Raw genomic sequence first — 72,089 nt, forward strand, 5'->3', positions numbered from 1 at the left:
GGGGCTTCACACAATCTTATGCCTAAATCTGTTATGGAGAAGCTAAACTTGGATATCACCAGACCTTACAAGGACCTGTTTTCATATGATTCAAGCTAAGTTAAGTGCCTAGGACTTATAAAATACCAGTGTGTTTCCCTAGTGCAGTACCCTTCTAAGACCATTCTTATGGACATAGTTGTTGCTGATATACCACCTAAATATGGTATGTTGTTGTCTAGATTGTGGGGTGCCAAACTCCAGGGATCTCTACAACTTGATATGTCGTATGCTACCATATTAGTCTTTGGACATCTTAAAAACTGTATAGAGAGACTTTGATGAAGTATGTAGTGAGTACCCAGGAGAGACCTCAAAACTTTCCTATATATTCAATGCATTCTGATATTGATTCTTTCATTCTTTACAATGTTGAATCTAACCAAGAAAATACTTCAGATAGCATCATGGCAGAACCAAAATAAATTACAGTAGTAGAAGAAAATCAAAGTATCCAAATTCAAGAGATTTCAGATAATAAAGATGACCTAGATACCTTAGTCAAAGAAGATTTTGTACCCCCAGATAGTAAGAATTATGAACATGAAATTCTATGGCATCTTGAATTCGATGGGTCAGTAAACAAACTAGGTGCAGGAGCAGGAGTATGGATTTACAACTTAGAAAATGATTATTCAGAGGGTCATGCCTACAGATTGAACTTTAAATGTACAAACAACATGGACGAGTATGAAGCACTTTTGTTAGGTAAGAAATTGGTCAAAAGGTTAGGAGCCATAAGAGTCTCTATTATGGGAGATTCTGAGTTGGTAATAAAACAAGTTAACGCTATTTATATGACTAGGGATTCTAGGTTAGGATTTTATAGAGGAACAATTGTAGAAATACTAAATACTTTTTTAGGAACCAAGCTTGTCGTTATTCCAAGAAAACACAATATGCAAGCTCACAGTTAGGCATGTTTGTTAGTACTTGTAAGTTGCCATTTTAGCCCAACCATCAGTACACTGCTGAGGTTAGGCATAGACATGCTATTCCTGACAACTTAAAAAACTGGAAAGTGTTCAATAATGATCAACAAATTAACAATTTTCTAACTTTAGATGATGAATTTGTAACTAGCAACATAGACACAAACATAGCATTAGATTTTGATTACACTGATGAAGTAGAAATTAACAATGTAGAAGATGAAAGGATAGATAGATTCCATCCCACAAAGTTTACAAAATTAGATATTCGAAACCTAAAAGAAATTGAAATTGATGAAGCAATCGATGAAGAATCTGAAGTCATCAATCTTAAAGATATTTTTTTGCCCAAAGGATTAACTCCTTTGGAGGACTTGTTTGATTCAAACGATGTCCCTAAAAAGCCAAAAATGGAACCCTTAAAATTAGACATTGAGGAGTGTGACATAGGCTCTAAAGAAGATCTCAAAATGATAAAACTTTCAACATATTTACCTCCCATTGAAAAAGTGAAATACATAGAACTGTTAAAGGAATTCCAGGACATTTTTTCTTGGAATTATGAGGACCTTAAGTCCTATGATACCAGCATAATACAACACACCATTCTCTTAAAAGAAAACTAGAAGCCTTTTAGACAGAATCTTAGAAGGATTAACCCCATTCTATTGCCTTCTATTGAAAAAGAAATCAAAAGAATGTATGAAGCTAAGATCATTGCACCAATTAGATTCTCAGATTGGGTTTCTAATTTGGTACCTACAAGAAAGAAAACTGGTGAAATTAGATTGTTCGTTGACCTTAGGAATTTAAATAAAGTTCCACTCAAGAATAACTACCCTCTTCCTAAAATGGATCACATATTACAGATGGCAATAGGTTCAACCAGAATCTCACTGTTAGATGGGTTTTCTGGTTATAACCAGATTTTAGTCCACCTAGATGATCAAGCAAAAACTGCATTCACTACTCCATGGGGCACTTTCATGTATGTGAAAATGCCTTTTGGGTTAAAAAACGCAGGGGCCACCTTTCAAAGAGCAATGGACATAACCTTTGCTAAGGAAATCCATGACTTCTTGGTAATATACCTAGATGATATCACAGTATTCTCTAAATCATATCAACAACACCTAGATCATCTCAAGCGGGTCTTCACCAAGTGTGGGAAGTATGGAATTTCTCTAAAGCCTAACAAATATTTATTTGGGTTGGATGAGGGAAAATTACTAGGCCACATAATCTCCAAAGATGGTATCCGGATCAACCCAACAAGAATTGAAGCCATTTTACAGATACCACATCCTAGGAACATCAGAGAACTACAAGCATTTTTAGGTAAAATAAAATTTTTGAGAAGATTTATCTCTAACTTAGCTGAACTAATTAGATTACTAAACAGCAAGTTAAAGAAATATTTTACTATTAAATGGACTCTATAGGCTAAAAGGTCTTTTGAAGATATAAATCTAGCCTTAACACAAACACCAGTTCTCATCAGTTCAATGTTTGATAGCGATTTCATCATTTTTTCTTTCGTCTCAGAACATACAATTGGTGTAGTCCTACTGCAGAAAAGTGATCAGGGTTTTAAACAACCAATAGCCTTCTTTAGCAAAGCCCTGAGAGATGCACCTTTAAAGTATAATGTAATGGAAAAACAAGCTTTTGCTCTAGTTAAAGCTATTAAAGATTTCAGAGTTTATATCTTGTATTCTCATATAGTAGCTTATGTTCCCAATGTTGTAGTCAAAGACATTCTAACACAAGATGGACCAAATGGAAAGAGAGGGAAGTGGATAGCTACCATATTAGAATATCACTTAGAAATTAAACCTACAAAATTGAACAAAGGTCAAGGTTTAGCCAAGCTCATGGATGAATCGAACTGTCAGGCCCTAGACATAAATTTCATTGCAGAATTGGATAACGAAGAGGAGATGGCGACTCCACAGATCAATGAGGCCTTTACTAAATCACCATGGTATGCTAACATTATATACGTTCTACAAAATCTTCAAGCTCCTCTTGAGTTGTCCAAAACTAAAAGTAGGTTCTTAAAAATGAAATCTTTGAAGTTTTGCATAATTGATAATGCTTTGTTTTGGAAAAATCATGAAGACATCCTTCTTAATTGTTTGTTAAAGGAATAATCTGACAAAATATTATAGGAGTTTCATGTAGGTGACTGTGGGGGACATCTTTACTAGAAGACCATAACTGATAAAATCTTAAGAGCTGGTTTTTACTGGTCCACTCTATTTTCTAATGTAAAGAAATTTGTAACCTCATGCCACAAATGTCAGATTTTTTAAGGAAAAAGAAAACTATTACCATTACCTCTAAAACCAATATCTGCTGAAGCACCATTTCAACAATGGGGTCTTGACTTCATCGGTGGAATTCATCCCCCTTCCTCTACCCAACATAGATGGATCTTAACTGCCACAGATTATTTTACAAAATGGATAGAAGTCATACCCTCAAGACAAGCTACTGATATTGTCATAATAGGTTTCCTTGAGGCCAACATTCTGTCCAGATTCAGTTGCCCCACCAAAATCATCACAAACAATGCAACAGATTTTAAATCAAAGAGGATGATTGATTTCTGCAAAAAATATCATATAACCCTGGGTCCCTCCACAGCCTACTATCCCAAGGAAATGGACTACCAGAGTCTTCTAACAAAAGCTTAGTGAATATCATCAAAATTTTGTTGGAAGATAACAAGAAAGCCTGGAACAAGAAGCTAGTAAATACCTTGTGGGCAGATAGGCTGACCACAAAGAAATCCATTGGTACCAGTCCTTATCAGCTAGTCTGTGGAATAGAGGTTGTTTTCCCATCTTCCTTGGGAACACCAGTGATGAAATTGCTCCAAGAAGCACATATTGAGCGAAATTATATTCAAAGGAGGATCAACCAGAAAATTCACTTACAACAAACCAGGGAAGAAGTGTATATCAGATCCCAAGTTGTGCAGGAGAGAATCAAGAAAGCTTTTCAAAAAAGGACCAAGGCAAAAGATTTCTATCTAGGAGATAATGTTTTGAAATGCGACTCAAGAAGGAAGGATAAAGGTAAACATGGGAAGTTTGACATCCTATGGAAAGGCCCTTACATCATTTATGCTTTCAGAGGTAATAATGTTTTTTTCCTCAAAGAATTGGATGGTGTGGGAGTAGAAGGAGGACTAGTTAATCGTTGAATACTTAAGCACTATATAGATCCCAGTCACTGATTTCACTAATCACTTGTACTTTTTTTTTTCTTCACAAAATTTAGTGTTGATTGGATGGTAATTTTGGAGTTGAAGCCTGAAGAGAAGGCCCTAAGCTTCAAATTTTTCATTGTCATAAATATCAATAAAGCAGCAAAGTAAAAGGGAAAAGTTGCAGAGTAAAATCACAGTAATTCAGAAGGCCATTGATCTACCAATTCTTGACATTTCACCAGGAAATTCCATCCCCAAGTGGAGCCACTATTACGTTCCTATACCAATAGTAGTCATAATTTTTGAATAGTTAAGGTCAAATCTGTAATATGTACATACCTTTGCTTTCTGCAAATGTTTTCCATATTCAAAAATAAAAAAAAAATTAAAAAATGTATAGAGGGTATGTCCTAAAAGAGAAATCAAAGGACAAAAAGAATAAACAAGGTCAAAAAAGATGAAAAATGAACCCCAAAAAGGAAGAAAAGACCATGAAAGTGTGCAAGTCAAAATTCCACTACCATTTACTTTTCTGCATAATAATGATTGTGTGCAACTTGTTATTCATGCCACAATCCATGGTAATCAAATAGTTTAATATTGGTTATTCCATGTTTTGAATTTCATGTTTATAGATAGAGAATAAAATCTAACCAAACTGTTTAATCTTGGCCAATAAGTAGGTAGGTACAGTAAATAAAAGGAGCTCAACTGTTTAATCTAAGCCCTTGGATGTAATAAGGTTAGACTTAGATAGATTACTTTTGTAAAAGAAAATAAAATGTTTTGATAAGGGTTTTCCAGCTTAAGTGCACCCTAATAAAGAGAAGAAAAAATGGTAGGATGAGTAGATGGGTAAGTAGTTGAATGGTTGCAGAATTGTGATGATTGATTAGATAAGATCATATCATTTACCTTCATCATCAAATTTCTAAAGTATGGATGAAAATTGAGCATTTACCAAAGTACACAAAGTCAATTGATTAACCTCCCTCATTCATTACATTTTTCACTTAACTAATTTCCAAGGAAAGTCTTAAAGTACCTAAAATCTTAAGTTAAAGGGGCTCAAAGCATTTCTCTAACTTCTGGAGGGACCAGACCCTCGGCCCAATAACTTATAGGTCTTAAGTACTAAAATTCCCCTCATAAGCATTCACCACCTCCATAACTCACTCATTTTCCCTAGCAAACCCCTTTTCCGAAGAAACCCATAAAAATAACACTAACCCTAGGTTATAATGTGCTTATAAAAGCAAATAAATTATAAATACACATTTGACTTAGTGCTAAGTTATTTTCCACTTTCAATTCATACTAATTTTAACTTTATATATTAAAATCCTGAAAAAGAAATATAACCCTTCCGGTATATAATTATAAATAAAACCCCTATATTAATATCCCACCCAGAAGTTTGAAACATAAACTTTATTAGTATCATGAATGATTAAAAGGGTTAATTAGTCAATCAGTGGCTAATTAATAACCAAAACCCTCCATCTAATAAAAGAGATCAATTAATCAATTTGTGGTTAATTAATAATCTATCTCCACCAATGAAATCACCCCCGACACCCTTAATCTGCCTTATTCCATGATTAATTAATCCTGCCATGCTTAAACCTCCACGGGGCCCCTCCATTAAACTTCATGTCAAATCCCCACCCTGATCACCGTACGATTAGGTCCCATTTGATCTGATGGTTGACGATCATATCGAGCGACCTCCGAAGGTCGACCTTTACCCACCCGATATGGGTGGTTTCACTGTTCAACCCATTGCTACGTGGCGCCCAATGAGTGGCATCAGGTGGCCTCCCCTCGAAACCACTCCAACCCAAAAGTTGTGTGAAATAAACCCGCTTACTGCCTCCCGCTAGACGACAAAATGTCTCATCCCCCGCTTAATGCCAATTGTACCTTTCTCTGTGTACCCACCAAAATAGTTGACTTTGCAAATAAAACTAAAAAACTCATTGTTTTTAGTTTTATCGTGAAAAAGACCGCTCAGACCTCCATGCAAGCACCAGAGTACGTGCAACCGTCAACCCACGTCCAACTGCCAACCTGCTGAAGCTGCTAAACTTCTAGACCACCCTTCAATCATGTACGCTTCCTGCAAACCATGCACAGTCGCCCATCAATCCGTTCAGAGCCGAAACCAGGTATTTACCCAAAATCACTAAGAAACCCTGTTTGATTCCCAAACCTTTACTCAATTTCTTTAAGTTACTAAGTAATTCAGTAAAACAATTTCCCAACAACTCCAAAATACTCTGAATTGAACCAATTTTCCCCCAATTTTACTGAAAACCTTTCGCCCCCGTCCTTGAAACCACAAGAACCAAGGATGGTTGCTCCAGTTGCATTGAATGTCCTACCAATTTCTACTCCCCACAGGGACTTAGACCATATCCCTTTGGTAGATAAATACTTTCAAATTAAAGATACCTCTATCCAAGAATCCACACTGAAGTTATACTGTAGGTATAGAGACCGGTACTTAAACCACGCAGACAAAATAGGTCTTTGGGAATCAGGTTTACCCAAGTACCAATTCCCTAGAGTTCATATCTTCCCTAAGATTGTCCACTATTGCCATATGAACTATAGTCCTAGCCAAAGAGCAGTGATGACTCCTGACCATTTTGTATTATTTACCATCACTGCTGAATCCATAAATGAAATGTTGCAGTTGCAACCAGGCCAAAACCTGACCCCCCTTTCTATTGGAGACCTACTTAACAGATTCCCTACACTCACCTCCATCAAACTTGCTCAATTATTCCAGGCCTTCATTAGGGAAGAGCAATACATTCCAAAGGACCCTCCCCCATACATGTGGACCATATTCTCTGATCTTGGTCGAGACATCATAGAAATGATATCCAATGTGTTAGGCCAAACTACAAGTGAATTTGTTGATGAGATTATTGTAGCCTTCATGTCCATTTACACTCCTGGACAACCCCCTACCATCATGTTTGACTATGCTAAGTTCATTGCAGATAAGATGCATGATCAATTCATGAGGATGGATAATGAAAGAGTATTCAAATATTCATCAATTTTATATGATATTTTCCTATACTATCAGGATGATAAATTCCCATCCACACTCAAAAAGCTTGATACCAGAGGCAACCCTAGATCAGTAGTCTTCTGGACTTCATTAATCCACCAATATGACTCTCCATATACTTATACATATTTCATAGATCTCTTTGTGCACCCAGTGGCAACTATGTTGTTAGGAAGTCCTCCCCCTAGAACCAGTGCAGATATCAGGAGGGCCATATAGTTTTCCAAACAATATAGAGTGGGAGATTGGTACTTGTACCAAAATCACACTGAAATCAGAATATATGATTGTGAGTTAGCACCCTATAAACTGCCAAGATACCTCCCCATGAGATTGTTTTCTCTAGAGTACTATAGGCAAATAATTAATTCAGACGAGGTGCATTTTGTGAATGCCAAGAAGAGAGCTCAACTCAGAATAAAAGACTAGCTTGGCCCATTTATATGCAACAGTAGGGAAGCGGGAAAGGAAGCAGAAAAAATTCTTCAAATGCTGAAACTGAAACAAAGTTTTATATGGAGATATGACCCTTTAGATTTGATCTGCAATAGAAGACAAAAGAACAAATTATCTCCTTATGTCCACCACAAAATTCCTGAAATAGAACAGTATGCAAATAAACTAGAATGGGTGGAGAACACTTTAGTAGACCGAGATAGCACAGAAGTTGCTGTCAATAATGTGTTGATTGATTTAGAAAGAAGACTTTATGAGGATTCCTTTGTACAAGTGCTAGGAGAATCCCAATATCAAAGGGAAACACAGGAACACAGTGAGAAAACAATAGAAGAAGGACCTCAAGAGCAAGAAGATTCAGAGCAACTAGACATATCAGAGGAGCTGGCTCAGCCAGAACACATCATGATTAATCCTCCTATTGTACATACTCCTCTAAATGAGGAGAAAAATCCCAAAAGAGATAGAGAGGAGGCCACTCCTTCTAGCAGACCTATTGCACAGACTTATGTCAAGAGGCAAAGGTTAAATCCTTTTTCAGAACAAGAGTTCACAGAGGAAACAGCTGGAACTACAGGTACAAAAAGAGTAGAAAGCAGGCAGACCACTCCCTCTGGAGGTACAAAAGAACCTTCCACTTCATAAGTTCAAATGCTGGAGAGACAATAGAGCGTGGAAGTATCCTCATTCAGGGCCCCAACTGGCCAGAACTAAGACATTAGAGAGAAATATAAAGAAATAAAGGCCAGAAATGAAAGATTGAAGGCCCAAAGCTATGCACAATAACTTAAAATGGCTCCTACTAATCAAACAAGGCTAATGTCAGCCTTTGATGTAAAAGAAGGTAAGATGCAGATGACTTTCATGAAGCCTAGCACACAACAGCCCAGGTCTATAGCAGATTACTTGAAACTGACTTTGAAGTGTTGGTGAAGGATATACATCCTATTGACCAAATAGAGCTACACAAACAAACCAGGGAAATGGTCTATTCCACCTTGACCAACAATGCCATTGCAGCACATCAACTCCAAAATTCATTGTATAATATATCAGTGTAATTATAATTAGAGAAGGCCTCTTCACAGGCCAAGGATACCAGGATAAAGTCCTCAGAGGACTTAATAATAGAACTAGGGCATGATCCCAAGGATGTAAAGGCTGCAAAAAAGCTAATAAAAAAAGAAAAACGATGACATAGTTGCATTGAAAAAGCAGCCCAAAATTTCTCCTCTGCATCATCCACAAACAACTGAAGTATTGGAAACTCAGAAGGAGGAAGAGCTTATGGACTTAGTCCTTAAGTTGAATGATTAACTAAAAGAAACAGAGAAAGAGCTGGATAACTTGATACAATCTAGAAAGAGTGAGTTGGCCACCACTCCTCGGACTATAATTCCTACAGTCTCTACAATAGTGCCCTCCACATTGGTTGCATCCTTAGCACCAACAGTTCCACCAGCTTCAACGCTGCCAGTCACAAGTACATCTACAAGCATAGGTAAATCCATAGAAAAGATAGTTGAATTGGTAAAAGCCATGGATAAAATGACCATCCAGGCTTCTAAGCTCAAAAAGCTTAGAGAAAAAGTATCAAGTTTGGAAACTGATTGCAAACTTTCACAAATACAACAGAAGGAAGAAGCTCAGAAGAATCAAAGAATGGGAGAAAGGATAAAAGTCCTTGAAAAGGACTTGACATTGCAACAACCACTAGGAGATATAAAGGAAATGCTTTGGGCCAACATCATTGACTCTATCAATGATGTTTGGCCATCTATTCAAGTAATTTTTGAGCAAACTGAACTGGTAAAAGTGGCCACAGAAGCAATTCACAAGACAATGGAAGAGTTGGGAGACAAGCCTGAAGAGGCCAACCAATTGATAGCATTCTTGAACAATAAGAATAGGTATCAGCTGGATGAATTGGGCATAGAAGATAGAATAGGGACCATCATAGAAATAAAGAAGATTCTTACCAAAAGGAACCTTATGCTCAGTCTTGAGAAAAAATGCCAAAGCATCTAAGCTGATATTGATGGATTTATGACAAAGTTTGATCTTTTAAGGGAAAAAGGACTCCCCAGTCCTATGCTAATACATGACAAGCTTATGACCCAGGATGATTATGGTTAAATATTGAACAAGTTGGTCAGTAGCCAAGCTAGTACCTCAGGGGTAAAAGCTCTGCCTACGAAAAAGGTATTATATGATAATTTGGAAAATCTGTTTTTCCTAGAGCATGAGGTAAAGCACTTGTTCATCATAAAGTGATTAGTAGGTAAAGAGTATCAGTAGGTAGAAGACATAAAGTGATTCCAGAACATAAGTATCAAGCAACTGAAAGAACCAAATTCGAATTACAACAGCCAGCATAGTCACAATAAAAGGGACAACAAGAAGATAGTTCTCCATCTGTCTCTATCTTCATGGTTGAAAATATTTTTTGTTTCCTAGAATAATTCTCATATTGTTATGAGATATTTTGTAACTTTTTTTGTATAAATACTTCACAAATTGAAGTAATTAGGGTGGATTAAAATACATTTCTGTAGACATTTTATATCGAGCTAAGGAGCTATTGTATTCAAGACTGGACTGGTTTTGCTGGATCATGAAATAAAGCTAAAGACATTTCACTGGATTCTTGTGCACAGTTGGAACCAAATAAGTATTATCTCTTCATGTTTAATTATTGTTTTCTCATCATGTTATAAATATTCACATGTTATCTCTATGAAATCTGGCTAGTAAACAGGGAATGATATCTCATAATTAGCTTAAATTCTCTCTGTTTTTACTAATTACTTTCTCATTGTTTTCTGCTAAACTATCTTGTTCTGGGAATTCTTAATTGCTCCCTTACTTCTGTAGTTTCCCCCCTGAAGTCCATAGTAAAGGATTCTTAGTTACCCTTTGCTACTGATCTCCTTCTATTCTTCATCTTGATCCCAGTTTAAGGATTCTTCATTGCCCTTTTACCCTGGTTTGCACTACCTCATCCATTTGAACCTGCATATTTGCTTTTTTTTGTGCTAGCCTGCCCTGTGAATTCTTCCTTTAGTAATTGATCTGATCCAGTTAAGCTACTCTTTGATTGACTCCATAGCCCAATGGCCTGAGTGCTTGCTCTGCCCATCTGTTCCCTTAAATCCACCCAATCAAACCAAAACATCTTGAGCACTAAGAACTAGCCTAAAATCCTACCCAAAACAAAGTTAAATTATAAAGAGCGAGCCCTCTTTGGACTTAGGTTGGCTAAAGGCTGATTCTAAAATATTATGTTTGTGGTTACCTCAGATTATTCCTTCTTTTATAACTTCTAGGGAAGACTTCTGAGTGATAACATGGATGAAAGAGCAAATTTAGATGGATGAAAATACCAATATAGTAAGGCCATACAAAAATAAATATCAAATAAACACTAAAATATTACAAAATTTCAATTATTTGCAAAGAAAAGTAAAGAATGGATTAATTTTAATACATATGGATGTAGGTAGACCTCATACAAGGAGTGATAACTATAAAAGGTCTAGTAAATGAATAAGTTCTAGTAGAATACAAAGACATTATCGCTCACATACATATTCAACCAACAAGTTTTATACATTTTAAGTGTTAATGAGAAGCCCAAAAAATATCCCTTATTAGGCATCATAGAATAATAAATGAATCTGATATATTTCAGGATGAGCTTAGGAACTTTAAGCTACCAACTTCTGACTATGAAAAGAAAAAAGGCAAATTATGTTGAAACTTGTTTTCTTGGAATTAGAAGATATCTTAAATTATATAGTCACTCATCTAATCTATAAGCTATGAATTCCATATATCAATCACAATCAGGTCAAGTGTGTTGATGAGGGAACAATCTTTGTAAAGTAGTCAAGAAATTCTTCCAATAGTAATATCTTTCACAACACTATTATGACAAGAAGAAGAAAGAGTTCAATAAAATCATGTTTGGGAACATGAAATTGGAAGAATATGAAAATAAGTTCTTGGAGTTATTGAGGTATCTGGGATTTATCAATGACGTGAAGGTTAAAATTTAGAGGTTATTAAGTAAGATACCCTATCTTTTAGAGGAAAATATGCAATAGGATAAACCCAAGTGTGGAAGAGAAAAATAGAATATCCAAGTACCTATATGAAAAATCGAAAGGTAAATAAACTTTTCAAAAATATTTGAAAGATAGAAAAGAGAAATACGATTAGAGAAATAAGTGGTACAAACCTCATTTTAAGGCAAATAGTCCTAAAAGGCACTAGAAAAAATATGCAGCTAATGATGAATAAAAATGGTGGAATGATAAGGAAAAAGGGGAAATCCAATGATAAAATGTTAGGGATATAAAGGCGAGAAAAAAATATTGTTATACTCATAGAGAAGACAAAATGACGACTTTGTGTTTAGTATGTGTTATATTCTTTGTGCAACTATTGTCATGCATGATACATTATGTTTGGGGGGTGGAGGAGGCAGAGTGTGTGAACGGGATAAGAGGGAGGAAATATCCCTTATTTTTGTGGGGGGGTTTCATGGCGACACTATCCTCGGTGCACAATTTTCGGGGAAGCGTCGCGATTTTTTTCTTGGTGTTTTTCCACATGGTTTTTCGCATGGTTTTATGCACTGTGGATTTTCTGACAATTTTGTAGATCCTATTAAAGGAACTATGGCTATATTGTAATATCAGGTTAATGGATTCGGTGTTTGTAAATGATTTTGCATATATGTAATGTATTTTAATGGATGTATATAGTTTATTTTAACATTGAAAGGAATATAATGAAAAATCAATCTAATTCTCCTGATTTTGTGTTCCGAAAGAAAATTCTTATGTACATTTTTTGTGATTCACATTATATCTTTTCTATTTTTAAGAATTCATTTGCAGGTATTATCTATATAGGGTTAAAACCTACACTTTCCATAATATTAAATTAGATACCATAGTGAGACACATGGGAGGATGGATATATATATATATATATATATATATATATATATATATATATATATATATATATATATATGAACATTAATCCCACATGGTTGAGGTGGAAGGCAAGCTAAAAAAAATTAGTATGTTTCTATTTTATTTGATTGAATAGCAATCCATGGTTACATTGATCCTAAATTGGTGTATATATTTCATTTAAACAAAATTAATATTGAAATATCATGGTAATTTTAGTTAGCCACTAGAACCAACAAAATGATGAATGAGATTGTCAAAGGTTGTCTAATAGATTTGAATGGAGTAAATAGAAGTTCTAGTTTTAATATCAGACTATTGATATTGTGCAACTTCCCAACTAACATGCAATATTAGTACAATAATCATGATGTAGTAGATTTCCATAACAAGATATTGACATACCTTGATGAAAAAAGGAAGAAAATAACAATACAATGAATTGCAGGATCCCTTTCTAGAAGTGATATTTCAGGATTACAACTCAAATATGCTTTGGAAAAGCATGTTAATTATATGTTTCTCAAGTGAAATAACTAACTTATATTAAAGGGAAAAGTATTTATGATTTTCTAGTATTTTAAGAGTCATTTGAATATATACTATTCCTGCCACCAAAAAGGGCGATAAATTTATATATTGACTTAGTGCAAGAAATTTCCACAATATTAAACTCATAAAATTAGCACAATAAAATTAAAATAATTACAAATTTAATTATAATAATTACAAAACAAATTATGTATACTCCTATGTGCCTCATCTTGGGGGGAACTGATACTCTTTGTAAAACATAAGGATGGAGCATTGAGGCTATGTATTAAGTTTAGATAGTTGATTATAGACATTACAAAGAATAAATAACGTCTAGATAGAGTTGATGATCTCTTTCATAAACTAAGAGTAAAGGTAGTTTTCAAGATAGCTCAAAGATTAGAATATCACAAGGTGAGAATTGAGGAATACATTAGTAAAAAAATCCTTAAGATATATGTATGGGCATGTTGAATTTTTAGTGGTGCCAATTGGATTGATTGATGCACGAATTCCCTTCATCTTATTAATGAATTTCATATTTAGAACTTATTTGGATAATATTGCCATTTTTTTCTTGGATGACATACTTATATATTTTATGTTAAAGGAAGAACATGAGGAATAATTGAAATCGATACTACGAGTGTTGTTAGGGAATCAATTGTATGTCAAGCAGAGGAAGTGTTATTACTACCTAGGACAAATCCACTATTTGGTGCATAACATTTATGATGAAGGAATAGTAGTACATATATAGAATATTAATTCCATTAGAGGATGGCCAGCACCAAGGAATGTCTCAAAGGTTATATCCTTTATTAGGTTAGCAGGATATTATAAGATCTTTATAGAAAATATCTTTACAGTTTCTTTTACCATCACTTCTTTAGGGAACTAAATTTTGATGGATATACACATCTGAAAGATTTTATAGCTATTGAAGGAGCTACTACTAGTGCACCTATTTTGAAAATTCTATCAATGAAAACTTTACTGTGTGCATAAATGCAAGAAGAGAAGGAATTGGTGAAGCCCTAAAGGCTTAAATAACATGAGAGGAATTATCTCATTCATGACGATATTTATGCGATATTACACTCATTTAGAATGTGTAGGTATTACTTGATGGGGAAGAAAATGGAATTGATCATAGATCATAGTGATTTGAAATATTTGTTTGAACAACAAACATTAAGTGCTAGGAAGACAAGATGGGTAGAAGTTTTAAGTGAGCATGACTTTGATGTCAAACATATAAAGGAAAATAAAAAAAATATTCTAATGCATTCTATATAATGGTACATATCATGTATGGTACAACCATTATCATGCATAAATTACGTTTAAAGGATAGAATTTTAGATGCTACTACTATATACTCTAATTACCTATATGTAGAAGATAGAGTATAGAAGGGTGATGTACAACATAAATTTAAATATTATAATCCAAGAGAAGATGGAATACTTAAGAATTAATATACAATTTACGTTCCTAATCCTATAGAATTAAATAAATTAATGTTAAAAGAAACACATATCGCTCAATAATAGGTAGGATTAGCTGCATTTGGCTAAGTTTTCCTACAACAATGGGTATGAAGATTCACCAAAAATGATCATATTTGAAGCTTTTTATGACAAAGATTGCAATACTATTTCGATTTGGGACATTATAATAAACAAGTAGTACTTGGACCATGCCTGCTCAAGGAAATTGAAATAGCATTCGTTAAAATTATGTAGAATTTTAAAGTAGCCTGAGATAGAAAAAAGAGACATGTAGGTAAAATTAGGATAGCTAGATAATTTAAAGTGGTAAATCATATATATTTTGAAATTGAAACCCAAGAAATTTTCACTAAAGTTGGGAAGTCAGACCAAGCTAAAAAATATATTTTTTGGTCCATTTCAATTACTGGATAGAATATGAGTCATTGCATACATTCTTACATTCACTAGTTGCATGAATGTGTTCAATCTATTTTGGGTTTCTTTGATGAAAAAGTATGTCCATGATATGAACCATGTCAATTATTATACTTTGATTTAGGTCAATCTGGAAGGAGTTTTCTTGGTATAGCCAGTGCATATACCAAATAGGAAGTTCATGATGAGCTAGAACCCAACCATAGGGTAGGTGAAGGTCTAATGGACTTACCATATTCATAAAGAAGAATCATGGGAGTTGGAAGATCAATATAGGAAGTATGCACATAGTTATTTTTGAAGTGTTGAAAAAAATCTAAATATATGTATAATTCCATGGTGATCTGGACTAAGTAATGTGATAAAAAATAAGGGGAAAGGGAATATAATACCATATTTTTGTTTCCTTAGATTAATAATGTAATTTCTACACGATGAAAAGATGGAGAGTTTATAAATGTAAAAAAATTGCATATTAATAACAGTAATGCATCATCATCTATAGATATATAAGGATGGATTCATATGGGGGCGATGATTTCACAAGGGAGGGGGATAAAAGGGATGCATTATATTATAATTGTTTGTCAAGTCCATCATGGAATTAGTTGGGAAAATTGATTACATCATCATCTATAGATATATAAGGATGGATTCATATGGGGGCGATGATTTCACAAGGGAAATGCATCATCATCTATAGATATATAAGGATGGATTCATATGGGGGCGATGATTTCACAAGGGAGGGGGATAAAAGGGATGCATTATATTATAATTGTTTGTCAAGTCCATCATGGAATTAGTTGGGAAAATTGATTACACAAAATTCTAGAGGAAGTAATGCAAATTATTAAGTGAATGCATATTTTAAACACACTTTTTGCATGATGGGTCATTCTTTCTTAGTCTTCCTCATTCTTTCTTTGTTTTTATTGCATAGAACAAAGGTTTTCAATTGTACAAAGCAATTATAGCTTTTTGTATGATAATGATAGTTATTCTTAGCTATGAAACAATTTTTTTTGTGCATGATAACAATTAAAAATAAAGAGAACTATCTCAAACTATGACACCCTATAGATTTGAGCATTCATATTTCTTGGGTAGATGTAATGGATCCCTAGATAGAAGTGGAATAGGATAACGAAAAACATTGTAGAGAAGGGTATTTCATTATTTTGGTGGTGAAAGCAAAAGGGAAAAGTGAAATTGAATAATTAGGCTAGCTATGTGAGAAAGATAGAGAAAATTATGTAACAACTTGATAGAAATGCAGCAAGAAAGTCTCAAAAGTCTCAATTTTGTTTTTTTTTCCTTAATTAAAAGTAGGGGAATTAAAAATTCCACATCAACAGAGAACTTGGAGGAGTTAACTTAGGTGACATGGCTCTTATCACTTAGTTAAGAACACTCAATTCAAGTTAATGAGCTGAAGTTCAGTTTACTTCATATGATTCCTAAAAAATAGGAGTCTAGCTCAATTAATTCGAGTTAGGGACATGAAGTTTAGTTGTGTGTAGTAGGTTCCTAAATTTTAGGAGCCTAGGTTGAGTTAATTTTAGTTGTAACAATTTAATTCAGTTAAATTGAGTTATGGTCAGTTAAACTAGTTATAACTGTTGGAGGAACTAATGGAAGGTCAAGTTGTTGAAGTGGAACTTCAACCACACTTAGTGATCATCTAGATAACTAATCAATTGACCTAAATTAGCTCATGTATGCAGAGAATTCGAGCTACCCAATTGAAATGGAGATTTCAAGGCAGTGTACTATTAGTTGTACATATTGCAATTTGTAAAGGGGGTGCATGTAGTCAATGGAAGGAGCTAGAAGAATTGTGCAATCCAGATGAGGGAATCTCCTAATTAATAGGGGTCTAATTCCCAAAGGAACAACACAAAGAATTTGGAGCTTGGAGGGCTTGAAAATTGGCTAAGTGTTGGCCAGATTTGATTAGTCAGGCAAAGGGATAGACTATACACTTGCAAGGTGTGCTCAAGCTTGAGAAAGCATTGTATTTCTTCTTTATTCTTTCATTAATGCAATATATATAGTAAGGGGTTTTGAGGAGTTTCTTTCCCCTAGATAAATGTTTGTGCATGTGTGATGTTTCCTTTTGCATGTATAAGATTCTCGTTTTAGATGGTGAATTAACTTTTGTAGATCAGTATAGTAGCTTCAATTCTTGTGATTTAGCAAATTTAATGAGCAGTATTGAATCTACACATTAATGTCTACATGGTATCAGAGCTGTAATCACTGTAGAGTAGATATTTCGAATTTTTCATTGCAGGAGGCTTGGATTTACAAATCAATTTTGCAAGTTTTCAACAAGACCCAGAATATGGATTTCAATGGACTAAGGCTCAAGTTTTCCCTTGAGGGAATCTTGAACTATATTGCATGGAAGGACTGCATGGAGGCAATACTAGAGGATAATGGGCTGAAGCAATTAATTGATAATGATATTCTGAAACCAGCAACATCTGATCGTAAAGACCTGGCAGAATGGAAGAAGTGTGTACCTAGGGCATGGAGGATCATATTGGAGGGAGTAAGAGACCATATTGTCTCAAATATCCTTTGGAAAGAGACTTCATATGAAATTTTGCAAGAACTCACATATTTGTTCTAGAATAGTAGTGACCACAGGACGCTAGAACTCAAGGACAAGCTTCGAAATATCAAGATGAAGAAGAACGACACACTTTGGCTTCATAGTTCAAGATCTAATTCACTCTAATCACATGCATGGAAAGCATAGTGAAGGTGAGCATGTGGTACTTGGAAAATAGTGCCTTGTTCCACATGACGGCGAATAGAGTATTTTTTAGTGACCTGGAGGAGAAATATATCCAAATGAACATTGAGTTTGGAGACAACGAAAGGTATAGTGTGCCTGGGATTGGTACAATCACCTTTCAAAGGGAGTCAGGCTCCCTCTCAGGCTCAAGAATGTGATGTTTTCTCTGGGTCTAAGTAAGAATATTGTCTCTATTGCAATTTTGGAAGACCGTGGTTACAATGAAATCTTCAGTAACGAAAAGTAATTCCTGAGACACATAACCACGAGACAGGTGAAGCAGATTGGTGTTTGATTCAAGAACTTTCATGCACTTAATGTAGGGTGTGCATGAAAAGCATTAAGGAGCAAGGTAGAGACTAGATATGTTGTGGTTGAGATGGAACATGTTAGACCTCTCAACATGCAAACTCAGAGAAGCCTTAGAAATTTATGGAGAAACCACAAATGGAGAAGAAGACAGGAGGAAGAGTGGAGACATCCACTCAAGTATAGACCTCCAGCAGGGAGAGAGTTCAAGCCAAGTGGGAAGAGGGAGCACATGCAATTATACCTCTAGGTGTGAGATGGGGCAATGTGAAGCCCTAGTCCAAGAGTTGCAGGAATTTGGGTTGGGTCCATTGAGGCATTCTCTTCATGGATCATTACCTTGCTATAGGGGCCCACAGTATTTAGTAGTAGGAGGATCAGTGTTAGTTAGATATTGACGAGTGAAAAAGATTGTTGACACTAGAGCAAGAAGCTCAGTAGTAGAGTCAGAAACAACACAATTTTCCATACAGACAATTGTAGACAAAGATAATTCAGTTTTTTTTAGATGCTTCTCAGTTGCAAATGTTGCAGTAGCAGTAGAAATAGTGAGAGGTGTTGCATGTAGTACATTCCACAGGTGAAGGATAGGAGTGGTTGATAATCCTTTTCTTGTTGAGAGGTAGTGTTGAAAATGCAACAAGAAAGTCTCAATTTTCATTTTTTTCCTTAATTAGAATTGAGGAAATTTGAAATTCCACATCAGCAAACAACTTGGAGGAGTTAAATAACGTGACATGGCTCTTATCACTCAATTCAAGTTAATGAGTCGAATATCAGTTTACTTGAGTTGATTCCGAAAAAATAGGAGTCTAGCTTAGTTAATTCGAGTTAGGGACATGAAGCTTACTTGGTGCAGTGGATTACTAAATATTATGAGCCTAGGTTGATTTAATTTCAGTTGTAGCAATTTAATTAAGTTAAGTTGAGTTATGGTCAGTTAAAATAGTTCTAACTATTGAAGGAACTAGTGGGAGGTTAAGTTGTGGAAGCTAAACTTCAACCACACTCAGTGATAATCCAGATAACTAATAAATCAACCTAAATTATCTCATGCATGCAGAGAATTCGAGTTACCCAGTTGAGATGGACTTTTCAAGGTAGTGTACTACAACACCCTCCTCCCACATCTACCCAAGTAACTGGTTAACTAGGGTAAACATGCAACGAGAGGCTACTATGATGGGATTCAACCTCTTATATGAATTTAAGGAAGTGGAATCGACGGAAACTGATCAAGTGGTTAGAATCTTGATAAAATTAGCTTCAAATTGAAGAGCTCGTCATTCTGATTCCAATGGTATGAACGACACTCAAATCGGATCTCATATGTAGAAGTTACAACAAGTCAAAGTTCAGATTTGACTTTCTTATGTGGCGGGATTGGATGATGTGGCAAGGTTCATCAATGAATGGGGAAGCACCAAGTGGAAGGTGCCATTGGTCCCCACATTTTGCAAATTGCATATCGAAGGCGAGCCGATTTTACAAATCGGCCCTAGGGCAAGCGAGGGTGTGATACAAGAATCACAATCACACATTGGTGAAGGGGGGTGTTACAGAATCGACCGTGGTGGGATCAGGGTTTTGATGTGATCACACATCACATATTGCACGACAGTATAGAATCAACCTCGGTAGGTTTAGGTTGTGATGCAATATCGCAATTGCAAATCGCAACAAGGCAGGACCTACATTCCTAAGATCGCAGGTACTCTAAGATTGTGATTAGCAAAAGGATCTCAGACGTCATACGTTTATGACCTATAGTTTAATGTCCCATCAGGTCCGCCAATATCACAATCACAAAATTGCCCACCTTTTTCACAGACCATAAGCTCAAATAACTTCGTTGATTACATTTTGCAATAAGGTAGTTGGTTTCGAGAGATTAAGGCCCACTGTGCGGAAAAATTCTCGCTCGGTTAGTGGATTTTTGGACCGAAAATGTGGGTTCCTGTTGGATGTGGAGAAATTTGTGGAACGAATAGTGGGAAAACTAGGAGAAGTCATAACTTCTTCAGTTTTCCACCAAATTAGTTGCAAAAAGAGGCTAGATAGCCATTTTTTATTATTCTTTCTTGATGGGAGCAGGTTTCATAAGCATTTGAGCACTGTAAACACAAATTTGAGCACTTTTGGGCATAATAGAGAGGTTGAGGCCATTGGAAGCTGGACCAAGGAGACGTATCCCAAGAGGGGCGAACTCTTTTATTATGTGCTTGTTGTAATGTGTTTTTTATGATGTTGTGTATATGTTTATGTTGTTATTCATTTTCTAGTTTATGTTAAATTTCTCATAAAATTAACATAAAAACTCTCCATTTTCTTTGAAAAAATTGATGAATCCTTGAGCACAATGAAAGAATTTTGTTTATAATTTGAGGAAGATCTTAGCATTGCAAACTAATATTCTAAATCAGATCAATATGGTATTAGAGCACTAGGTTTTCTTTGTGAAAAAAGGTTTTAATTGTTTGCAACTTTATGTCATGCTTACAAGTTTAAAACTCAAAATAGGTGAAGGAAAACTGGTTGGAAGCCCTGAAGTTGGGACAAGGGGAAGAAGAGAAAGGTTGCCACAATATCCAACATCAGTTCAGCCTCAAGTTGCAGTTGAGACTCCAGAGATCATGTCTCATGAAGGAGAACCTACAAACATGACTAAAGATGAGAAGACCATTAGAAAGGATTTCTTTAATATGACAAAGATGGTGAAGGTCCTCTATGAAGAGAGGAATATCAGGTTGCAAGGAGAAAGTTCCAAACCTCCGAAAGGAGAAGGCTCTTCAGGAGGAGGTAATGGAAAATGAGGTAATTGGAATGGAGACAAACCTCCACCCTCTCCACCATATTCTTCATCTTATTCTTCACAATCATGTTCACACTCTTCCACTAATACAACCCTTACTCCTACTCATCATCATTCTTCAAAAGGAACTAGTAAATCACCTATTTTAAAACTTGATGGTAAATTCGAGTTGCCCATGTATAATGGTGAAATGAATGTAGAGAAGCTAGATAACTGGATTTGTCAATTGGAGGTCTATTGCAAGATTCAAAACCTTCAAGAGGATAACAGAAAGATTCAGTTAGCTTCCTTGAGAATGGAGGGTGAAACACTTGTATGGTGGGAATCAAATACCCAAGAGGAGATTAGAAAACACGGTAAGATATCTATTTCTTTGAATGATTTCATTGTTGCAATTAAAATACAATTCTACTCTTCAGCTTATATGTAGAATGCCATCATGAATTGGTAGAACTTTAAACAAATAAAAGGTAAAAGTGTGCAAGATTACACCCAAGAATTTAGAAAAAGGTCTCTGATGTTAGGTGTAGATTTACAATCACAGGACACTTTGCTGAAGTACATAAGGGGTTTACACAGTTACCTTAGGCATAATATCTTAATGTTTAATCCGAATAATCTAGATTATGTGTGTGTGCAAGTCACTCATCTTGAGGAAAGAGGGGAAAACACCCCAAAAGAAGGTAGTAAAAAGCCATTTAAGGGTAAAGAGAAGGAAAAGGGTTTCAAGGGCAAGAAAAATGAATGCATTAAAAAGGAAGGAGAGAAAACAATATGTAAACATTTTTCTAGAGAGGGTCACGATGAAGCTCATTATTGGAAGTTTCATCCTGCAATGAAACCAAAGAAATTCAACAACAAAGGAAAAGAAAAGATAGTTGTCATCACTCAAGTAGATTTGGGATCCGAATCAGGTGATGAAACAAAAATCACAGCCATGGGGTTTCAAGGAAAGGAATCCATTGCTAGCACTAGTTATTCAGGCTCGCAAAATGAAACTCCAAATGAAAAGAGGAGAATATAACTGTTTCACATCAACGTGATCTCAAAACATAACAAGATTGATACGTTGTTTGATAGTGGCTCTCAAGAAAGTCTTATCTCATAAAACATTGTCAAGAGTTTAAATCTAGAAACTATTCCACATCATAAACCGTATCCACTTGGATGGGTATGTGAAAATGCACAATTGTAGGCTATGAGAAAGTGTAAACTGAAATTCGTAATCACAACAAAATTCATAGATGAAGTGGATATTGACATTGTGCTATCAGATATGTGTGGCATCATTTTGGGCAGTGCATACCTTTATGACAAAAAAACTATCTTCCATTGACATGAAAACAAATATCATTTATTTAAAAGTGGAGTAGAATATATTGTGAGAGCTCACAACAAGAAAACAAATCTTTTGCTTGTTAATGTAGGGAAGATGAAAAGACTCGTGAATTTGAGCAAGAATTTTGTGCTTCTCATGATCAAACACAAAAATGATGTTGATAATGAATCCTTTAAAGGTTGTGATTCGAATTTGAAATATGAATTGGTTGACATAGTTAACCAATATGATGAAACTGTTCAGGAACCAAAGGGAAAGAGACGAATCCAACATGAGATATAGTTGCAACAAGAGTGTCTTCCTCCTAATATTGGCACGTACATGATGCCAGTGATGGAAAGCGCAAAAATTAAGATGCAAATCCATGGATTGTTGAATAAAAGGATCATTTGGCCTACTCTTTTACCATGTGGTGCACCTATTGTTTTGGCACCCGAGAAGAATGGTAAGCATTTCCTTGAATGGGAATCAAGAAGCGGTTTTCATAAAAGTAGAGTTGTTGAAGGAGATATAGGGAAGATAACATTCAAAATCAAACAAGGCTTATTTGAATGGTTTGTTATGATTTTCGGTCTTGGCCATGCTCCTACTACTTTTACACATATCAAGAAAGATGTGTTGAAGCCATTTCTAGACAAGATTGTCTATTTGGATGACATTTTCATTTTTCAGAAAAATTCATTATGAACATGTCATGTGTGAAAAAAATACTTGTTGTCGTATGTCAAGAACATTTGTTCTGAAGCTGTCAAAGTATATGTTGGATAAAACTTATTTGATGCACTTGAGCCGTGAAATTTGTTCTTCCAAGCGTGTTCAAGTTCCTAAGGGCTTTTTGGCAGTCTATGTGGGACGTGGAGAAGGTGAGCTAAAGTTAGACCTCTCCAAGATTGATGTCGTAACAGTCTGTGGTGATATTGACTCCATTCCTGCAGACACGGGTGAAATAATCATGCATCCGCATGAAGCCACAAATGCTTTTCTCTGCTTGCAATTTACACAGGAAGGCTCAAGATAGTCATTTGGATAAGAGGTTTTTTGGGAGCAGCCCAATGTTGGAGTAGAAATTTTGTTAATTTTTCTTTTATTGTAGTTCATTTGCATTCATTGGAATTTGTGAAAAATTCCTTCCAATGGGGAGGCAAACAACGAGAGGTATTTGATGCTTTAAAACAAAAGATCAGTACTGCTCTAGTACTGCTCTAGTACTTGTTTTTCCAGACGTGAGATAGTCATTTAAGTTTCAGGTTGTTGTATGTGAATATGCCATGGACGCAACCTTTTTGCAATGTGGTAAGAACATTTCTTTTCATTCAGAAAATTTTAATGATAAATTTTTTAAGTTGCAGCGACAAAGGCACTTCCATTGGATGGGTTTTCTTCTACTATTCCACTCGGTCAAAAGGTATAAGAAAGGTATAAGCAACAAGTTTTTTGACGTACTTTCTAGGACTATATTTTATATAACTAATTACCTCAAGCATCATTTTGTTTTACATGAAAGCTATGTGTAGAAAAATACATACTTTCAAGATCTATATTCAAGATTGAGTCAAGGGAATAAAGTGGAGGAATTTGTTTACCATTTGCATGATAATGTATTGTATGATCTTGCTAAGAAGGATGTTGCAACTGATAGTAACATGGACAAGGCCAAAGAGTTCATTGAACGACTCCAAATGGTACATCAAACAGTGCAAGGACAACTTGAAAGGGTTAAAGGCAAGTACACAGAAAGCCACGACAAGAATTGTGGAGATCATAAGTTCCAATTCAGTGATCAATTGATCGAGATTGGAAAGGTTAGGGAATTGTACCCTCACCTGCTAGTCAATTGAAAGTGATCTTTTGGGGTCCAAAAGACTTTCCATGGGGTGGAGTGATCAAGTGCTCAAAAGTAGGGTCAAACGTCAAAGTGTCAAAATCTTGATAAACTTATCTTCAATTCAAAGATCTTGTCATTTTGGTTCCAATGGTGCAAATGGAACTAAAATCTGAGCTCGTATGCAAAAGCTAGAGCAAGTCAAAGCTTAGATTTGACTTGCTTATGTGGCAGGATTAGATGATGTGGCAAGGTTCATCAGCGAATTGGGAAGTGCCAAGTGGCAAGTCACCATTGGTCCCCGCATTTCAAAAATCACATATCGGAGGCAAGTTGACATTACCAATCAGCCAGAGAGCAAGCCAGGGTACGATGCGAGAATTGCAATCGCACATTGGCGAAGGGGGGTGTTATAGAATCAGCCCCGATGGGATCACAATTGTGATGTGATCACACATCTCATATCACTTGGCACTATAGAATCCACCTCGATAGGTTTGGGTTGCGATGTGATGTCGCAATCACAAATCACAACAAGGTAGAATCAGCATTCATAAGGCCACTGGTACTCTGCGATTATGATTAGTGAAAGGATCCCGGACACGATACATTTATGGCTTGTAGTTTAATGTCCCATCGAGTCCACTGATAACACAATTGCACAATCACCCACTTTGTTGACAAACCATAAGCCCACATAACTCCTCTGACTGTGATTTGTGATAAGGCAGTCGGTGCCGACAGATTAAAGCCCATCGCGCGACAAAATTATCACTCAGTTAGCGGATTTTTGGAGCGAAAATGTGGGTACCTGTTGAATGTGGAGAAATTTGTGGAATGAATAGTGGGAAAACTAGGAGAAGTCATCAATTCTTCAGTTTTCCACCAAATTGGTTGCAAAAAGAGGCCAGATAGCCATTTTTTAGTATTTTTGGACTGATGGGAGCACGTTTCAAAAGCATTTGAGTATTGTAAAAATATATTTTTACACTTTTGAGCATAATAGAGAGGTCGAAGGAGACGCAGCCTAGGATGGGTGAAATCCTTTATCATGTGCTTGTTGTAATGTGTTTTTGATGATGTTGTGTATATGTTTATGCTACTATTCAGTTTCTGGTTTATGTTAAATTTCTCATAAAATTAACATAAAAACTCTTCATTTTACTCGCAAAAATTGATGAATCCTTGAGCATAATGAAAGAATTTTGTTTACAATCTAAGGAAGATATTAGCACTACAAACTAATCTTCTAAATCAGATCAGAAGCACACCATACATACCCTCCACATTAGCAACAAAACTCCTAGGAGCCAACGCAACCACTTAGATAGCCAACCCCTGAGACCAACTAAAGTTTTAGACCATTAAACCCTCGAACGCTCCCTTGATATGGGCATACATGCATCCAGAGGGCTCTAGACGCTCCCACAACATGGTATGTGAGTGTCCAAGGACCTTTCTACCCAATGATGTTCCTACGTCCCCAAGATTTGAGCCATGTTTTCAGGCCTAGAGCCTAGGTCACTGCCTAGAACTAAATGACACCTTCAGAACATAAAGATAACAGTGGAATGATGATACAAATGCAATTACTTGAACAAGCACTAGAATGGAGCATAGGAGTAAACAAATATGTAATCTGCAGGAGTAAACAAAATATTTGAGCACAGGGGTATCATACATATTTGAGAATCACTAAGAAGCATTTTTCCCTTCTATCATTAGATGCATTATAATCTATTAGATCATAGATACATTTTTCATTCATTTACAAATCCAAACATGAGGAAATCCATACATCATCACTATCATAATACCTGCTTATAACAACATAATAACAATAAAAATATCAAAGATACATCAACCATAGAATCCACTTATAAACCAATATATTTATACATAAAACATCAAGGAAAGAACCTCTTATTAATGAATGCAAAATCCAACCTACGATGGGACTACCACATTCCACCTGACCATAGAATGGCTGAGCCAATTATCTCTTTATCCATTCACCTTTGTGCCACATTCCAAGCATAAATGTGGGACTCAATCCAAAATAACCAACCATGGCATCCTAAGGCTACACCACCTCACACTCATCAATAGAAACCAGGATTTACCACAATCCACATTAGATCACTAGGTCAAAATAATAAACATGTAATAACAAGATTTACCATGATCCCCACCAGATCACTAGGCTAAAACAAGCATGGATGCCTCTAGATTTCTCCACCTACACCGTCAAGAATTTTCCTATCTCCTAGTCTCTTAGGCTTTACCCCAATCCACAGTCAGATCTAGCGATCACTAGGCCCTAAACCGAGACACCATCTTCTAGGTTTTACCCTATATCCCACCATTCATCGACAAGGATTCCTAGGCCTAATCAAGGGCAACCACCTCTAGGATTTACCATATATCCCGTCATTCACCAGTCAAATATTCTTAGGCCCGCTGAGGCAACACAAAATCTGGCTTTACCATAACCCATAGCATAACACCCTCCTCCCACATCTACCCAAGTAATTGCCCAACCAGGGTAAACATGTGGCGATAAGTTACTATGATATGTTTCATCCTCCTAAGTCATGTTAGGGAAATGGAACCAACTAAAAAACACCATACATACCTTCAACATCAGTGATAAGACTCATAAGAACCATCCCAAACTTTCTGGTAAGCAACCCCTAGGTTCCACTGAGATTTTAGACCACTTAACCCCTAGACGCTCCCATGATATGGGCCTGAAAGTGTCCAGGAGGTTCTGGACACTCTCATGACAAGGCATGCCAGCATCTAGGTACTATTTTGTTCAGTGTTGTGCCAGCATCCCTATGATTTGAGCCACTTTTTCAAGCCAAGAGCCAAGGTTACTACCCGGAATTCAATGAAACCTCAAGAAGAGAAAGTTAACAAGGAAATGATGATATAAGCACAATTAGTTGAACATGATCTTGACTGGACCCCTACTAGCCATGAAAAGCATTTTGTCAAACATATCAAAAATATGTAATCTTCATATGTAAATGACAGATCTAAGCATAGGGGTCTCATACTCATTTGAGAATTGCTAAGAAGCATTGATGCCTCACCACATTAGCTACAGTTTCATCCATAAGGTCATAGATATATTTGTTCATTCATTTACAATTAGAAACATGATGAGGGCCATACATACCTATTGTCATAAAACATATACATAACCAGCATAATAGAAATAGAAATACCAAGGAAATCAAAGCCATATGATCCACATATAAACTAGTATAATACTCATAGAAATGTAAGGAGAAATAACTTCATATTGATGATGTGAAATCCAAACCTAGGATGGGACTACCACGTTCTACCCGATTATAGAATGGATGAGCCAAATCTCTTTTCCTACATTCAACCTTGTGCCATATTCCAAGCATGAATGTGGGACTCATAAAACACGTCAATCAAAAGCCATCCAAGGCTTCCAGCGGCCAACCACCTCAACCTATCAAATAATGATTCCACCTCACAGTCAGACATCACAAAACCATCATCAAATTGGTATCTACCCAAGCCTTCAAGGGCTATAGAACATTTGTTCCAACCAAGGCTTCTAGGACTAGTAACTCAACCCACAGCTGCCACAGAGATTCCAGAGAATTTTTCCGACCAGGGCTTCCAGGACTAGTAACTCAACCCATAGTTGTCACAAAGCATCCAAATAATTTGTTCAACTAGGGCTTCTAGGACAAGTAACTCAACCCACAAAGGGATTCCAGAGCATTTATCGAACAAAGGCTTCCAAGACTAGTAACTCAACCCAAGTGGTTATGGGACTTCCATACTGTTTGTCCAACCAGGGCTTCTAGGAACTAGTAAATTAACGCAAGATAAGGAAACATGAGAACCAACAAGAAAACAAAGAAATAAATCCACAACACCATGACTATCTAGGAAATGGAAAGGCTAGGAAAATCCATTGCCAATCCAGGAAATCCTCCATACCAGTGACAAATCATGACCAATAAACAACATGCATATGTCATGCATGCCAAAAATAGTGAGGAAAACATACATGCAACTTAGTACCTACAAGCCACATCTGCTATAGTTGTTGATCCCAATGTCCTGGTGCACTTTCTTTCTCTTCCTTTTCCTTCTTGCTCCAAAACTCCAAGTATTCCACACTCTCAAAGAGTGCTCCAAGAAACTCTAAGTCTTCAATAATGAGAGATAGAGAGAATAGAGAGAGAGAGATCCAAAACTGAACTGACAAAATTCTGTGAACTGATCCTCATAAGCCTTTTTATTAATGAGGCCTCTATTTTCTTCATTTTCCATTATTTTCCTTCATTTTCCTCCTCACATGCAACGTGTGACCTTCCACTTCCCCTTTCTCCTAATTTCCATTATTTTCATGAATAAATGTGACAAAAATGTCATTTTTCCTTTCCAAAGCCTTAGCTATTTCCTTTTCCAATTTCCTTAGCCATATTAACCGAAATGAACACCCACACTAGGATGCTTTTCCCAACTTTCAACTTGGAATAAGTGTCCTGTCAACCGTGGTTATTATTTTTCCTTTATTAACTTTTATTACATGGAATTTTCACCATGGCTATTACATAACCCTCCCCCTTGGGGGAACACCAACCTCGATGTTCGACAACACCTTTAACCACAAGAATATTTTAAGAAAAATATACTACTGATAGAGCTTTATAACTTAGCTCATTGTAGTATTTACAATGATCATCCTACTGAGAAGCAAACCAACATGACAACAAAACAAATATAACATCCTATTTACTTGAAACCCATACTGCTTATTGGAGCTTTGTAACATATATCATAGCGATATTTACATCCATATACATATGTACATATAGCAATCATCACCAAAACATGTACCAAAATCATATATCAAAGACATATCCCAAAACACCATACCAAAACGGCTTTGCCTCAACCGACAAACAATGAAGGATCCATATCATGTATCTGATCCACCATCTCCCATGTAGCTTCATCAGGGCCAGAATGCTTCCATTGCACCTTAACCTAATCAATTGCTTAGTTCCATTGCATGAGCATCTTTCCCTACAAAATGCATTCTGGTTTCGGTTGGAATTCTCCTTCTGGATCCACCTACAATACAGATCGATCAATGAGATGATCAACATATTTAACATACTCTTTAAGTAATGACACATGGAAAAAATCATGAGCTTTCCCTATTGGAGGCAGTCCAAGTCAATAGGCTACTGGCCCAATCCTCTCAATAATACTGAAGGGTCCACAAATTTGGGGTGCCAACTTGGCACATGATCCAATCCGCAAGGAGCTCTTCTTTGGTTTGATGCATAAGTACACTTGTTTCCCAACCTAGAACTCGAACATCCTATTGTGATATGCATAGCCCTTCTGCCTATCCCATGGTCCTTTCAAATCATTCTTTATCACCTGCATTTCTAGCTCCATGTCTGCCAACATGTCTGGTCCAATCAACACCCTGTTAACTAGATCACTCCAACTGATGGGAGTATTACAACTATGCCCATATAATGCCTCAAACATACTCATCCTTAGTGACTCCTAGTACCCATTTTTATAAGTGAACTCCACCAGTGGAAGATACTCTTCCCACTTTCATTGTTGATGCATCACACACATCCTCAACATGTCCTCCAATATCCTGTTGACCCTCTCCATCTGTCCACTAGTCTATGGATGATAAGTTGTACTAAAGGCCAAATCTGTGCCCAAACCCGCAAATAATTCCTTCCAAAAGTTGGAAGTGAACTTCACATCCCTGTCTGACACAATCTTCCTCAGAACTCCATGCAATCTGACCATGTCCCTAATGAAGAATTGTGCCACATGACTCACTAAGAATGTAGACTTCACTAGAATGAAGTGTGCAACCTTCGCCAACCTGTCCACAACAACCATGATGGAATCATGCTATCTCACTGTCCTCGACAAACCTATGATAAAGTCCATGGAAATGACCTCCCATTTCCACTATGGAATCTCAATTGGTTGTAGCATTCTACCACGATGCTTACACTCTACCTTCACTTGTTGATAATCCAAGCACCTAGGGACAAATTTTTCAATGTCTCTCTTCAAATTGGGTCAATAATAGAATTTCTTCATTGTTTTCAGTGTCTTCTGATATCCTAGGTGACTTGAATGTGGTTTCGTATGAAACTCTCTCAAGATCACCTTCTTGAGTTCACTATTGTCTGACACATATATTCTGCCTCTAAATCTAACCAATTTGTTTTTTGTGAGATGATAGTCCTCATCATGTGTACCTGCACCTATACATGTACTTTTACTACCAATACCTACACTTATACATGTACCTGCACTTGTACCTGTACCTTCACATGTACCACTTCTTCTACATGTACATGTACCTGTAATACCACCTATATATGTGCTACCACTTGTACCTATACATGTACCTGTGCTACCACTTGAACTTTGTTGTAGCTTGTGCACAATCTCCATATACCTAACATCCTACTAACTTCCCTACAAGATCCTATCCTGTAAGTCTATCCCATAGGAGCTCATAGTTGTTAAGTGATTTACTTGTATTCACCTCCTAAGAGAATTTTCCACCCTATTCTCTTTACCTTTGATATACTTGATCTCAAAATCAAACTCATTGATCGTGGCCAACCACCAAGCCTACCTACCATTTAGGTTCAGTTGGTCAAATAGATACCACAAGCCATTGTGATCACTCATCAACACAAACCTCCTCCCCAGAACATAATTCCTACACATATTCAATAAGTGTATGATCGCTATCAACTCAAGATCATGTGTGGGGTAGTTCTACTCATGCTCATTCAATTTTTGTGACTCATAGCATACCACCTATCCATCATACATAAGGACTCTACCAATTCCTCTCTTGCAAGCATCTATACACACTACAAACTCTTTGTCTGGATCTGCAATCTTTAACACTGGTGCATGTGTCCACAACTACTTGAGCTTCTCAAAACTAGCCACAAACTCCTCTGTCCATTCGAACTTCTTACCTTTTCTCTACAATGATGTGATGGGATAAGAAATATGTGAGAAGTTCCTGATGAACCTCTTGTAATAGCCTGCCAACCCCATGAAGGATCTCACCTCATCCACATTCCTGGGAGCTTCCCACTCCATGATAGCTCTTATCTTCTATGGACCTACTGCTATTCCCTCCTTGGAGACAACATGTCCCAAGTAATGTACCTTAGTTTGAAAGAAACTTTACTTTTTGAGCTTAGCATACAATTGATTCTCTCTCAACGATCTCAACACTGCTACTAAATGATTGGCATGTTATTCCCCATTTTTATAATATACCAATATGTCATCAATGAACACGATAACAAACATAGCCAAATACGGGCTCAGCACATTATTCATCAAGCACATAAAAGTAGTTGTAGCATTAGTCAAATCAAATGGAACTACAACAAACTCATAATGCCCATACCTGGTTCGGAAGGTTGTCTTGTAGATGTACTCTTCTTTAATGCGTACCTAATGATATCTGGATCTCATATCAATATTTGAGAACAATGCTTCTCCCTTCAACCAATAAAACAAGTCATCAATCCTTGGTAATGGATACATGTTCTTTATGGTCACCTTGTTTAAATTCTTATAGTCAATGCATAATCTAAGAGTGCCATCCTTCTTCTTTACAAACAATATCATTGTGTCCCATGGTGATACACTTGGCCTAATGTATCCCTTGTCCAACATTTCCTTCAACTACAACTTCAACTCTACCAACTCTGAGGTGCCTTTGATGTCGAGGTTGCCCTTGGCACCATCTCAATAGAAAAAACTACCTCCCTATGAGGTGGCAACTCCGAAATGTCCTCAGGAAATACATCCTCAAACTGTTGTAGAACTAGGTACCTACTCAAAGCATTTGCATTCTCAACCCCTTTACCTTTGTCACTAGAAATGTGCACTGCAAATAACAAACACCCTTTTCTATGACTAAGTTGTGCCTGCATAGTTGTCACCATTCTAATTGATGTTGATTTCTTCTTACCTTGCAAAAAAACATATTGCATGATCCCAATGGCAATACATTCAAATGTGCTGAGGTAGGCATACCATTCAAATAAAATGCACAAGCTATTAGCCAATGGTGAACTCACTTCTTTGTACCTATGGACAACTACACTAACCAAGACTTTACATGCACTTATTTATTCAAACCACACTTGTCCACCAGTTCATGAATAACATCACTATAATTAGATCCAGGGTCAATCAAAATAGGAACAACTTGATCACAAAGCTTATTGTCCATCTCAATGATAGATTCTTGATGGTATGCCTGTCTGTTATCCAATGCTACATATATATGAGGAATGCTCAGGTCAACATCTCCCACTTTCTGCGCCTTTTGTGCACTATATATCATAGGCCTACCACCCTGATTCTATGGACAATATCTCATGCAATGATCTTTTCCATAAGTCCAACGCTCTATAGGCTTCCACCCTACATCCCTATTCTGCTCCTGAGATAGAAATCCCTGTCATTTGTCTGATGCATTGAACTTATTAGATGGCAATGCATTCTCTTTATTACCTATACCTTAAGGTCTCGCTTGCTTCTCATCCCATTTTCCTCTATTCTTTGCATTTACTTTCCATTCCGACTTAGTCTCAAATTTGTGCTTCAATTCTTCAAAGCAGTGCTTTAGCTTTCAAATGGCCCCCTCTATTGATCTAGGCTCATCAAACTCAATCCTTTTTTGAATGCAATTGGTAATCCACTAATGAATATTTGAATCTTGGCCTTCCCCTCATTGATATAAGTCACATACCTCAGTAGCTCCAAGAACTTTCTAGTGTACTCCTCATCTGTCATTGATCCCATATTTATCTCATAGAACTATTTTTCCCTGTCATCAAAGTATCTCTCTGATAGGTATTTCTTCTTGAATAGCCACTCAATATCACTCCAAGACAAGTCATCGTCATGAATACCTTTGACATTATTCACATCTTCCCACCAAATTTCTAGTTTACCTTTGAGACTGAATGTAGCTATTATGGCTTTCATGTTCTTTGAATAATCATGTAACTTGAAGAACTTCCTCATACCAAGAAACCATGCCTCTACATCCTGTGATTTATTCATCTCTCCATCAAATGTAGGTGGTTTTTCTTTCTTAAACTCATCCAGAAAATATCCCCTATCACTCCTCCTATAAGGATGATAATGATGACGATCATAGTGCCTATCTGAACCAAAACTAGAATAGTGTCTGTGTCCATTCCCTCTCCTATCCAGAGTGTCCAACAACCTACCATCTCTCACTATGTCATCTATGTCTAACCTGTGACCACCACGAGACCTACTACCATATGCCCCATTATTTATGTTATCCTGCTCATGGTTGATCTGAAGTGGTCCCTGTCACTGCAAATCTGACAAACTCTGGATTATCACTACATTTTCCTCTGCTTGTTTCTCCTGTGCTTGTATGATTTTGTCATTGTCTTCCTTACAAATCCTTATTTCTGCCTTTAATATTATCAACATATCTTCCAAATTGGAAGAGTGCCAAGCACCACACTACTCATATGATCCATAGGGAGAGTCTCAAGAACTGTAGTCTACCATCTTGCTAGTCATAGTTTTTGTTTCTCTTCCTACAAGGTATATCATGTTAGCTAAATCAAATCATAATAAACCAATGTACCTTAACATAATTTAGGGAGGATACCCCATCTGCAAGATCAACAAATCAGTCTAATACATGTATAACATAATCATGACAACACATAGAAATATAACACAATTATATAACCATACAACCATCATTCTAGCTGGAGCCTAGTCATCAATGCATGACCATGAAAACTACAGATACCATAAACTCATGCATGACAAAAACCACTACATCATTGTATACTTGACCACATGTGAACATTAACATGCATGATCAATGCATAATTAACCACACACTCATGATGACACACTCGACCACAAGACCATTAACTTTCCATGGCAACATCACTACAGGGATGACCCATACCATACAAATGAAACAAGCACATGGTCCTATAACATAAGAGACACACATGCAACTGAAATCAATGCATGACCAACACACAACCCATCCAATCTGAGCGGTGAACCATGCTCTGATACCACTCTGTAACACCCTCCTCCCACATCTACCCAAGTAACTGGCCAACCAGGGTAAACATATGACAAGAAGTTACTATGATATGATTCGACCTCCTAAGTCATGTTAAGGAAGAAGAACCAATGGAAACACACCATAAACACCTTCAACATCATCAACATGACTCCTAAGAACCATCCCAACCTTCCTAGTAACCAACCCCTAGGTCCCAATGATATTTTAGATCACTTGACCCCTGGACACTCCTATGATATGAGCCTGACAACATCCACGAGACTTTGGACACTCTCATGACAAGGCATGTCAGTGTCCAAGGACTATTTTTCTCAGTGTTGTGTCAACTTCGCCAGGGTTTGACCCACCTTTTCAAGCCCAGAGCCCAGGTCACTGCCTAGAATTCAATGACACCTTTAGAATAGAAATTTTACAATTAAATGATGATACAAGATTAATTACTTGAATAAGAAATTTCATCCATTAGGTCACAGATACATTGTTCATTCACTTACAAGTAAAAACATGATGAAATCCATAAATATCTACTGTCATAAAACATATACATAACCAACATGATAGAAACAAAAATACCAACGAATTCAAAGCCATATGCTCCACATATAAACTAGTATAATAGTCATAGAAATATGAGAACTAACCTCATATTGATTATGCAGAATACAAACCGGGGATGGGACTACCACATTCAACCAGACTGTAGAATGACCAAGCCAAATCTCTCTTCATAAATTCACCCCCATGCCATATTCCAAGAATGAATGTGGGATCTCATAAAACACATCAATCCAAAACCATCTAGGGTTTCCAAAGGCTGACCACCTCAGCCCATCAAACAGTGATTCCACCTCATGGTCAAACATCATAAAACCATCACCAAATTGGTCTCTACCCAAGCCTTCTAGGGCTCTAGAGTGTTTGTTCCATCCAAGGCTTCCAGGATTAGTAACTCAACCCATAACTATCATTAGGCTTCCAAAACGTTTTTCCAGCCAAGGATTTCAAAACTAGGAACTCAACCCACCAAGGGATTCAAGAGCATTGGTCCAACCAAGGCTTCCAGGACTAGTAACTCAACACAAGTTGTTACAGGGATTCCAGAGCATTTGTCCAACCAGGGCTTCCAGGAACTAGTAACTCAACCCAAGCTAAGGAAACATGAGAACCAACCAGAAAACAAAGAAATAAATCCACAACACCATGGCTATCCAGGAAATGGCAAGGCTAGAAAAATCCACTGTCCATCTAGGAAATCCTCCATGCTAATGACAAAACATGACCAATAAACCACATGCATATGCCATGCATGCCAAAACTAGTGATGAAAACATACACACAACTCAGTACTTGAAAGGAAAATAGGATGTAGTTTCCGATCCCGATGTCCACCAGTGCTTTCCTGCTCTTCCTTTGCCTTCTTGCTCCGAAACTCCAAGTATGCCACACTCTCCAAGAGTTCTCCAAGAAACTCTAACTATATAAGAATGAGAGAGAGAGAGAGAATAGAGAGAGAGCTCCAAAAACAAATTGACAAAAGTCTGTGAAACGATTCTCAGAAGCCTTTTTATTAATGAGGCTTCTATTTTCTTCATTTTCCATTATTTTTCTTCGTTTTCCTCCTCACATGAAACTTGTGACATTACACCTTCCTTTTCTCCTAATTTCCATTATTTTCCAAAATATGTGTGCCCAAAATGCCATTTTTCCTTTCCAAAGCCTTAGCCATTTCCTTTTCCAATTTCCTTAGCCATATTAACCAAAATGAACACCCACACTAGGATGTTTTTCCCAGTGTTCAGCTTGAAATAAGTGTCCCATCAATTATGGTTATTATTTTTCCTTTATTAAATTTTATTACATGGAAATTTTCACCAGGGCTGTTACACATGGTCTGGTTCAAGGGTTACTAGGCCATGCATTCTATAATTCATAGATCCACCTCACTCAGCTTCGAATCCATCCAGAAATCCATCTCAACCAAAATGTGAGAACCCTGTCACACCATGGATATCCGAAAATGGCAATGCTAGATAGGAAAGCATTGTCACACCTAGAAAAACCCATTCCATAAAAACAAAGAACCACATGCAATACCATGCATGGAAAATCCAACAAGGAAAACACACATACAAATCGATACCTCTAAAGAATCCTATTGTAACTGCTTGATCCTGCTCTTCCTTTCTTGTTCCTTCCTTCCTCTTGCCTTCCTTTCTTTTCTTGATCCAATGCGAAAGTTCTCCAAGAAAAATCTTTAAGTGTCCAAGAGTGAGAGAGAGAGAGAATAATGAGAGAGATCCAAAACTGAACCGAAAAAATGTTACGAACTAATCCTCATATGCCTTTTTATCAATTAGGCCTCTATTTTCTTCATTTTCCATTATTTTCCTTCAATTTTCCTCCTCACATTCAACTTGTGACCTTTCACCTTCCCTTTCTCCTAATTTCCATTATTTTCATAAATAAATGTGCCAAAATTTTCATTCTGCCTTTCCAAAGCTTTAGCCATTTCCTTTGTCAATTTCCTTGGCCATAATAAACCAAATCAACACCCACACTAGGATGTCTTGCCCAACATTCAGCTTGGAATTAGTGTCCCATTAGCCATGGTTATTATTTTTAATGTATTAACTTTTATTACATGGAATTTTCACTAGGGTTGTTACATATACTATTAGTTGTAGGATATTACAATGTGTATACGTGGTGCACGTAGTTAGAGGAAGAACCTAGAAGAATTACACAATACAGATGAGGAAATTTCCTAATTAATAGGGGCCTAATTCCAAAAGGAACATGTTAATTTTTCTTAGGGCTAAATTATTTTTTGCTTTCATAATTGACTTTCTTCATTAACACATTACATTCACCCCATAACATCATAATAGTATTTAGATTTACATTATTATTCAGTATCATATGCAACTATGTAGAAAGAAAAATATCATCATCATTAATGTAACAAAACATAAATGAACAATAGATGAAAAGAATTCACACATAGACACACCAGGGTTGGTCGAAGACCAGGGAAAAACCCACTATGGGGAAAACCCTTTCAAATTCTTCTTCTTATTAGATTTTCATCAAATGATTTAGAAAAATACATATGATGATCCATATCATCATATATGCATCTATCCATAAAAAATAACTACAACATTCATGAAATGAACCCAAGAATACTTGTACTCAGAATCCTGATTCTGAAGTCTGTAATGAATTGTCATTTTCTGCGATCAACTTCCAAACATTTTGGTCAAAGAATGAAATATTTAGACAATTTAAATTCCATCATTTAGGTCTCAATCGCATGGAGGAGTCATGTGTGCGACCAAAAAGCTTCCAGTCACTCTCTGAAACCTACAAGCCAGCGACTATAGTCTGTAACTGATATTATGAAACCCTAACTCCCAGTCGCATGGATGGAGAGTTGTCCATGCAAATAGAATGCTCCAGTAGTATAGATAAGATTTTGTGCGAGTGACTGCAGTTGAATTCTTCCTATGTTGTGCCAACGATTGAGGCCCAAAACCCTAAAATGGATATGCGAGCTTCAGACACTGCAATTTCACCTTAGAGTGAACCCATACCTCCGTAGACCTTCCTCAGACCCGTGCAAGCCAAAACCAATAAAGAAAATAGAATAATGTCTCATGATGATCTCCAAATGAGCTATAGGTCATTTGTATTTATAACCTTCCAAGGGTGTCCACTTTTCTTTAGGGCCGACCTTATACAATATGCACATGTGGGATTTTCTTCATAAGTACACTTTCCCTTATCTGTCTTGGGTGATCTTTAGGTCGAGTTTGATCCTATAAAAACAATGAACTCAATGAAATCATTATTTACATCAAGTGAGTTGTCTAAAGTGGAATTTGACTACGGTTGCATATTTTAACACTCCTTCTCAACTAGGGATAATAACACCTGCATCATGTCATGAGTATCTTGTAAATAAATCATATCCAGTCTCAATTATTTCATCATCATGTATCATTGTTTTTTTCTTGTTCCTTCTTATCTCTTGATTGTCCGGCTCATATGTTGAACCTTCTCAAATCTAAAAGAATAATAATTTTGACATTGGAGGGGAGCTCAAGCTACCACCCTCTATCCATTGACAAGCCATTACTACTAGCTAGAATCTTTACCATTGGGGAGCCCAATGCTAACACCCAGGAAACATTAGTAGCGATATAAATCTATGAAACACATCATCATCAAAGAGAATATCATTAGGAAGCACATCTCAACCTCGAACTACATTGGGGAGGATATCTCAACCTGGAATCTTACGGGGGAGCTACTACTACGACCCCATATCGAGCAATAGGTGATATATGGGAGATGATACTCAACCCATATTATTGCCTACTGATCTTCCCAACAATGACCCTCAAGAGTCATGCAGTACAACACCTGTGTTGGAAATAATACTGAGAGGGTGGGGGTGAACCAGTATTATCAAATCAAACACTTTTTCATTTCCATACTTAGATTCATATATGCTACTTCAGTGAAGGGAAACCGCGTGTATATTCAACTGTATGTAATGCAACAAGTGTATATCCAGTAAACTTATGATTCAGTTAATTGATCCTTAATGATTGCATCAGAACATTATTAACCATATGAACACTAAACATGAGCAGTAAAATAGAACAGATCATCACACCTAAGAAACAAACATGAACACCAAGATGTAAGGTGGAAACCCAATGTGGGTGAAAACCACTTGTTGCAATTCGTCTCTATCTTCCTTTAATAAGAAACTTCTTTTTACAATATTTATGTACTGGTGCAGTCTTATACCAGTACGCAGGCTTCTACCTGCAGAAGGCTACAACCTTCTCTCGTTTCTAGCTTCTACTAGAAGGGAGCTCCAACCCCCTAGCTCTTGTACTAGCCGATCCGTTTACTAGTACGTAGGCGCCGGCCTACAGAAGGCTACTACCTTCTCTTTTCTTCCAGGGACCACGTTTCATAAATTTTCATACTGGATCTATAAATACAAAACAATCACCACTGCAATACAGTCATCAACTACACTTGCATCGTCAATCTTTGAATCACCCAATACTGAATCACTGAAACCCTATCATCAAAACATAGTAACCAGAACACAAAACTCTGCAACAACAACCAGATCCAACTGCAACTTCAAATATCATATCTCTCTATGTATACGCTACTATGATGAACCAAACCAGCGTGTATACGTGCTTTTACCAAAGCCAACCCGTGTACAGATCTGCAAATATTTACTCATAACTTTGCAGCTATTCCAAACATTAGTCATACCCAGATCATAATGTTTATACAATAAAACATGCGTCAATAATTCAGATCTAGTCTATCCATGATCAAACCACATAATGATAATACATTCCAAGCCTTATGATCCCGATCCATCATCCATCATCAACCGCATAGGTGCATCCTTGGTTCAGATCAAGCAAAGCATCACAAACCCATAACCAGCATACTAGATCTCACACTTCATCAGATATTCATCACTTGCACACTTACCCCTTGGCCTAATGATCTTCTCCTTATATAGGTTTAGGCTTCTCTCAATACCATGGTCCAAAACCATGTAGAACCAATACCTTGGACCCAATACCAAAATACCATGGACCAAATACCACGGACCAAAACTTAGTTTTTCGACATGTACGTGCCTTTCCTTCTGTGAACCTGCATGTGTACGTATATGCGTCTTTTGTTCTTCTCATCTGCGTGTATACCACTTTCATCAAGGTTAACATGCGTATACCTCTCTCTTGACCTGTTGTACTATGATCTGTCATCTGATTGAGTTGCCATCAAGGACAACACTTGTATCATAATGCCAACAATCTCTCCCTTTGGACTTGATGGCAACCACCACACCAAGTCACTCTCCCCCTTTGAAATCAAGGGCAAAGGGTGAACCAAGATATTCTCTTCTTTGATATACATTCTGTTGTCCATGCTCCCCCTGAGTACATGCTGAAGTTTTTTATTGAGCTTCCCCTTTGTACATGCCAATTTGTACCAATCCGTCCATGCTCCCCCTGAGCACATGCAAGGTCTACAAAAGCATAACATGACTCTATACATACATTGCCAATGACCTTCCTAAAGACTCATACATACATCAATCTCCCAACCAAGTGGGGATACACCATTTTTGACTCAAACACAAGAACCATTACATCATCCATCCCATGCATAGTGGGGTAACAAGATACATCATATGACTCACAAAGACCAAGGACCTAGACAAGACCATGACAGTTATTAGCAGCTATCATACACTATATGATCTGCACTATAAGCATCTTAACCTGCAATCCATTCTCTTGGTCAATCAACAATCAGTAGCAAGATATGTCAATAAGCATCATCACCAAGGACTTCTAACCATAATGCCAACAATGCATTATTCGAAGCATATGCTCCCCCTGAGCCTATGCCAACCATCATATACCACGACAGAACCATTTCTTGAGTCTGTTCTACTGTTTTTCTTCAGAGCTCCATATACGTGACTGTGTAGTGTCTAACTCATGTATATACGTGACTTATCTTCATGAAACCTGCGTATGAGATTTAGAACACGGATGTTCCACACTTTCCACTTCCTCTAAGTCTGTGATGTCTGTATATTTTGCTATGCCACATCTTTCTGGTTGTACTTCCTTTTTCTTCCATATCTTCAACTGTGATGATGTTTTCTCCTTTTGGTATGGTGTCCAAAATCTTCTCCTGCATTCCTTTGCTATATGTCCAAGCTTGTTACATGCATAACATCTTACATGTCTCATATTCCTCCTATAGCAGTCAATGGCTTTGTCACCAAACATATTGCAAGCAAAACAATATCCCTTAAAATATCTAGAACGTGATGATCTTTCTGAGTGATGGTCTTGAACCATTCTACTTCTACATCTGGCTACAACATGTCCAAGATTATGACATACATAACATTCAACATTATTCATCGGAGGAAATAATCATCTATCACTTCCACAGTTAGGAGCAAAAGATATTCTTTGAGGAATTTCTTTACTTGCCTATTGATGGGGTTTTCTTCTCATCTCCTTGTTGAGAATTTCAGATTTCCCATTAGAGTTCCTTGCCTCACCTTCAACAGATTCATAGAAACCAAGACCAGTTTTGATAGCAGGCAACCTTTGACTACTAAGAATATCACCCAAAATCTTAGTACTGTCTTGAAATCATAATAGTTTATCCTTTTCTTCTAATTTACCTTTCAAGATATTTACCTCAACCTGATGTTGTTCTTCCTTTTCCAAACATTGCTTCTTCAAAATTTCCTCATACTTTCTTCCTTCTTCCATTTGTTGCCTTAGTTTGAGAATCTCCTTTTCTTGTTCTTTATTCAGATCCTGCAGCATTTGATGAACTCTGAAGGCACATTCCAGCTGAGCTTTTAAGCTAATAATTTCTTCTTTAAGGGCACTCTCCCTTTTGCTCAGTAGATCTTGTTGATCTATGATTTTGTCTGATGCTTCATTTGCTTGTCCATCTTCAATCTAAGGTGATTCAAGATCTGAACACTTGCTTCCACTCAATGGCAGGTTGTCATTGTTCCTTTGAGCTGTCTTCTTCTTTTGACATGCTTTCTTTCCCATTATTCTACGGATCTCCTTCAAGCGATCAAGCTTCTACCCAAGGACCTGCTCTGATTCCAATTGTTGGAAATAATACTGAGAGGGGGGGGGGGTGAATTAGTATTATCAAATCAAACACTTTTTCATTTCCATACTTAGATTCATATACGCTACTTCAGTGAAGGGAAACCGCGTGTATACGCAACTGTGTGTAATGCAACAAGCGTATATCCAGTAAACTTATGATTTAGTTAATTGATCCTTAATGAGTGCATCAGAACATTATTAACCATATGAACAGTAAACATGAGCAGTAAAATAGAACAAATCATCACACATAAGCAACACACATGAACACCAAGATGTAAGGTGGAAACCCAATGTGGGTGAAAACCACCTGCTGCAATTCGTCTCTATCTTCCTTTAATAAGAAACTTCTTTTTACAATATTTATGTACTGGTGCAGTCTTATACCAGTACGCAGGCTTCTACCTGCAGAAGGCTACAACCTTCTCTCGTTTTCCAGTTTCTACTGGAAGGGAGCTCCAACCCCCTAGCTCTTGTACTAGCCGATCCGTTTACTAGTACGTAGGCGCCGGCCTACAGAAGGCTACTACCTTCTCTTTTCTTCCAGGGACCACGTTTCATAAATTTTCATACTGGATCCATAAATACAAAACAATCACCATTGCAATACAATCATCAACTACACTTGCATTGTCAATCTCTGAATCACCCAATACTGAATCACTGAAACCCTATCATCAAAACACAATAACCAGAACACAGAACTCTGCAACAACAACCAGATCCAACTGCAACTTCAAATATCATATCTCTCTATGTATACGCTACTATTATGAACCAAACTAGCATGTATACGCACTTTTACCAAATCCAACCCACGTACAGATCTGCAAATATTTACTCATAACTTTGCAGCTATTCCAAACATTAGTCATACCCAGATCATAACGTTTATACAATAAAACATGCGTCAATAATTCAGATCTAGTCTATCCTTGATCAAACCACATAATGATAATACATTCCAAGCCTTATGATCTTGATCCATCATCCATCATCAACCACATAGGTGCATCCTTGGTTCAAATCAAGCAAAGCATCACAAACCCATAACCAGCATACTAGATCTCACACATCATCAGATATTCATCACTTGCACACTTACCCTTTGGCCTAATGATCTTCTCCTTATATAGGTTTAGGATTCTCTCAATACCATGGTCCAAAACCATGTAGAACCAATACCTTGGACCCAATACCAAAATACCATGGACCAAAACTTAGTTTTTCGACATGTACGCACCTTTCTTCTATGAACTTGCGTGTGTACATATACGCGTCTTTTGTTCTGCTCATCCACGTGTATACACACTTTCATCAAGGTTAACATGCATATACCTCTCTCTTAACTTGCTATACTATGATTTGTCATCTGATTGAGTTGCCACCTGTATCATACCTCTGATTGAGTTGCCATCAAGGACAACACTGTATCATAATTCCAACAACCTGCATCATAATCATCTTGGGTTGTACACCCCAAGTACACTCTTAACCCGTTAGCTAGACAGGGAGCAGTATTCCCAAGAAGCCCAACTTGTGGGTATGATGCCAAATTGGGTATACTCAAAAAATACCAAGATAGGGTGAGCTACTATTCCAACCATATGGGTTACAGATAGGGAAGAAACATATATGACACTATTGTCAGTGATCCTTCAACCCTAGGAGCCATCCATCTCAATTCGTAACCCTGGGAGCTCAGATGGGGGAGAAGAGTAGTCTCAATGTTCTCGATCGGTGAGGCTCTCTATAGATCAAAAAAATATCATTGTGCTAATATATGGTAATTATCATATCTGGGTAGAAGTTGTCTCCTATTCATACAGGGCATCAAATCAAATATAATATTGGAACAAAAGTATATATATATATATATATATATATATATATATATATATAGATAGATATATATATATATGTATGTATATATATATATATATATATATATATATATATATATATATATATATATATATATATATATACATATATATATATATATATCTATATATATATATATATATATATATATATATCTATATATCTATCTATCTATATATATATATATATATATATATATATATATATATATATATATATATATATATATATATATATATATATATATATATATATATATATATATATATCAAAAAAAGAATACCATGTCATCCTCCCTCTCAAGGAGGTTCCAACCACAAGCCTAAGCTTGTATCGTACATGAGAACTATCTCAATATATGAAAGTATTTACATACCAACTATATATGGGATTCTATGCTAATTGGATGCAACTCCTTACCATTGCAGTGTATGCATGTCATCTTCAGAACTTTCTCAAACATATCCCCAAAAATCTTCTTCATCCTGCCTTATAGTTAGTCATGCTAGAAACACTGTACTCAACCTTGGTCATGCTTAGAGCTAGAAACCTCTCATATCATGGAAGATCTCATAGTAAGGCAGCACTCATATGTGCTCATCTCATCAATAATGATTACAATCATCATCAGTGCATCTAAGCAGTCACATATCACTAGAGTAATTTCTCAGATGAAAAAATGATCATCTCATGCAAATATCTTGAAGGTTTCTCAATGGAAATTCAATGTGTATGAATCAGCTTAATCATGAATTGACTCAAGTTTTATGCACATTATATATATGTGTGTGTGTGTGTATGGATAGGTGTTTAGAAAGAGAATCTATGTTGTTGCTTGCCAACTTTAGTTCAACAATATCTCTTCACAGATTCCTGAAATTCAATCGGAGTGTCCAATCGCATTTCCACTTTCCAAAACTTATTTAATAGCAAGGCATGACCGGCCTTTCTTTCTCCAATTTCTACTACTTTTTCTATCTAATTGGAAAAGGACCTAGATCTCTCTGTTGGAATACTACTGAATGGGCTCGGTTGATGTATAAAACCTGAGTTCTTCATGCTGCTCAATCAATGTGATGTTCCTAAGCATGCTCACGGTTCATATCAAGCTCCTGTTCGTTTGGATGGGCTGAATGGAGAAACCCCAGAGTAAGCAAGGACTACGCGCGCTGATGGGCATCAATGCCTGGGCAATGAAATACCGGTTATACAAGAGAAACGCTCTAAGAGGATATAGTTGATTGATATGGAGGAAAATCCAGTTTTTTTGTACAATATTTTTTTTCTTTTTCCAACTTCATAAATTGATTCATCATGCCATGCTTCATTATTTTGAGCTTTAGAATCCATCTCCCTCTTACTTAGATCATCAGAGGCCCATTACCTACCAATAGTAGACCGTTAGCATATAAAACCAAAACTAAAACCAAAATCATACCTGAAGTAGAGGTTTGGATCAACACATCATCCTCACCTCACCAGATTACTCTTAATGCAGACACATCAGGATTGGGGAGCTTGCTTCATGAAATTATTTCTACAAGCATAACACATTATCAAACCAACATGCTTAGCCTTACATAAATCAATATTGTTTAACCAAATCAACTAAGCCAACTTTTAGATTCCATATCAAAATCATAAATACCACAGTATCATAATATTTAGACCAGGTGACATGTAGAGCTCTCATCAAGTCATGAATTCATCTATTATCATGCAAACAAGTTTTCATTTAATTATCAAACCAATATTCTTCAAGTCATCCTCAGGATCATAATATAAGTCATTATATGAAAATGCATATGCTAAGAATAGGTTCCATCCTTTTATTGTGAGATTACTTCACACTGAATCACAACTATCAATACTTCAACCATTGTGCTAAGAACAAGGAGGCCAATATAAAACCATTATCAAATACCAATATTAGTCAATTAAAGTTACTATGCCCATATAGAATTGTTATCAAGGAAAATCACTAGTCTTCAAATCAAATAGTTAGTCATCGGATCAAATCCAAATTTTCTATTTTAGTGAGATCTATAGTCCAGAACATATCTCAATAATCAAGCCAAATTTCTAAGTCATTATCATGTCAAAACTCCAAACAATTCTCATCTATATGACCTTTGCAAACTTTTGCAGCACAAACTTCAATGTTTAAATCATAATGACATATATATATGCATATTATGGTCACTGCAAACACAAGTTCATTATATATATATATATATATATATATATATATATATATATATATATATATATATATATATATATATATATATATATATATAGATATATATATATATATTATAGTAGACATTCAAAATTTCCCACTCATTGAACTTTATGTTTTCTACCTCCTGTATGTAGGATTGATATCCTTCATGTGAACATCTCATTTCACGCACAAAACTTCATTTTTGTGTCTTACAGGCATAGTCGCACCCATAAACCTTCCTCTAAGTGGTTGGGAGACTACAGTCGCACCCTTGACCTTACTTCCATGTGTATGAGAGGTTACAATCACACCTGTAATATTTCTTTTGTGTGACTGAGGCTTAGAGTCAGGGAAAACAGATCAATAAAATCCTATATTTATCTATTCATGTCCATAAATCCTATTTCACTAGTAAATAATATTTTATACAAATAATACAAATGATAATGGAAGTAAGAATATTATGGAGATATTCTCCCTTTGAATGGAATAGACTTCATCCATATTTATTCAAGTCATCAATCTATCTATAATATTGTCATGCATTAGCAGATTTGTTAGATCGCAAAGTTACACTATATCACATATTCATCATGCTCATATATGTTAGAATCATGACATCAATATTTCATCAAGGGTTAGAGTCGAATATCTAATAGAAGTATACTCCAAGAATCATGATCACACCATTACTTCTTTGTCACATAACTCAATCCATTAAGTTAGGGCATATCTCATAATTACCATGGTCAACAAATTATCTTGAATACCAATCTCCTTGTTATACTTCTATCATCATGGCTACCATGCTTTTCACATAGAACATCAATAGTGTCAAGTTACTATCTACTACAATCAAGGTGCTAGCCTTCTTTATGGGATCAAGATATTCAAAATGATAGTTGTTAGCCAAACATCAAGTATTTCATTATGTCAAACATCAATAATAAGTAGCTTCATAGAATCAAGAAATTGATCATGTTTGAGAAGTAAGATAATTGTTCAATGCCAAGTGTACCATTTCATCATAATAATCATGAATCCAAATCATTTTCATATGCATGATTCATTTTTGAAGGAGACATTATCATTATACCTTACGGCTTACCTTGTCATCAATAGTGTAGTTGAAACATAACATCATACATACCTTGTAGTGTTTAGATACATATGCACCTTCTTATTTTACATCGCCCAGCTATAGCACTTTGTCACCTTATTATCATATGCCTCTTCTTGCACTAGCCATGATCCTTAAGAGGGATCTACTTATCATATCTAATCAAGAAGCTAGAGGCATCCAAATAATCAAATGTGCATGCAAGAAGCATAAGTAATAATAAAAAAAATAATGAGATCCATAAGTAAAGACATAAAGAAGTATCACAAAGAAAACAATACTTATCTTCAATGAGAGGTGATCATCTCCCTCTTGAACCAACCTTCAAGAGACATAAATGTCCATTTTCCATATGAAAATGTTGCCTTAAATATTTCAACCAACCCTATCAGCAACTAGGCCTAATAGAAATTATCCCATCTAGGACTTCATCAAATTTGATAGAAGTAATTGAACATATTCACTTTGATCATGCTGGGGTTTCTATAAACCAAATTTTCTCCCAAAACCTAACCTCATAATATCCATCAAACCCTAATGCACAACTTACCTAAGGTTTTATTAGAACCCTATAATTATTTTAGGTCTCCACCATCCTCTCTTGCATCCATCATGGTGTCATCATATGGGTGATCTTCATGAATTTTCTTCAACCCATCTTTGATACCAAGTTATTTTTTCTTAGGTCTATATCGTTATTTGTTTTGATAATTGCATTTATTTATTAACACATTACATTCACTCCATAACATCAAAAAATTATTTAGATTTACATGATTACTCAATAGCATATGCAACTATGTAGAAATAACAATATCATCATCATCAATGCAGTATAACATAAAGGAACAATAAAAAAAAAATATTCACACATAGAGACACCAGGATTGGTCGGAGACCAGAGAAAAAACCAATATAGGTAAAACCCTTTCAAGTTATTCTTATTAAACTATCATCAAATGATTCAATAAAAGAGAGTACCGTGATCCATATCTTCATCTATGTAACAATCCATAAATAAATAAATAAACTATAACATTCACAAAACGAACCCAACAATGCTTATACTCAAAATCTTGATTCTAAAGTCTATAATGAACTGTCACTGTCTCCGGTCAACTTCTAAACATTGGAGTCACTAAGAGAAATCTTCGAACAGCTGAAATTCCATCATTTAGGTTCTGGTTGCATGGAGGAGGATTCATGCGTGCAACTCAAAAGCTTCTAGTCGTTCTCTGGAGCCCACAAGCAAGTGACTGTAGTCTGCAACAAAGATTCTAAAACCCTATCTCCCATGTGCATGGATGGAGAGTTGTCCATGCAACTAGAAATCTCTAGTCGAACGAATGAGATTCTATGAGAGAAACTTCAGTTGACTGTTTCCTATGTTATGCTAGCGACTGAGTCCCAAAACCCTAAAACTGAGATGCAAGCTTCAGACCCTGGAATTTCACTTTAGACCAAACCCATTCCTCCACAAACCTACATCAAGCTTGTGCGAGACAAAACCAATAAAGAGAATAGAATATTGTCTCATGATGATCTCAAAATGAGGTATATATCACTTGTATTTATAGACTTCCAAGGGTGTCCACTTTGATTTAGGGCCGATCTTATCAAATATGCACATGTGGGATTTTCTTCATAAGTACACTTTCCCTTATCCATTTTGAGTGATATTTAGGTCAATTGTGGTCATCTCGAAAAGAGGAATTCAATGAAATAATTAACACCATCAAGCAATGTTCCCAAAGTGGAATTTTACCACAGTTTCATACTTTAACAGAACAACGCAAGGAATTAAGAGCTTGAAGGGCTTGAAAATTGGCTAAGTGTTAGCCAAGGAAAGTCAATTAGCCAAAGGGATAAACTATACACTTGCAGGGTGTGCTCAAGCTTGAGCAAGAATTATATTTCTTCTCTATTCTACAATTAATGGAATATATATAGTAATGGGTTTTGAGTGGTTTCTTTCCCCTAGATAAATCTTTGTGCATGTGTGATGTTTCCTTTTGCATGTCTATGATTCTTGTTTTATATGGTGAATTAACTTATGCATATCAATAGAGTAGCTTCAAGTCTTGTGATTTAGCAAAATTCATGAGTAGTATTGAATCTACACATTAATTTCTATAGTGGGCTACTATGTGAGACTTACAATCATCTTATTCAGTTGTCCTTATGGATTAATAACCTTGACTTAGGGGAAACTTGTTATTGAGAGAGCTAGGGTAGTGCGGTCTATGGTTAGGTGGACCATCTAATGCTTATATCTAGTTCATGTAACTATTTCTTAAAGATAATGTATCTATTTCTTTGTTTTTTATATTTCTACTACAACTTTATTATTAATGTTTTACACTACATGGTGAAAGGATCCTATCTCTAGTGGAATGACGAACAATTTGGTTCTCCTATACAAGGGGTTAAGTCTTTGTTGATATGTTGTAACTGGACTATATGTGGCATTTATGAAATAGTTGTATCTAGTGTAATATTAACAATCAATCACTAGAAGTTAAGATTATCCAAAAATGTTGTTTTGGTTTAAAAGAATAAAACAAATGTTTTATATTGCATGAACCAATAATTAGTTAAAAATGTCTTGAATAATGCATGGAAACATCATTTTTAATATGTTTGTTTACTTGTGCATGTTATTTCATCATGATCCTCATTCCCATTAAATTATATTTGTGTCAGAGATTCAAAATCGTTAATGAAGATGATTCTTTTGAAATACCCAACATTGTGGTATATCACAATGATTCTCTATAGCCATAATCTATGTTATTTCAAATGGATCCATATTCCTTGCATTGCCAAATGACTCTCTATAATAACAAATGTAAAATAAATCCTCTCTACCTTGATTAGTGATAAATTAATCCTCCCTAAAATGAGAAGTATTAGGTGACTCATCCCCACCATGAAAAGTTTTAGTTGACTCTACCCTTTAGATATTTCCTTAATCATATTACTCTCAAGGAATGTATAATGGTGGAACAATGTCCATGATAATTGTAAGTCTAAAATATGGGTATAGTTGACATGATTACCTAAGATAAAGTTGGGGTATGATTTATTAAGTATTTGCAATGACATGCCTTTGTTATCATGAGGGTTCTCATGTTTAGAGATATTATGGGAATTAAATGAAAGGGAGGAAGGGAAATAAAACATACACACAAAGAGAACAATAATATAGTGAAAACTCAACTTCTATTAATAAATGGAATAACATAATACTCTACAACACATAATAGCTAGAATGGTGGTAGCTTATCTCAATAGAGAGAGATGATAGATGCATTAATTCACCAAAATATATTACAAGAGGATGGAAGAATATCCTTTTAACATAAAGAAATAACCATAGAATTCCAAAAAACTAACACTGTGATATGAATCAAAAAACTAGTTACAAGGCCGAAGGTGATTAGTTTGTACATCAAGTAATACATTTTTTGGCTAGGGCTACATAATTCTATGACAGCCCTTGTCCCCAAAAATTGCTAAGAAACATCATATGGAGCCTTAAAAATTCCATAGAGATTTTGGAGCTAAAAAACCATAGAAAAATACAAATAAGATAAAGAACCATCGAGTTAATGGAAGATTTTGGTGGTCATTGTTATCCACCGACATTATTCCTCGCACCTTAGGAAGGAATAGTATCTATTGTTTCAAGGTCCTATATTGGATAGGTAAAAAAGTTCTGAATTTGCTTCATATTGAAACACTTTCCTGCGTGAAGAAATTTCCCTATTTTGACAACTCAATAGAGTTATATTTTCTACTTGTGGATGTTCTTTGTCTTCGTGTCCATAAATTGATCCATAGTGTCTTATTTAATGTAGTTAGAATTTAGTTCTATGGGGGGAATTTCTTGAACACCTTTGAGGTGTCCAACAGTGTTGGAAGATATGGTTGATGTACCTACACATTAAATAGTAGGTGCAAGCCAAGTAAAGTTGGAATACTCAATTCAAAATTATTTTCACCCGCAACCTTTTGTGATTGTGTTAGGCCCATATCAAAGAGTTTTTTGTTATCTATGGGGGCTTTTGACGTGTTCATTTTGTAAATTCAACAACATTTTATCACCGGCAAGATACTTTTGTGGAATGTGATTTTGGTCATGTTTTTTCCTAAATTTTGCATTGGGTTTATGGAAGATATCAAAAACATGTTGTGGATGATGCTTGATTTGTTCAAAAAATTATTTTTTATCTCTCTTGATTTGAGCATGGGAGTATTTTTCCAATGAAGATAACAGAGATACATAAATTAGGGTCAACTTTCAGAACTCCAAGCACACTTAAAAGTAATGTGACTAGTGTAACTATGGATAACTCTGTTATAGCTATGCCAAACAAATGGAAGGATCTAATCCCATGTTTCTATATGCTTGGGGTTATATAAACGTAAGATATGCATTGTCATATTTTTTATCACATTAGTTCTTCCATTTCTTTTGGGTTGAAATGATTGATTTGGTCATATTGAAATCCATGTGAGACCATACGCTAGACTAGAAAGTGATGAGAACCTACAATGACTATTTGAAATAATTGTCTGGGGTAGAAAAAATAAACCCAAAAACACTCAAAGAAGAGTTTAGGAGTGGCTTCGATTGTGATACTTTTCTTACATGTTGCTATAGAAATATTAGAGAATAAATTAAAAGCCAAAAATGTACAATTATTACCATGGTTGGTGGAGGGAAATCCTAGCATGTAATCCATGGATATTGACTCAAAGGTCTTGCTTAGTGCAGGTATAAGAGTGTACAAACCTTGCTTCTTTATGGTTGTTTTAACAATCGCATAGGTAGCGCATGATTTGATATACTGAATAATGTCCCCTCGAAGCTTTTGTCAGTAGAATTACTTATGAATTATTCTTATTATATTCTATGAACAAATTTCTATGCCACCCAACTATTATTTGTTTCCTAAACTAGCTTGGCACACTCCCTTAAAGGAACACAAAAGTAGCACTAGTAGAATAGGAGCACATCGTCGATGTGGATTGTGGAATTTTTTTTCCTGTCACCAATGTAGGGTATGTGGTAGTAAATTTATAGGAATTATTGTATAATGTGGCCACTTGGATCTCTCATTACCACATGTGTTAAGAAAGTTGTTTAGTACCACAACTAGGGGCTAACTGAGGCAGACTACAACATAGTTCATTTTACCCTTCTTGTACTTGATGTTCAAGTGGAATTCTTGCAAGTATGTGTACTATTTCTAATGTTTAGTATTCTACAAATAACCTTGTGTTTGAATGCATGCCTGCACAATGGAGTACATTGCATTGTTATAAATTGATTATCTCTAGGTAGTATTAGTCATATTCATTATGGTATGCCACTAAATCTCCTTCCTAAGTGAGGGATACATTGATAGCATAGTTAGTGGCATCTATCTTAATCTCAAATTGTTGTTGCAAGTATAGGCAGGCGATGAACACTGTGGAGTAGGTCATGTTTCATATCCTTGAATTCCTTTTTTGTAACTAAGACTAGGAAAACATTTCTTTAGCTCCACCCTTGGGCACTTGACTTATAAGCCAAGCAATATCAAATAACCCCAGCATGAACCTTCAGTAGAAGTTAGCAAGTCCAAAGAAGCTTTCAAGATTTGTGAGATCCTTTAGCATTTTGTTTAGTTATTTATTATAAATAAACAATAATATGAAAACTTTACGTTTAGATATTATTGATATTGTAATCATACAATAGTTATTAATTGTAAAAATTAAGCAAGTCATTTAAAAAAAAAATAAAAAAAATCTCTATCATATTCAATATTCATGTTTTGCATCTCCAATATTTAAAATTTAGATTCTATTTTTCTCAATAAACTAACATGAAATTTAAAATTGATATAAGTATTTTATATAAAAATAGAATTGAAATATTTTATTTAAAAGTTCATATATATATATATATATATATATATATATATATATATATATATATATATATATATATATATATATATATATATATATATATATATATATATATATATATAAGAGAAACCAATTAAGATTCAGTTGATGTTGGGTGGTTAGGAGGAGGTATTGTTATCTTCATCAGTTCTCGCAAAATGATATGATTATCTTTATTAAATCCCTTAAGGACAAATACATATATATTCTTCCTATAAAATATAATTTCAATTCAAACAAATTTTCTAATAATATAATAGTAATTTTTTTATTAAACACATTATAACATCCATCATAAGCATAAAAATAATTTTATTATTTAATTTACAAAGTAGTGTACAGTGTGTAGAAAATTTCCCCACTACATTATCGTTGACTAAAGGAAATTTAAAATGTAACAATAGATAAGGTATCACCTAGTAAGTATTTAATCATTATGGGAATACTTGAGGTCCTAACCCATGTGCTATGATCTATAATTGCTACCTTAGTCTATGGTTTTTCCTTTATTTATTTGTTTATAAGGTTTATATATGTGTGTGTGTGTGTGTGTGTGTGTGTGTGTGTGTGTTTGCCAAATAAGGTTCTCATGTCTTTTATATGTTTGGATATGACTTGATGGATCATTAATTGGTTTTCATGACCTGGTCATGTGAAGTGTTATGCCATTTGGACGGGTAGGTTCATTCAGTCGAATAAAATTTCTCGAACACCAAAGAGCCTACACATGGAGAAGATCCAGTTGTAGATCGGGTAGGGTTTTTTCAGGACCCCAAGTTGACATCACCTCTCTCGGGTAAGTCGGGCACCCAACATAGGTGCATTTAATAGATGTTCGATTGGTGAGCCCCAAGACATACGACGGGTAGTCATAATGTGTGGGCGCACCTTGGCAACCCATGTAGTGGGCGACTGGGTGGGCACACAACCGGGTGAGCCAACACGATGGGCAAGCGAGACTTGACACGAAGTTGGGCAGAAGGTGACAAGGCATGCACACTTTGACGCATTTAATCGAGCAATGGGGAAGGTGGAAAAATGACTAAGTGTTGGAGAGCGACCACATGTTTATAGCTAGGAGGAGGCGACCTTACATTGGCACGTTGACATTTAATGGGTGCCATGGTTCTTGTTAAAAGGGGTCGACTTTGTGAGGCCGAAGCCCCTCAAGCACAATGGGAACCATACAAATAACCAAACCACATGATGAATGTTAGAGTCAGTATTTGCATATTGCCATCAGTGATCAAAATTTCTCTTTTCATATTCATTTTAGGTGTCCCACACAGAAATTTTGTATCATTCCACTAGGTCATGCAAAACAAAATTAGTCACTGATGGTAGTCCTAGTCCAAGAACATCACTGTTCCCTAAATGTGATTACTTGTTGGCACAGTTTCATATCTTGTTGACTGTACATCATCCATAAAGTTATTTTTATCATGCCATTTGTATTAGTCATGTGGTCATTGTGTCATCTTGAAATTCATTCATTCAAGGTCTCATTAGGTCTTTTAGGGTTTTCAAGGTTTCATTAGGTCATTAGGGTTTCCAAGGTTCCATTCCATTGCATAAAACTAGCAAGTAAAGGGTGATCAAATAACATCCCTTCACCATGAGAAGATGATTTGTAAAGAGAAATGCTTATTTCATTATGTAATTTTATGTCTTTCAAATGCAATAATTTCACCATCCCAAGCTGTTAAATCAGTGTTCCAAAGATGCCAGACCATCAAAAGATGAATTTTTCAAAGGAAATAGTCAAGTGAAAGGGTAGGATTTCAAAGGGTTAAGTGCACGCCAACGGGAGCTATCTTTTCCCAAAAGTGTCCAAATCATCATTTTCCACAAGCACTAAACCCTAATTTCCTCACCCATTGAGCTAGGGTTGGCTATGGAATCAGAGGCATTCGAGTATATGAGGCATAAGGTAGGTCATTTCAGAAAGTATTAGGCCATTACAACTCATACACATCATGTCTCCATCATTTTTTAATAAGTCATTCCAAGGGAAAATTCATTTTCCATGCATAGGGCCGGTTTTTCTTCAAACTATGTTTAGACCAAACAGGGATGAATTTGGAAATAGTGAGAGCAGCTTTTGTCCATAATAGGCCAAGGATGAAAAACCTCCTGCACTTCTTACACAGGTGTCATGGTTTTAGAGAAATGTCAAAAATATAGTGGCTACAAGAGAGTTTTTGCACTATTACAGTGAATTTGGGAAAATCAATTTTTTCTTCTAGTTGGATTGCCCAAATAACTTTCTTGATGAGTCAACTGATAACTATAGAGAAATATGTTTCCAATGAGCTATCATGATCTCAATTTTGAGTTGAGGAAGACCTCCGTAAGTTTCCTGCAAGAGAACACTTCATTTTTGCACCCTCATTTTGCACCTTTTGACCAGTATTGGGAGAATTGACTTTTCAGGGTCTATAATTGATCATTGTTAGCACTTGATAGGTCTATTGTGTAGAGAATGGAGAGACCTTTCCAACGAGATATCATGGGCTCAATTTGGACACTGGGAAAGCCTCCAAAAGTGACCTGCAAAAGGCATTATGCATAGAGCTGGGGCGCCGCGCATAGAGGAGGGAGCGCTGCACATACAGACAGAGCGCTACGCATAGAGCCTATTTCCTAGTGCATTTTTTGCATGGCACTGTGCATAGAACCTATAAAAGGCGCTATCCATAGGGCCAGAAAACACCAAAACCATCATAACAACCATTCAAATTTATCATTTTGCTACCTAGAGCCTCACGCAAGTAAGCACACTCCCTAAACTATCCTCCCAACACTCTTTTCAAGATTTTTAAGTTGGATTACTATTAAAATTTTCAAACCCTAGGTTGTCTAAAAACCCTCCCTACTTACCATATCCCTTATTCCCACATTCTGTTGTCAAATCCCTCCACCTATCTCCTATACCCTAGTCCCCCAAAACAAAATCCTTAAACCCCTATTTACTAAATAATCCCTATTAAAAATTATCCCCTCCTTCTCACTCTCACATCATACATATCTCATCCTACATCACACAAACTCCTCTCCCCTTCCCTATCCCTATTCACCATAACTCCTACTTCCTGATTAGCTTCTCTAGGGTTTCTAAAGTTTCAAACTCAAAAACATGGATAAAGAGGATAAAGATTATGAGGAGGAAGATAAAATCACTCAAGCTAGCTTGAAATAAAATGATGCCAAAATCAGGAAGCTTGAGACCAGTTTACAAAGGACCAAATATATCATCTCCTTTTATGAGCAAGAGAATAAGCAGCTAGAGGTCAAGCTTGAATTAATCCAAACCAAGTACATCAAGGTAAAGAGGGAGGCTAAGAAGGCCAAGTTTCAGCTTGATGAGGCTTATGGAGATTATGGAGAGCCAGATGATGAACAGGGATAGAGAAAAATACCTGAAACAAGATTTGTAACATAATAGTCAAGCAAATAAAGACAAGTCTAAAACAAGCACTCAAAGGCAAAAAGGAGGGTGATAGGATTAGGCTGCTTGCTGAAGCTTCCTTGGCTAACCCACACACTTGATGGTGATGGTATCTCACAAATTTTGAGCAATTTTGAGCAAGTTTTGAGAATTTTTTCTTTTTTCAAAAATTTAGCAGTTTTTGACACAGAAATTTTGGCTCTATGCACAACGCCACTGGCGCTGCGCTTTTCCTAGGGGAATTTTATGAGTGAATGGTTAGCATTTTTGGATTCACAATGATGAGTACATGCACCTTGTGCATTTGCTAATATTTTTGAGCAAAACTTGTCAACCAAAAGGTCAAAAAAACCCAAAAAATGACCCTTCTGCCCTTTTTTGAGCCACATAAGTAGTCTCGTGAGAATCCATTTTGGAGGGGGGAAATGAACTCCAAATGCAAAAATTCAAGATGTTCTGGAAAGTAGACTTGAAGATCTTTCCAATAAGATATTTTGGGCCTAATTTTGACACTGGGAAGGCCTCCAAAATGGCCCTGCAAGAGTGTTGCACATAGAGCTTGGGCGCTGCGCATAGGACAATTTTCTGCTCAATTTTCACTTTATTGTGCCATGACTGTAATTTTTGGGTTTTCTCTCATGGATGATGTTTTTATTGATGTAAATGGTGACTAGTAATGTAAATAGGATGAATATTAGTTACCGGAGGGTAGATTCATTGGATTAAAAGTTCCCTTGAAGTTAAATGAATCAGTTTCCTCCCTTTTAGAGGCAAGTTGTTAGGGTTGCCTAGATTCAAGTTTCTTGTTCATCTTTTGATGGATTAGCTCCTCATCTTAGGGATTCAAATCCTGAGGATGGGAGGAGGTTTAATTTAGGTATATATCTTCTTTTTATTTCTCCTTGTAAAGGGTTGGACTCGGTTGGATGCTTAGGCTTTGAGTAGACATCACATTGTAACAGTTTTCAGCAGGAGATTAATGAAACGTTGCAGCTATTTCTTTGGGATCCATGCGGTATGATGTTCAGTTCAATTTTCTCCATTGTGATCATATGTTAAAACTGTTTTTTGTACTTCATCAATCATTTCATTGCTTTTAAGTGGATTTTTTCAAGTTGATAGGCAGAACCCATAATATTTATGCTCTGTTTTGGGAAAATATTCATAGTCTATGTTTTCTTCAGTTTAGGAAGAATCCATGTTTCATACATGCTCTTTCTAGCTCCTCACTTGTCTTGAATCACCTCACCCATCAAAACCCTATAGTGTTGAGCCTTGTGACTACCTTACCCGATTGAAGACCTTCCAATTTTGACCTAATTTCCTTGCCCTAACTGTTTGGCTCCTTTTGATCCAGCAAAACCCTTCAAAATCAAATCCAACCTTATGCTACTATACCTAGCCTAATATCATTTTCTTGATCCAATCATCTCTGCTGAGATCCTTATGGAGAGAGCTACTTGGCTAAGCGTGGTTTGTGGTTACTCTGGAATTGCCTTCCTTCAGCTTGAGGTTCAATCCAGGTGTTAACAATGGAGAAAGGAGGTGAGAAAGTCATCCGAAGTGTTGAGTAAGGATGGGAGTGCGAGCATAACTGAAAAGTGAACGGAGTTGCAAGGCAAAAATGAGCACGCAGCATGGGTGCAGTCGGTAGCAGGTGTAGTTTCAGGTTAGGTTTGGTAGGTGCTGTAGGGTGGACGGACCACAGAAAAGTGCTAGGCGACACGAAGAATAGGTGGATGTAAGTGGTAGAAGCATGGATGCAAACAAAATAGGCACCAATGTGTCAACACGACCGACCCAACTAGGCAGTAGCATGGTGGGTGCACAACATTCAATCAGACCATTGATATGACATGAAAAACCATTCGGGTATACTGTGGCCAGGTCATGTAGTAGGTTGCACGTGCAGACCCGACAAGTAGACTGACCCATGTTGTAACTTAAAACTGGGTTGATGGATAGCATCCCTACAATTGTAAATTGTATAGAGATTTATATGAAAGATTGTTTATTGAAGAATTGGATCTCTTGCATGATTTATGTTGTAGTTGTTTATGTTATGAATTCTACACATAACTATTAATAATAAATGAAGGAAGTTGAAAGTAGGCATAGTTCGGAAAATGTAATGGAAAAAGTAAAGGGGAGTCATTTAGCCAGTGCCGCATGTGACCCAAATCGAGAAAAATGAATTGGGGCCATGACAGATGGTATCGGAGCCAGTACAACAACAAGTTATAGAGACCAGGTATGTATGCAAAAAGAATTTTTGTAGCAAAGAAAAAGTTGGTTGCATAGTTTGGGGTTTCTTGACTTCGAGGTTTATGGAAAAACCATCCAAGTGATGGTGGAAATAGGTGCCACACACAACTTTATGACGACAAGGTTAGTAAAGGAATTTGGGCTGCAAATTGTTCCAACCATTTTCGAGGTCAAGGTAGTGAACTCGAAGGATAAAGTGTCGGGATTGGAAGATGAAGTGTCGATTTGAATTGAAGATTGGCAGGATTGTTTGGACTTCACAGTGATGGAGATGAATGACTTTGACATGATATTGGGGCAGTGTTTTTCGAATGGAAACAAGGCAGTTGTTTTTCCCTTTTGCAATGAGATCATGTTGATTGGAGGCTCACAAACTTGGACTTTGATGACTCATAAGCAAAGAAACGAAGTGAAGGTGCAATATCTTTTTGCACTAAGTATGAGTAGGGTGATGCGGGATTCATATGTTGAGACATATGCGATAGTGTTATGAAACCAGCTCATAAGAAGATAGAAAAGATAGATCAACACCTTAGAAATAAGCCTCTTCAAGGGGGTAACCTCCTTTACATTACACAAATGAACAATTCTTAGATGATACAAATGACAATACCTCCTTTCTATATATAGGAGTCTAAGGGGTCATAATATAATCAAAGCCAACATAATAATAATAACATAAGGGCACAATAATAACAATAAGGGGACTACATGGGCATAACAATATAATAATGGGGTTGTACTAATAACAATAAGGGGTTACACTAGTAGTATAGGGACCTAACGTGCCCCTCTCCTTCAAAAAGTGTTGTCCTCAACGCTTGAGTAGTTCTTGATGCTTCTGTATAAATTCTTGTCCTCCCATGTGGAATCTTCAGCAGGTAAGTTATTCCACTTGATGAGATACTCTAAAATTGATCTATTTCATAGCTTTCGATTTCTCAGTTCTGTGACTGCTTCAGGTTGCAATATGATTTTTCCTTCCTTGTCAAGTTCTCACAATATTGTTTGAACCGGGAACTTCTGCAACTTTTGAATGAGTTCCCACTCCTTTGGGAATATGGATATATGTAAGGCCTAATGTTTGGAGGGACACTTTGCGGAATCAAATGAATAGAATGATCATGATCACGAATAGGTGGGAGGGCTTTGGGAGTCTCATATACCTCGGAATGATTGTCCAAAATGTTTTGGAGATCTAGAGAAATACATGATTTCGATGTGGGATCCTCTAGTGAACATAATTGTGCAATTACACCCTATTGTTCTTTATTTAGAAGCTTTGTCATGTCGTTAGAGTTGATTATAATTCTAGGTTTTCCTTCAATACCCCTCAATTCAACTTCCTTTCCATCCCAAAAAAAATTCAAGAAAAGTTCTTGAAAATTAAAAGCTATCGTACCCAAAGATTGTAGCCATTGGACTCCTAGTAAAACATCAACACCACCCATTGGAATGGAAAGCATTGGGCTATTCAATACATATTCTCCCATGGATATCTTGATATTATGACACTTTCCAGAGCAATTTATGGTTCCTCCACTTGCAACCATCACTTGGCGCTGGAGTGCTAGATATAGGAAGCAATTCAATTCCTTGTCTATCTTACAATCAATAAAATTATGGGTACTGCCTGAATCAATCAACACTCTTAGCTTTTTCTTCTTGATATATCCTTCTATCTTGATAGTTTGAGGAGTGGTAATTTCTTCCAATGCATTACAAGATATGGTCAGATTGATTTCTTGAGACTCGATGTTATCTTTCAATTCTTGAACATTTTTCTTCTTGATATGTTGTTCTATATTGATAGTTTGAGGAGTGGTAATTCCGCCCAATGCATTACAAGATATGGTCAGATTTATTTCTTATTTCTGAATGTGATCTTTCACTTCTTGAACCTTTTTCTTCGTGATATGTCCTTCTATCTTGAGAGTTTTAGGAGTGGAAATTCTTTCCAATGCTTTACAAGATATGGTTAGATTCATTTCTTCTTTCTCTGGGGTTGGTTCTTGGTGTATATACTCTTCTTTTGATGTTTCTTGATCCTTTTCTTCCTCCTCTCCACAATCAATGTAAAATAATTTCTTCTCAACACACTTATGACCTTTAATGTATTTGTTATCACAATTGTAACAAATCCCTTTTTCTCTTTTTTCTTCCAATTGTTATGGTGTAACCCTTGTAGGTTGTTGAAGGCTAGGAGAAACAACACTTCCATATTTATATTTGTGAGGGGTATACTTTCTTGTTGCCATAATTTTGCTTTCCTGATCTGATAATCACCCTATGAGTGTCATCAGTTAAAGATTTATTGATTACAGGTATTACAGATTCATGTGCTAGTGTGTGTCTATGTTATTTAAGCAATGGATCGATCAGATTGCCAATACATAAACAATTAAATGGAAAGAGAGTAGAGAAATACAGTAAGCAAACACAAGAACAGAAGAAATTAATAAGGAGTTCACCCTATCCTCCACGGCTACATCTCTGGTCTAGCTTTAAGTGGTGGCCTTATTTTATTGTGTCTTAAGCAGAGAATTACAATGCAGCAGCTCAATATGAGTCACCTGAACCAGATTTGCTTGGCAAGGTGGTTCTTGGATTCCCCAAGCCACTGGAGTACACAGACTCTGTTGCCTACCAGCTTTGTGACCTTCTAGTCTACAGTGGAGAGAGCCCAATATGGTGCTCAGTCCAGACAGATCCTCTCTGGGATGGCTTGAATCTCTCAAGCTCTCTAGTGCTCGATGCTGCCTTTGGTCAGCTCGGCCCTCTGTCTTCTACTGCTTTTGCTTCACTGTCTTCTTCTCTATGTTTCGTCCTCCTCTCAGGATTCTGGTCTCTCTGTCTCTCGGGGTTCTGGTTCCCTCTCTATCTTCCTTATGTTTTTTGTCTCTGTTCATGGCTTTGAATCCATTCGTTTCCATGTCTGTTCGGTTCCTCTTCCGCCTCCATCGAATTGCCTTCTGCAGCTGCGCTTGGAGTTCCCTATTCAACGTCATCATCAAGCTCACAAGGAGTGGCCACATGTCCTCCTGTAACTTGCGCCAACCTGCTTCATCAGTTTAGTTCTTCGGTTACTTCGTGGATGAAGTCTTCCTCCAACATGGCAGTCAAACGGACCTCAAATCTTTACAAGCTGTGGCTTAATCCCTCATTGATTCTGCTTCCCCCATCAGGCGCAATCTCACCCATCCGATCTAGGTCCCCCAGATCCGACGCCATACACATGTTTTGCACGGTTGACTTTCTCGACCGTTAGCACACGATCAACGGCAGTTTTCTCTCTCCTCTACTTGCCACACGTCGATCGTTGAATGGGATCGCTCTAATTTCTCCAAAACCGCTTACCTTTTGAGGGCGCCCTGATCAATACCACCGGTTTTGGAGTGGGTCTCGCCTTGTCCTTTAGTGCTTTTTCACCTTTTTTCCCAGCGGTTCTCTAGCTCCCCACGTGACCGAGTACTCGGGGCTTCTCCATTTCAACCCTTTTCGCCGAGCGATGCGCAAGCGCTAATTGTGCATCAAAATCCACCTTCGTTTCCCAATCCAGGGGTCCTAGGGGCTAATTAGGTCTCCTGCGCAGTCTCCATGGGCCTCGGTCAGCATGGTTTGACCAAGGTCCTCGTCGTTCCACGCTGGCTACCATTGCCACTGGTTCAGGGTGTTTTTGATCGCTGTTTTGAAATTTTTTGATGTTTGTCCCGACCTAATACAATCATGGTTCTTTGACAGTTCTTTATGGATCCAATTTGGATCATTGCCTTCCCACTAAAAAAGCTTTTGGACCACCAAAAGTTGGTTTTCAAGCATCGACTAAGTGAGGGTATTGCTTTCTCACTTGTCTAATCTCAATCCACTTTGCACTGCTTGGCTTTAAACCTTTGAGCCCAATCCTGAGGTACTCCACATCTCCCCTACGCGTCATCCTCACCTTCCTATCCAGCACTATGTCTTCCTACAGTTCATTAAGATATTCAGGTAGCAGGTCATCAATAGAAGGCAATTGAATTTGCTCTTCAGGGTCCTCAATCATTGAAGGTTCAAACAATCTCAAGCAATCTGCATTTATGACTGAGTAGATGTGCATGTAAGTTGATAGATCAAGGCGAAAAGCATTTTTAGCGATCTTCTCAAGTATCCTAAAAGGTCCATACCTGATAAGCTTTAACTTTTTACCTTCACCTTGCATCCTATCCTTGCTGATATACAGCCAGACTTGGTCACCAACTTGAAAACTATTCTCCATCTGATGCTTGTCATTCCTAGCCTTATACTTGGCTTAACTCTTTTCTAGCTGTTCCTGTACTGCTTGGTGGATCTCCTGGATCTGTTCAATGAACCTAGTTGCCCTGTCCACATCACTGTGTCCATCAACCATGGTATCTTTACCAAAGACAAAATCCAAAGGATACCTTGGTGTGAAAACAAAACAGGTCTCAAAAGGAGATCTTTGTGTAGAAGAGTGTTTTTCTCTGTTGTAATCTTGCTGCACATAACACAAGTGTTCATCCCAAAGCTTAGGATGTTTGCTGCAATATCCTCTCAGTAACTAGATCATTGTCTTATTAACTACTTTTGTCTGGCCATCTGTTCATGGATGAAAAGTTGTGCTTTTCTTTAGTTTGGTGTCCATCAGTTCCCACAGACCGGACCAAAACTTCCCCACAAATCAGGTGTCTCGATAAGATACAATGGAAGTGGGTAATCCAAAATGAACCATACATGTTCAAAGAACAATTTTGCAGTCTGTTTCGCTGTAATCTGTTTATTACAAGGTATCAAATTACACATTTTGCTGAACCTATCCACAACAACATATAGATAATCATGACCTTCCCTAGATTTAGGCAGTCCTCCAACAAAATCCATGGAAACACTTTCCCAAGGGTGAGAAGGAACTGGCAATGGAGTGTACAAGCCTAGTTTTCTATTACTGGGCTTGCTTTTAGCACACATAGCACACCCTCTTACATATCTAGAAACTGTCTCATTCATTTTTGGCCAATAGCAGAACCTTTGCAGCTGTGCAACTATTTTACTTACCCCAAAGTGACCTGATATCAGAGAAGTGTGTGCTTCCCTAATTATCTTTATCCTCTCAGTTTGTGGAATTTACAGTTTCCCACAATGATATAAAAGTCGGTCCTTCACATGATAGTCCAATTCTTCTACTCTTTTGCCTTGACTCAAAGTTGCAAATACATCTTTAAAGTCCATATCCTGAGCATATTGTTCAATGTAGCTTTCATGTAGTACAAAATCATGCTTAAGTATGGTAGATGCATTTATAGTGGGTCTAGATAACATGTCTGCAACCTTGTTATGTATGCCCTTCCTATATCTGATGACTAAATGAAACTGTTGTAGAAAACCCATCTATCTGTAATGTCTTGATTGCTGCAACTTAGTTTGGGAGTGTAGATATTGAAGTGGTTGATGATCAGTATGTATTACTGTCTCTTCGCCCATTAAGTAATGTTTCCACTTTTTCACACTCTAAACTAATGCATACAATTATTTATCATATGTAGGATAGTTAACTACTGTAGGATTAAAAGTCTCAGAATGATAACATATGGGTTTAACAATGTAAACTTTGAAACGGGAACTGATATTGTTACTCGTTTCATAGAGATAGCAAAAAAGTGACCTGATTTTGAAAAGGGGTGATGCAAAACACACATGTTTTTTCTAGAGCATAGTTTTTGGCACTTTATTTTTTTTATGTACATTGCATTTTAGAATGGTAGTGATTTTCATGCTGATTTAAAAAAATGGTAATTCTGCATCAAACCCTTTTCTTAAAAGACCTAATTTTTGACTTTAAATTTTCTAATGTATGAAATGTAAATAATTATTTTGTAAATTTAATAATTTTTGAAGTGATCGTTTTCTTCATATTTTCTTGTTTTTATTTTAATTTTAATTTTTTTGTAGTGAGGTTTTTATTGTTTTGCATTTCTAAATTAGAAGGTCGATATTTTGAATTTTCAATATTCTACATATTTATACATCCTTAATTAATTTTTCAATCCACATGAAGTAATTGTTTCTAAAAAACAATATGTTTTAACAATGGACATAAAAATAACCATTTTTAACATAAATATAACTAAAAAACTACATGTTTTGATAATTTTTTGCTAGAATTGATATGTCAGAATCACAATTTTTATACGAAAATTTTAACTAAAAATGGTTAAATAATAGCTTTTTTTATGAATTTCATGTCAAAAAAATAATAATAATCACTTTTTTTTCAAAAAATAAAGATTAACTTAAAAATTAATGCGAAAATCACATATTGCAAATATTGAACGCATAACAATATCACTTCCCGTAATCGAAATCGAATAACTACTACTCGACTACCCATGGGGGTGGCTATCCAATTCTCGAAATCGAATAGCCACCGCCCGACCACCCCCATGGGCGGCTGAGCGGTGGCCATATGATTCTGAGAATCAGATAGCCACCGCCTGACCGCCCCCACGGGGGGTTGGGCGGTGGCTATCTGATTCTGAGAATCGGATAGCCACCGCCCAGCCACCCGTGGAGGTGGTCGGGCGGTGGCCATCTGATTCTCAGAATTAGATGGCCACCGCCCAGCCACCCCCACAGGTGGTTGGAAGGTAATATTTGATTCCGAGAATCAGATAGCCACCCCCATGGGAAACCGGGCGATGGCTATTCGATTCCGAGAATTGGATAGCCACCCCCATGGGCATTCAGGAGATGGCTATTCGCTTCCGAGAATCGGATAACCACCCCCACGGGCAGTCGAGCGATGGCTATTCGATTCTAAGAATCAGATAACCACCCCCACCAGCGATCAGGTGATGACTATCTAATTCTTGGAATCGGATAACCACCCCCTGACCGCCCTTGAGCTGGATATCCAATTCTGAGAATCAGATAATCAGCACCCGACCACCCCCACAGGAAATTGAGTGGTGGCTATCCAATTCCGAGAATCGAATAGCCACCGCCCAACCACTTGTGGCAGGGCGGCCGAGCAGTGGCTATCTGATTCTGAGAATCAGATAACCACCACCCGGCCACCCCCATAGGCGGCTGAGTGGTGGCTATCCAATTTCGAGAATTGGATAGCCACCGTCCAATTTCCCGTGGGGGTGGTTGGGAAGTGGCTATTCGATTCCGAGAATCGAATAGCCACCGCCAGCTGCCCATGGGTGTAGTGGCCGATAAAATTGTTTTTTTTTTAAATAAAAAATAAATTTTCTTAAATATATATATATATATAATGTTTTTTTTAAGTTTTTATATATTTGTAAAATATATATATTTTAAATATTATAAATGTTATTTTAAAAAATATCAAAAATATATTTAGCTTTTTTTAATTTTAATTTTTTTTTGCAAATGATGTTTAATTTGAAAATATGTATTTTTTTTAAATTTTAATTGTTTTTTGGGTTTTTATTTTATTTTTAATTTCAACGTATTTTTGTTTTTTAGGGTTTTTTGAAAATATTTTTAATCTTAATTTTTGTAGTTTTTTATTTTTTTTTCGCTTTTTTTTTGTTATTTTTCTAATTTTTTTAAATCTAGTTTGTTTTTAATTTTATTTTATTTTTTTAGTTTTTCTTAATGCTTTTTTAAAATTTCCTATTTTTACTTAATTTTATAGTTTTTTTTATTTTTTATTTTTTGTTATCCAAATTTTTTTATGGTTTACCACATTAAAAAAAAATTGTTATTTTTTTGAAAATATGTTTTTCTTATTATTTATTTCTTTAAATTTTTTTAATTTTTTAATTCTTATATTTTATAGGTTAATTTTGTTTTTTTTACATTTTTATGATTGTTTTTTTTTTAATATATATTTTTATTTACGTTTTGGTATTTTTTTTAACTTTTTTTTTTGTGTTTTTTTCATTGTTTTTATTTTTGTTTTTATTTTTAATTTTATGTTTTCATTATTTTTTTGAAATTTTAATGTTTTTTGGAGTCATAACAAAATCTTTTACACTATTATTTCAAAATGTTGAAAATTTACCCAAAAAAAAAGTGTTATTCGAGCATCAACACTTTTCGTTTTGAGGGTGCTTTTTGCACAATTTTTGCACATAAAAATTTGATTTTACTGGCATTTTTTTAAAGTGTTGAAGATTAACCCTAAAAAAAAATCCATCGTTCCATTATTAGCACTTTTCATTTTCAGGTTGGTTTTTGCACAATTTTTGCACAAAAAATTCGTTCTCACCGCCATTTTTAAAACGTGTTCAAAATTGACCCTAAAAAAAGAAAAACATCATTCTAGTATACACACCTTTCGTTTTTAGCACTGTTTTTCATGTTTCTTCGGGGTTTTTTCAGTAGAGTTCTCGTTTTGAGTTTATAGTTTCTGTTTCAAAGTTTACATTATTGTTTACCGTGCTGTGTCAACACTGCTCCCACGGCATAGTCACTGGCATAAGTTTGGATCTAAAATGGTCTTAGCAGATCTCGCAGTGCTAGTACAGGCGCTGTGCTAATCCTTTTTTTCAAGGTGTCGAAGGCTTTCTGATGTTTGTCTCCCCACTAAAACACTTTATTCAATCCTATTAAAGCATGTAAGGGAGTTGCAATTGAGGAAAAGTTTGAAAAGAACTTCCTCCAATATTTTGCTGCTCCTAAGAAGCTTCTCACTTCTGTAATAGACTTGGGTGTAGGCCAGTTTACAATGACTACCACTTTAGAGGGATCTATTTTCAATTCACCTCCCCCTACTATATGGCCCAAGTAGTTTAGAGATGTTTTTCCAAATTCACATTTTGAGAGTTTAACATAAAGTTTTTCTCTTTTCAAAACATCTAATGTCTGCTTAACATGCTTTAAATATTCTTCCCACGTTTTACTAAAAATCAGAATGCCATCCAGGTACACAATAAAAAAATAATCAAGAAAAGGTCTGACTACATCATTCATTAATCTCATGAAAGTAGCAGGAGCATTAGTTAAGCCAATATGCATAACCAGCCATTCACACAATCCTTGCTTTGTTTTGAAAGTAGTCTTCCATGCATCTTGCTTTGCAACCCTGACCTAATGGTATCCACTGTGCAAATCTAGCTTGGTGAAATAAACAGCTTCTTTTAATTGATCTAAAAGATCATCTATGCGAGGAAGGAGATAATGATTTTTTATTGTTATCTTATTCAGTGCTCGGTAATCAATGCACATTCTCCACAAGCCATCTTTCTTTCTCACCAAAACGATTGGTGACCCACATGGTGATGTGCTAGGCTTGATGAACCCTTTCTTGAGCAACTCCTGCACCTGCTTCTTGATTTCACCATTCTCTAAAGCAGACAACCTGTACATTCCAATGTTAGACAATGGAACATCTTGCTGCAAAATAATATCATGTACTATTCCCTTTTTTGGTGGCAGACCTTTAGGTTCTTGAAATAATACATCATACTATGAAACAACCTTTTCTATATTAGCTTGCTGTTCAACATTACAGCCCTCAAATACATTGGTTTTATCAGGTTTCTTTTCCTTTACAACCATCAGTAAGAATTGTTTACATGAATTTATCATTCTTTTCATCTGCCTTGAGTTTATGAGAGTATAATTATTCTTGAGCTTATGAGCTCTTACAAAGTATTCAATTCCATCTTTAACAAGTAGATACTTGTTCTCGGCTCTATAGAAAATAACCTTTCTATCATACAAGTAAGGAATTCCTAAAAAAATTCCACATATATCCAAAGGAATTATGTCTAACTCAACCTCATCTAGAAATGTTGACCCAAAAGAAAACTTGAGTTTGCACTGTCTAGTCACTTGTAGTTGTGCTTTATCATTCAACCATCCTAATGGGTATGGTTTCTTATGAGGAGTAGTTGCTAATCCCAATTTATTTATAATTGCTTTAGAAATTAGATTTTCTTGTGAGCCACTATCAAACAAAGTATCAATCTTTTGATTTTTCGAAATAACTCGAATATGGAAAAGCTCATGTCTTTTTCTCTCATTTTCTTCATCAATAATAGGTTGAGCAGAATTACTAGTAGATGCTTCGGAATTCTTACCTTTTATACCTGTGGCTGCAATAGTTGTTTCATCTCCTGAGTCTGACCCCAAATCTTTCTTAATAGTTGCAGCAGTCTTCTTCTTCTTGCCCTCAGACTTCTTAGGTCTCAGCTCTCGATGCAGAATCCAACAATGTTCATCATCATGCCCATCCTTTTTATAGTGAGTGCATGAAGCTTTTCTTTTCTGTGCAGTGTTAGCCTTCCTTGCTTTCCACTTCTGCTTTCTTTTCACTTTTCTCTTGCTTATAGTGGGTTGGGATGGTCCCCCAACTTCTGGATTTCCATTCTTTCCTCTAGCTTCTAGATGAGTAGCTTGTATAGATACCTCATCTATACTAGTGGGATTAAACATGAGGATGGTATGCCTCATGTAGCTGTCTAGACCACCAATGTACTTCAAAAGAGTCTCTAGTGAATCTAATGAGATACCCAACATCAATGCTCTCTTTCTAAATTCTTGAGTATACCCTTGCATACTTTGCCCTTTCAACTATCGAAGAGTTTGCCAACTCATCATGGCTTGTTGCATGTAGGCAAATTGATAGAACTGCTTTTTGATTGTAGAAACAAATTCACTCCAGACAGAGATAGTCTCACCATGTCTTTTCATATAATCTTGGGTTCTGCCTTCCCACCAAACCAAGGCAGTGCCTCTTAGGCGTAGGCTTGCCAGCTAAATCTTACTCTTGTCTGAGTTTATGTTCTATACCCTGCAATACACATCAATTAGTCTGATCCAATTGTCCAACTTTTCAACATTTAGCTCTCCATCATATATGGGAAAATCAAATTTAACATCTAACTTAATCAAAGATGCTTTCTTATTATGCACATGGCTATTAGGAGGTGTGAGAAAGCTTTCCTCTTTCCCTTTTCCTTTGGAGTGGTCATGGAAATGAGACTCATCTTCTTCTTTATCTTGTTTAGAACTTGATGAATCTTCAACCTTATGCTTTCTAAAGTCCCTATGCATTTCTTCTACCATAGACTTTATAGCTAGGAAACTCTCTATGAATTGAGGGTTTAGCCCCACAGAACCTTACTCTGACATTGTCTTCCGAGGATAGACTCTCCCAATTTTACGATTAGTTTCCACTAACTCTCCTTCTCCTAATTTGAGCTTTGATCTAGTGAGCATTCAACAGCCAAACCAACCCAATCTTGTCTAACCTTACAACCTAAAGCTCTGATACCACTTGATCGGATAATCAGCCTATGAGTGTCATCAGTTAAAGATTTATTGATTAAAGGTATTACAAACTCATGTGCTGGTGTGTGTCTATGTTATTTAAGCAACGGATCGATCAGATTTCCAATACACAGATAATTAAATGGAAAGACTGCAGAGAAATACAGTAACAAAAAACAAGAACACAAGAAATTAATAAGGAGTTCACCCTATCCTCCAGGGCTACATCTCCAGTCCAACTTTCAGTGGTGGCCTTATTTTATTATGTCTTAAGTAGAGAATTACAATGCAGGAGCTCAATATGAGTCACCTGAAGCAGATTTGCTTGGCAGGGTGGTTCTTGGATTCCCCAAACCACTAGAGTACACAGACTCTGTTGCCTATGAGCTTTGTGACCTTCTGGTCTATAGTCGAGAGAGCCCAATTTGGTGGTCAGTCCAGACAGATCCTCTTTAGGATGCCTTGAATCTCTCAAGCTCTCTGGTGCTCGATGCTGCCTTTGGTCAGCTCAGCCCTCTGTCTTCTACTGCTTTTTCTTCACACTGTCTTCTTCTCTATGCTCCATCCTCCTCTCAGGATTTTGGTCTCTTTGTCTCTTGAGGTTCTGGTTCTCTCTCTGCCTTCCTTGTGTTTTCTATCAACAATGTAAACTTTGAAACGGGAACTGATACTGTTACCCGTTTTGTAAAGATAGCAAAAAAGTGACCCGATTTTGAAAAGGGGTGATGCAGAACACACATGTTTTTTTTAGAGCATAGTTTTTGGCACTTTAATTTTTTTTATGCACATTGCATTTTAGAATGGTAGTGAATGGTAGTGATTTTCATGCTGATTTAAAAAAGTGGTTATTTTGCATCGCACCCTTTTTTTAAAAGACCTATTTTTGACTTTAAATTTTTTTATTGTATGAAATGTAAATAATTATTTTTTAAAATTAATAATTTTGGAAGTGGTCTTCTTCTTCATATTATCTTGTTTTTAATTTTTTTTGTAGTGAGGTTTTTATTGTTTTGCATATTTAAAGAAGAATGTCGATATTTTACATTTTCCATATTCTGCATATTATACATTGTTAATTAAATTTTCAATCCAAATGAAATAATTGTCTGTAAAAAACAAATATAAAAAAAATATATAAAAAAGAGAAAAATTAAATAAAAAAAATGTTAAAAAAAATTATCTCATAAACCCTAAAAGAATTTTGAGAAAAAAAAAAAAAATTATATATATATATATATATATATATATATATATATATATATATATATATATATATATATATATATAATTAAGTATGTAAAAATAGAAAAATTAAGAAAAAACATTAGCAAAACTAGGAAAAAAATTAAAAACAAACTAGTTTAAAAAATATATATATAAAATTAACAAAAAAAATGAAAAAACTAGTAAAATTAATATTTAAAAAAACAAAAATAAAATCAAATTATAAAAAAAAAACCCCAAAAAATATTAAAATGGCCGAAAATATGTCTTTTCAAATGAAAAAAAAAAACATTTACAATTTATAAAAAAATACCTATTTTTGATTTTTTTTTTAAATTCCAATTATTAAAAATAAAAAACCAAAAAATAAATTAAAATTTAAAAAAAAAAAAAAAAAAAAAAAAACCAAAAAACTGCATATTTTTTATTTTTCTCTTTTTTTATAAATTAATAATAATTTTTTTTTTTTAAACTAACTTTTTTATTTAAAAAAAATAAAAATTAAAATTAAATTTTTTGTAAACAAACTTTTTTTTTTAATTAAA

This window comes from Pinus tabuliformis, chromosome 1_1 (genome assembly GCF_031772625.1).
Source record: "Pinus tabuliformis cultivar Carrire ecotype Pingquan chromosome 1_1, CPIR1, whole genome shotgun sequence".
Lineage (NCBI taxonomy): Eukaryota > Viridiplantae > Streptophyta > Pinopsida > Pinales > Pinaceae > Pinus > Pinus tabuliformis.